The sequence below is a fragment of the Oryctolagus cuniculus genome, chromosome 4 (assembly GCF_964237555.1).
Source record: "Oryctolagus cuniculus chromosome 4, mOryCun1.1, whole genome shotgun sequence".
NCBI classification, from domain to species: Eukaryota; Metazoa; Chordata; class Mammalia; order Lagomorpha; family Leporidae; genus Oryctolagus; species Oryctolagus cuniculus.
Window position 1 is genome coordinate 94029454 of NC_091435.1, and position 71257 is coordinate 94100710.

The following is a 71257-nucleotide window of genomic DNA, read 5'->3' on the forward strand; positions in this document are numbered from 1 at the left end:
GATCCTGCTGTGCCTCACAGGAGCAGCTGGTTTGGTCCCTGTGTAGATACAATTATGAGGTCTCTCGTGCGGCTGCGTGTGTTTTCATGCGGGCAGCAGAGGCAGGGGTTCCTTTGTGCTGAGACGCCAGGACCCGGTGCAGAGGGTCCTCCGGTAGCAGCCCTTCCCCCAGCCCCTTGTTCATCACAAGGCTGTGGCTCTGCTTTCTTGCTGCTTCCCTGTATGCTCTCTCTCCTCGTTCTGAGCAAGGCCCTGCAGGGAAGAGACCCCGCATTCGGGTTCTTGACATCTAATGAAGAAGATCTACAAGTCTGTAAGTGCCCTGCAAGACAGACAGGAAGTGACACGGACCACAGGAGAGGCAGAGATGAAGGAGAGAGATATCCAGGCTGGGGGAGTCAGGGCCGAGCTTGGAGAAGAGGTGGTCTTTAAACCGGGCTCTGACGCTCTGGGCCTTGCAGGTGGAAGGCCTGGGGCTGTAAACCGCATGAGGGGAATGTGGTTCAGTGGGGCTGCAGGAAGAACAGTGAGTGGAAGGGAGAGGCAAGACATGCAGCCTGGGGAGGGCCTTAACCACCGCACTGCCCATCCCCACAAGGTCAAGGCCCCACAGCCCAGGGCTGAGGATGGCCCGGCAGGGACGGTGGGGTGTAAGCGCTTCCAGTGTCTCCGGAGCCTGCTTCTGAGTCCTCCCCTGGGTTGTGCCCCAGGTGGATGGGAGCTGAGGGGTGTCTAATGGAGGAAGGGCCTGGCGTGGCGGGGTGGGGTGGGAATCACGGCCCAAGGGGAAGAGGAGACGCATGGCTCAGAGCATGTGAGCCAGGCTCTTTGGGACCATCAGATAAGACACTGAAGCCAGAAGCAGGGCGGATCTGGGGCTCTGCCTTCCTTCCCCCTCACTGTCAGTGGGGCACTGGTTCCAGCCAGCTCTGCCCCCTGCAGGGCTGTCCAGCCTCCTCTTCATCTGGCCAGCCTGCCCCGCTCCTCTGCAGGACCGCGGCAGCACCCCGACCTTCCCCCACCTCTCCATCTCCTGCTCCTTCTTTCCCATGCCGCTGCCAGAGAGGTCTTGTGGCCATCGCCATCCGATTGGGTGGCACCCCAGCGACCGTTCTTCAGGAGCTTGTGTGGGCTGCAGGCTGGAGTCCCAACTTCTGTAGCCAGACAAGGTCCTGCGTGACCTGTTTGCTTTCATCGCTCACACCCCTGCTGCCCGCTCCCTGTCAACAGTTATGTTTCAACTCCACTGGATTCTTTGGAAAATCAGCCGCAGCATCTGCAGGTTCTGCATCCATGAACTGGACCAGCCATAGACTTAAAATAATTTTAAAAAGTTGTGTTGGGAGCTGGCAATGAGCCTTGCAGTTAGCACACCTGTGTCTCATATCAGGTTGCCTGGGTTCCAGTCCCAGCTCTGGCTCCTGACTGCAGCTTCCTACTAAAGCTGACCACGTGAGGCAGCAGTGATGGCTCAGTAATTGGTCCCTGCTACCCGTATGGGAGACCTGGATGGCCATCCCAGCTCTTGGCTTCATCCCTGGCCCAGCTGTGGCTATTGTGAGCATTTGGGGAGTGAGCTAGGTTGCCCTTGTTCTGATGGCGTATGGACTTCTCTCTCTCTCTCGTCATCATTCCCTAAGCATTGTGGTACAAGAAGGACTAGCACAGCATTCACATCCCATCAAACATTATAAGTAATCTGGCATTGAGGTAGTCTGTAGGAGGATTGTGCAGGTTTACATGCATTTTACATAAGGCACTTGAGCATCCAAAGATTCTGGAATCTGCAGGGGATTCTGGATCCGATCCTCCATGGACATCCAAGGATGACTGTATTTTTCTAGAACTTTCCTATGTTTTTCATTGCCTTGGTCTTTGAACATTTTCCTGCAAATCCCCTCTCACTTTCTCTCTCTCTCTTCTTTTCTCTCTCTCTCTTCCTTTCTCTTTCTTTCTCTCTCTCTCTCTCTCTCTTTCCCTCCCTCCCTCCCTTCCTTCCTTCCTTCCTTCCTTCCTTCCTTCCTTCCTTCCTTCCTTCCTTCCTTCCTTCCTTCCTTTCTTTCAAGATTTATTAGACAGAGTGGCTGCACTTCAGATATTGAATGGCCACCTGAAAGAATCCTGGGATGGAGACCTTGGGCTGGGTACCCAGATGATTCTGAAGCTCTGCTCTTCTCTGGCCCTCATGGCCTGGGCTCACCCCCTACGTGAGAAGATGACCAGTGGGCTTGCCCCACAAGGCTCCCTCAGGGGCTCCCCCCACCACCTTCCCCACCTGCCAGACTTCCCAGTGGGGTCAAGTCACCGCATCTTCAGGCTGGGGATGCGCTGACTTGACAGAGGGGGAAAGGAACCATCCGAAGTCCTATGTCCTCCCTTCTCTGCAGGGGACACATCCCAGCACCCCAATGTGGGCCTGAAACTGCAAATGGTACTGAGCCATACAGAGACCATGTTTTCTCCTAGACATAGATAGCTATCATGAAGTTCAGTTTGTGTGTTAGGCATCACAGAGATGAACTACAATGAAGAATAATAGGATAAAAAATTATGACAATGTACTGGAATAAAAGCTATTTAAAATGTACGGCCTGCTTATTTATGCAATGTTCCACTTTTTTTTGGATTGTGATTGACCTTGGGTAACTGAAATCTTAGAAAGGGAAACTTTGGGTCGGGAAGCCACTGTTCCCAAAAGGAGCTGTAATGAGTCAGTCCACACATGCCAGTGGGGGCTGGGAGAGTTCACGGCCTTGCAAGGGGGACACAGTCACAAGACTGGAGAGCTGGGATGGCATGGGGGCTCCACTCTGGCAGCGGCCCACTGAGGAGCCTGGGAGAAGCAATGGTTCACACTGGGTGAGGCTGAGAAGCCTGAATTTCCAGAGCAGATGGCAGAGAGGGGCTTAAAAGGCGTGGGGAAAGGTGGGCATTCTGGAAGGGACATAGGAACAGTCTTCCACGGCGAGGCTGGGGAATGCGCCTCCCACCACGGCCATTCCTCAGCTGCTCACCGGTACAGTCCAGGACGGCTGCTGTGAGAAGCGAGTGCAGGACTTGATTCGCTGGCAGTGATGGAGGTGACAGGCCTGGGCGATAGAGGCCAGGCGGCAGCCCTGGACGGTCAGAAGGCAGGAGGTACGATGACTGTGACAGCGAGCGAGGTTAGGGTGACAGTCATGAAGGATGCACCTTTCAGAGTTTTAGAGATGGTGGACGGAACGCAGCATCCTTAGTGGAAAAACAGATGGCCACAGAATACGTGCATATTCAAGAGAGACCAAAAGTGACTGGACAGGAGGCGGAGAGTGGTCGCCCCTATAAAAGTCATGATCTCTTGTCGGTTTCTGGATCTGAGCTGATTTCAGACCCAGAGCCTGCTGACTGAGAAGGGGTCCCAGGAGAAGGACCCCATGGTCCCCTGGCCAGCGCCCACCTTATTGAGCCCCTCGTCTTTCCCCAAAGGGACCTTCCTCGACAGCAGTTACATTCTGGGGAGAGGAGATGGCTCAGACATTCCAGAGACGGCTGGACGCGGCACCTGGGTGGATGCTGACGTCCAGAGCATTAGCACGGTGCCCGGGTTGCAACAGGGGCATGGGGCGTCCTGCCCTAAGACCTGGGCTACCGTGGGTTTAGGGTGTGATTGAGACTGATCTACTTGTTAGTTGGAGAAACCCCCATGGCGGAATGTTGGCCAGAGCTATCCGAGTGCAGAAAGTCAAATGCAGACCTCTAAAATGCTCACTCACCTCCCGCCAGAATGAAAACCACTCTGTCCCATCCTAAGGGGAGAGATGGGAACCGGTACCATGCTCTGACAGTGGCAAGCTGGTGCTCATCCATCACATCTCTGCTTACACCAACCGTGCGGCCCCGCAGAAGCTGGGTGGGTCCCGGAGAAAGCACACAGCCTCCTGCACACCCAGGCGAGACGTACGGCCCAAGCTCGGCTTTGCTGTCAGATGTGCTGTATTTGCTGGAGCCGATTCAGAGCATCGTGAGGACAATGTGTGCTGCCTACAGTCTGGCAGATCAGTTCTTCGCTATGTCGGTCAGAAAGAAGATCAGCGATGGTTTGCATTGCTGCAGAACGAACAATAATATTCAGCTATGGTTTTGTCCCAAGCCTGTTGGTTCATTCACCCTTTGTCGTAATAGTGTCTGCAGAGGTCTGGGTCATCTGGACATTTGGAACATCACATTGACCTGCGGGATTGATGACACTGTGCTGCTGGCCAACCCAGATGAGCAGGAGGTGGCTGCGGAGATACGTGCACTCCCCTGGGTGGCAGAAGGAATGCTGGGGGGATTTAGGGTCCAGCCACCTCTCTCGGCCACATGGATAAAACTCTCAGGGACCCTGGAGTCGAGTGTGCCATAATAGTCCCTCCAGGGAACAAAACAGATGCTCCCGGCCTGTGCCGTGGCTCACTAGGCTAATCGTCCGCCTTGCGGTGCCGGCACACCAGGTTCTAGTCCCGGTTGGGGTGCCAGATTCTGTCCCGGTTGCCCCTCTTCCAGGCCAGCTCTCTGCTGTGGCCCGGGAGTGCAGTGGAGGATGGCCCAGGTGCTTGGGCCCTGCACCCCACGGGAGACCAGGAAAAGCACCTGGCTCCTGGCTTCGGATCAGCGCGGTGTGCCAGCCGTAGCACGCCGGCCACGGCGGCCATTGTAGGGTGAACCAACGGCAAAAAGGAAGACCTTTCTCTTTGTCTCTCTCACTGTCCACTCTGCCTGTCAAAACAAAACAAAACAAAACAAAACAAAACAACAACAACAAAAAAACAGATGTTCCCATCTTGCGCTCATGCTACACAGAAAGTAGCACAGTGCCTAATGGGATACTGTGGGTTCTGGAGGTGACGCACTCAACACCCAGGAGCTGTTTTCTGGCCCATAAGCCAGCTTTGGATGGGACTCAGATCAGGGAGTAGCTCGGCGGCAGGTGCAGGCTGCAGTGCAAGTGAGCCCCGTCATGCAGCCCGCACAGCCTGCCAGACCCTCGGGTTTTGGAGGTATTGGTGGTGGGAAGAGATCCCATAGGAAGTTTTTGCAAACCACAGAGGATAATGATGCAGGGACCTGGGGTTAAGGAACAATGCCATGCCACCTGGCACAGAAAACAGCTCTTGGGGCACAACTGAGCCCCTGTCAAAGGGAAACCTTGACCATGACACGCCAATCAACCACAGGTACTGAGCTGACTAATGCCCCACCCCAAATTCACGCCCATTCACAGTCTATGGGTGTGACCTTATTTGCAAATAAGGTCTTTGCAGATAATATCTAATTATTACAAGGCCAGATTTGGACACAGATACAGAGGGGAGAACCCCATGTGAAGACAGAGGCAGAGGCTGGAGTGGTACACCTGCTACCTCTGGTCTCAAGGAGCCCAGAACACCTGAGGGGCAAGTGTTACTTGTGGTTCTATGGGACCCTTGCTCTGTTCCCTGCTGACAGGGAACCCCATTTGAGTGTCCAGACCTCTAACTCTCAGGAACTCAGGGTTGAGAGAATGGGAATTGGGAATTGGGGGTGGCCACTGAGAGTGATTGAAAATGGAGCTACTCCTCTTCTGTACCTTTGTTCCTAGGCCCATCTCTTCTCCCTGCTGAGGTCACAGCAACACATGGAAGTTTTTGGTGTGCTGAGTGTTCTGTGTCCAAAGGATGCTGTCCGTCCACCAGGATGCTAGCTCTGAGCCAGCCCCTGCATTGTGCCTTCAGGAAGCCCACAAAATGCCGGCGGCTCTGCAGTGGGGTGGCAGTTGACGCGTCTGTGAGCCCCGTGGGGAGGGCCTTCCCTCCTTTGCTGTAAAGGGAAGATTGATTTATTCGAAAGTCAGAGTTAGAGAGCGAGGTCTTCCATCTGCTGGTTCACTCCTCAAATGACTACAACAGTCAGGACCGGGCCAAAGCTAGCCAGGCGCTCCAGCTGTGTCTCCCACACAGGTGCAGGGGCCCAGCACTTGGTACATCCTCCACTGCTTTCCCAGGTGCATTAGCAGAGAGCTGTGTTAGAAGTGGAGCAGCTGGGACTTGAACCAGCACCCATATGGGATGCTGGCGTTGTAGGCAGTAGCTTAATCTGCTGTATCACAACACTGTTCCCTAACTATTTAATTTAAAAAGTATATTTATTTGAAAGATAGAGTAACAGAGAGAAGGAGGGAGGGCAGGAGAGAGAGAGAGAGAGAGAGAGAGATAAGGGAGGGAGAGGGAGAGAGAGAGAGATCTCTAATTTGCTTCATCCTGCTCCAGCCCTGCCTCAGCCTCTTGGAGAACTACGGGCTCAGTCCACACGGGTATACACGGGTACTCCCCCTGACCTATGGGGACAGTTGTCTTCAACAGGTGCTTCAGCTGTGCTACTGACACCCCAGCTCAATACCCAGAGTTTGATGGGTGTTCTCTAGACCATGGAGCCCCTGGGCCACTGGCCCAGGCACTAGCAGCTAGGGTGACGCCAGTGAGCTTGTGATTCTCAGGGTCAACTTTGGGCCAGAGGACTTTGGTAGGCGGGTGTGGTCTCGGCAGTGTGCACGCCCTCGGCCTGGTTCTCCTCCCACCGATCCTCCTCTGGTTTCGGGAGGGCCAGGTGAAGACAGGGAAACTTCTGGATTCGGCTGCAGGGACTGGGACAGCAAAGGGTCCCAGAGCCTCAGCAGACACAGACGCTGCCTCCGGCGTGGAGCTCCGGAGGGCATTTCCGGCAGAGGGCATGCCCTGGTTGCTGAGACCATCGCTGTACACTTGACTGTAAGGACCCAAAGCAGGGAGGCCAGCTAGTGGCTCTTTCATTAGAGGCCTTCCTGGCTACAGAGTAGGGCCCCAGGGGGAAGAGAGCCAGGAGCCAAACTGCTTCATTCTGCCTCCTGTGCAAAGCACAGGTGCCATTTCCAGTGAGAGGACTGAAGGTCACTGCCAGTGTCGGGCACCCCAGTTCCCAAGCATCAGCACTCTTGTCATTTGTTCCATTGGGGGAATTGTGTGAAACTGCTGTTTTTGTGGGTTGGAAAACATATGGGTAATCTTTTTGGTTCAACTTAATATAGTGCTGAAGGTGTATATTTGGGAACATGGCAAGGAGTCTGTGTAAAATGCAATTAAAAGTTTAGTATAATTTGGTGCAAAAATTTTTGAAGTATGCGTTTATGAATGTGAGTGAATCTTTTCCACAGTGGCTGTCCCTGGAACGCCCCCTACAGGCCAGCTGCTGAACAGAGCACTTTCCTTGCCATTACCTGGTTGTAGTCTCAGAGCAACCTCAAAAGTATGTGCCATTCTTATCCCCATTTCACAGATGAAGGAATAGAGGCAAGCAGAGGTTGAGAAGCATGTTTAGGGGCACAAAGCTGGTGAGCGACAGGGGTGGGGTGTAGACCTAATCTGTCTGACCCATGAACCATGTACTTGACCCGTGCACAGACTGTCCTCTTGAACTGCTCTTTGCAAGCTGCGGGGAGCGGGATGTGGATGGGGACAGGACATTCGAGTTGAAGAACTTATTCCAGAAAGTTCTGGACTCTCTGGTCCCTTTGTCATCAGAAGTGAGCTCTGTGGAATCTAAAGGGCCGTATAATCTGTGGGACGTTCTCCAGGAAAAATAACACAAAAGCAACCTTTTGCAAAGTTTGCAAACTTTTATATTCAAATGAACATGTTGCTAAGGCCACTCCTGGTCTTGGAAGAGTTTTGTGCCAGGGAGGGTCCTGAAGTTTAAGCTTCATTTTCAAGCTTCTGTTGACCGTCCGGCTCAAGGTGTGGGTGTGCACGTGTCTATGTGTGCGGCATCTTCATTCCCACTGCAGAGGATACCAATATTGATTCTTGTAGTCACCAAGGGGAGGTGCTCTCCTGGGCCCTGTTTGCAGAACAGCTGCACCCTCCCAGCCTCCTTCAAGGCCCCTAGGGTTCCAGGGCCACTCCCTGTGGTTGCCCTTGGGCTCAGCTGTGCTCTGAGGAGGAGGAGGAGCGGTGGCTGATGTGGCTCTGACTGCAAACGGTGGCCTCCCTTCCAAAGAATACGGGGGTGGGAAGGCACAGCAACTGGATAGCATGTTGGATTCTCCCTGCACTGAACAGAGGAGGGCACTTTGGTTCCCTTGGGAGCCACTGACCCTACAGAACATTGTGCAAGTGAAAACTAGCTAAATGTTTAAATGAAACTGTATATAATTTAATTCATCTTCAATTCAGGTTTAAGAATAGGGAACACTGGGCTGGCATTGTGGCATAGCAGCCACCTGTGATCCCGGCATCCCATATGAGCACTGGTTCACATCCCGGCTGCTCTACTTCCGATCCAGCTCCCTACTAATGCACCTGAGAGAGCAGCTAAAGATGGCCTAAGTATTTGGCCCCTGTACCCACATGGGAGACCTGGAAGAAGTACCTGGTTCCTGGATTCAGCCTGGCTCAGCCCTGGCTGTTGTGGCCATTTTGGGTAGTGAGCCAGTGGATGGAAGATCTCTCTCTCTGCCTGTGCCTCTCTGTATCTGCCTTTCACATAAATAAATAAATCTTATTTGAAAGTCAGAGTTACACAGAGAGAGAAGAGGCAGAGAGAGAGAGAGAGAGAGAGAGAGAGAGAGAGAGACGTCTTCCATCCGATGGTTCACTCGCTAGATGGCCACAATGGCTGGAGCTGCGCTGATCCGAAGCCAGGAGCCAGAAACTTCTTCCAGGTCTCCCACGCAGGTGCAGGGGCCCAAGCACTTGGGCCATCTTCTACTGCTTTCACAGGCCATAGTAGAGAGCTGGATTGGAAGAGGAACAGCTGGGACTAGAACCCAGCGCCCATATGGGATGCTGGCACTTCAGGCCAGAGCATTAACCCGCTGCCCCACAGTGCTGGCCCCAATAAATGAATCTTAAAAAAAAAAATAAAAAAAGAAAGATCCTGCTTGGGACACCTGTGTCCCTCATGTGAATGCCTGGGCTTGAGACCTAGCTCTGCTTCTAATTCCAGTTTCCTGTTAATGCACACCTGGGAGTCAGCAGGTGATGGCCCAAGTCCTTGGGCCCCTGCCACCCACATGGGAGACCTGGATTGAGTTCCAGATTTACAGCTTTGGCCTGGCTCAGGACAAGCTGTGGCAGGCATTTGGGAAGTAACTGTGGTTGAGGAGCTCGCTCTGTCTCTATCTCTTTGCCTTTCAAAGAAATGAAGATAAATAATAAATTTGAAAAAAATTAAATATTTATTTATTTGAAAGAGTTACACACAGAGAAAAGGAGAGGCAGGGGGAGAGGGAGAGGGAGAGAGAGAGAGAGAGAGAGAGAGAGGGCTTCCAACAGCTGGTTCACTCTCCAATTGGCTGCAATGGCTGGAGCTGCGCTGATCCGAAGCCAGGAGCCAGGAGTTTCTTCTGGGTTTCTCATGTGGATGCAGGGACCCAAGGACTTGGGCCATCTTCCACTGCTTTCCCTGCCATAGTAGAGAGTTGGATCGGAAGTGGAGTAGTCAAGACTTGAACTGGTGCCCATATGGGATTCTGACACTGGTGGCAGCTGCTTTACCCGCTATGCCACAGCGCCGGCCCCCCAAAAAATTAAAGAAAATCTATTTTAAAAAAAGAATAGGAAGCAACAAAGTGTTGAGTATGTTCACCTGGGTTCTGTGCTGTAAGTTTAGAGAGGCGGCTCGCTCAGATGCTGGGAGGGCTTTGACCCTGCATGCAGTCTCCCTCCTCACCTCTGGGGGCGCCTGGAACCCGCGACTGCGCCGCGTCTGATACCCATCGAGGCTCTCAGGAGGGGCTCCGGAATGAATACATGGACACAGAAAGAAAGGGCCAGGAAATGGACGGGAAGGACATAATGAGACAGAAGAGGAGCAGAGACTGACCACGTTTAAGCAAAACGACTTTGCGTGTCTGCTTTCGGCAGGACCTCAGAAACAAGGAAGGGAGAGAGGGTGGTTATAAAGATGAGTGAGTGGGTGCTCCTGTGCTCGGGTGTCAACAACAGAATGCCTGGGGCTGATGGACTTGTAAAGAAAAGGGGTTTATCTGGCTCGTGGAACTGGAGGACGGAAGCCCACATGGGACAAGAGACGCGTGCTGTGTCACAACGTGGAGGGAAAGTGGTGGGCAAGTGGGCTCGTGTGTAGGAGGGAAGCGCGAGGGGCCGGCCCGCTCTGTAACATCCTGCTGTCCGGAGCTGATCCAGTCCTACAAGAACTGCCTCCACCCATCCTGATGACCTCGTAAAGTTTCTAGCTCCGCTCAGTCCCACTACACTGGCAATCAGATTTCGATATGAGAACTGGAGAGGACAGAGTAGATACAGAAGGCACTGTGCTGTGGGCAAAGCATAACAGCCCCCTGGAGGGAGGGCCAGCCTGTCCCCAGCGATGGCTTCCCTGGAAGAGGTGCACTCGGGATCGCTTCGTGTCAAGCATGGCTGTTGTAAATGTTGACAACCTGCTTGACTCTTGTTGCTCTGCAAGTGACAGATTAATGTGTCTGCTTACAACTCTGGAATCGTTACCCATTTCTGTGTCTCCGGCAGTTTGAACGCCTGTGATGAGGGTGAGGATGATGATGGAGGCTAACTCAGTTGAGTCATTTTCACTCATTGTCCTGGTATCCTGGATGGAAGTCCAAGGTTCTTCCGCTTAGGAAAGTTTCTGGTTCCATATTTGAAAGTCTCTCCCTCCCACTCCATGTTTCTGTCCCCAGTCCCTGGAACTTCAATTAATCAGTCTTGGACTGATCCTCTACAGCTTTTTTTTGACAGGCAGAATGGACAGTGAGAGAGAGAGACAGAGAGAAAGGACTGCCTTTGCCGTTGGTTCATCCTCCAATGGCCGCCATGGCTGGTGCGCTGCGGCCGGCGCACCACGCTGATCTGAAGGCAGGAGCCAAGTGCTTCTCCTGGTCTCCCATGGGGTGCAGGGCCCAAGGACTCAGGCCATCCTCCACTGCACTCCCTGGCCACAGCAGAGAGCTGGCCTGGAAGAGGGGCAACCGGGACAGAATCCGGCGCCCCAACCGGGACTAGAACCCCGTGTGCCAGTGCCGCTAGGTGGAGGATTAGCCTAGTGAGCCACGGCGCCGGCCCCCTCTACAGCTCTTACCTTTTCTCGTGTATTTTCTGTTTTGGATTTTTAGCCTCTTTTCTGATCTACTAACCTTTCTATTGAAATGATCACATTTTTAGTTTTCAAGAGCTCTGTCCTTTTGCAGAGCTGTCTTGCTTTCAAGCATTCTTCTTTTTTATGTGTAGTAGTCTCGCGGCTTTCTCTGAGGATACTTTATGTGTATTTCAAAGTGTTCTCTTGTGTTCCCAAGCTGTTCCATGTTTCCTCTAAGATCATTTTCCTGTTAATCTTTTTTCTCTCAGCTTTCTATTTTAAAAATATTCAGATTCACATATCAGTTTGAACAAGTCATGTGATGGGTACTCCATACCTTTTCTTTAACCATCGTTATTAACAGGTTGCCATCTTTGCTTCCTTTCTATTTTTGTTTCCTGAATCACTGGGAAAAATGATGCCTGCAGATATCACATTATTCTCCCAAGTATTCATCATCAGTTTTCTTTAAGAATAAGGACATTCGGGCTGGCACTGTAGTGCAGTGAGTTAAGCAGTTGCCTGCAGTGCCAACATCCCGTACGGGTGCTGGCTCAAGACCTGGCTGCTCTACTTCCTGTCCAGCTCCCTGCTAATGCACCTGGGAAAGCAGAGGAAAATGGCCCAAGTGCTTGGGCCCCTGCAGCCACATAGGAGACCCTGAGGGAGCTCCTGGCTCCTGGCTTCAGCCTGGCCCTGTCCTGGGCCATTGTGGCTATCTGGGAAGTGAACTACTGGATTGAAGACTTCTCTCTCTGTCTCTCTCTCCCTCTCTCTCTCTCTGTGTGGCTATGCATTTTGAATAAATAAAATAGATCTTTAAAACAAAAGAATAAGGACTTCTTCCTGTACAACCTCAAGATTGTTATCACACCCCAAACACTTGACATTAATTAATAATATCTTCTAATAATATCTACAGTTCATCTTCAAATTCCCCATTTGTGCTCAAACTTGCTTTAATTACATTTCTTTGGGAGGATCGAGGCTCCATCAAGAGATACATATTTCGTTAGTGATTCCACATCCTCACTCTTTAACCTGAAACAGCCAACTTCTTACACCTTACCAATATTTGGTGGTTTTGATGGCACTACCTTTTAGAATAGCTTGGGCTAGCTGTCTTGTGGAATGTTCTAGACTCTGGTTTTATCTGATTGTACTAACCAGCTTAAACACTTCTCACAAGAACACTCCCAGGTAATTTTGTGTACTTAAAAGCACATGACACAGGGAAGCAGGTGTTTCCTCATAATTAGACTCAGCTGTTGCGTTCTCAGCACTGCTATGACAGGAACGGAGCGGTGGCCTTTCACGGGCCTGCCATCGGAGACTCGCATTCCAACTGCCTGTCACCCCATCAGGGTGCTGTCTGCTTCAGTCACCTACTTTTCTCTCGCAGGTAACAAGCCATCAGAAGGAGGAAATTTAAAGATTTTGCAAATATTTTTCTCCTCATCAAACTCTCTCCCATAGATTTAGCCCCCGATGTCCTGAGCCAAGCCTTCCCTTACTGCTTGTAAATTGGCAGTATTTAGCAGTTGTAACCATCCAGTACTTTGTGACTCTACAAGGTCCTGGGTTCAACTTGTACTTTGCAAGGCCTAGTTCTGGAATCAATCACTTCTCCAAGCACTCCTGGTTCTTTCTAGTGGTTGCCCTTAGTTGTGGTGGAAAATCTCCCCGGATGAGATTGGCAGTCTTCCCCTCCCAAGCTCTGCCTCTGTACTTAGAATGTGTGGTTCCATGGTTTTCTGGTTTGCATTATTTATGGTGAGAAGTTCCGTGGTTGGTCATTGTTTCATTTGATGCTTTTTTCATTCAGTGTTTCAATTTTTTCTTAAACTGCTTTTAATTTTTTTTATTTGTCTTTGGTTTTTAGCATTTGAGTTTCTTGGATTTGTGAGATGCTTTTTTCCATTATATTTAAAAATGTTTCAGGCAGTATTTCTTCATATATATATATGTGTATATATATATATATTTCCTGCTTACTGGAACTTCAGTTACACATGTTCAACTGCTAAATATTGTCTCAAAAGTCACCAAGGCTCTGTTCTTTTTTTTTTTTTCAATATTCTTTTCCTTTCTTTTTTTTTTTTTTAAACCTTTCTACATGAAAGGCAGGTGACAGAGAGAGAGAGAGAGAGAGAGAGAGATCATTCATCCATTGGTTTGCTCCCTCAAATGCCTGTAACCGCTGAGGCTAGGCTAGGCCAAAGCCAGAGCCAGGAACTCCACCCAGGTCTCCCGTAGGGATGGCGGGGACCAAAGCACTTGGACCACCTGCTGCTGCCTCCCAGGATGCATAAGCAAGCAGGAAGCTGGATTGAAAGCAGAGTCCCCGGCTTGAACTGGCACTCTGTTACGGGAGGTAGGTGTGCCAGTGACTTAACCCACTGCAACACAATGTCCAAACTTCTTGCTGATTCATTCTGGGTAGTCCTATCGTCCTGCCTTCAAATTCACAGATGTTTTGTTTTCTGCAATTTCCAATCCTCTCTCTCTCTCTCTTTTTTTTTTTTTTTTGTTTTTTTTTTTTTGACAGGCAGAGTGGACAGTGAGAGAGAGAGAGACAGAGAGAAAGGTCTTCCTTTGCTGTTGGTTCACCCTCCAATGACCGCCACAGCCGGCGCGCTGTGGCCGGCGCTTTGTGGCCGGTGCACCGTGCTGATCCGATGGCAGGAGCCAGGTACTTCTCCTGGTCTCCCATGGGGTGCAGGGCCCAAGCACTTGGGCCATCCTCCACTGTACTCCCTGGCCACAGCAGAGAGCTGGCCTGGAAGAGGGGCAACCGGGACAGAATCCAGCGCCCCGACCGGGACTAGAACCTGGTGTGCCGGCGCCGCAAGGCGGAGGATTAGCCTAGTGAGCCGCGGCGCCGGCTTTCCAATCCTCTCTTAAACTCATTCAGGAAAATTTTGACCTTTGATATTGTACTTTCTGATCAAGAATTTTTAGTTGATCTTTTTAAATGGTTTCTACTTACCTACTGAATTTTCCCATTTGTTTATTTACTGTGTTCAGTTTTCCCCTTTAAATCCTTGATTATTCTTTTAAAAGATGTTTTAAGTCCTGTGTCTGTGAATTCTAACATCTCTAGCATGGCTGGTTTTCTTTCCTTTGGCTGATTTTCCCCCTCAATTACGAGTTCCATTTTACTGCTATTTTGTTTATTTAGTGATTTTTGATTGTATGCGGTGCATACAGGTGCCAGGCTGTTGGGATTGTGCGGTTTCCTAGGTTGTGGAGGCTTATCTTAGCAGGCAGGGCGCTCCGGTAGGTCAGCTGGACTTCGCCCCGCAGGCTTGTTTTAAGTGGAGCTGGTCTAGGCTGTTGCTCACTTTTATTAGGGATAATCTTGGGAGAGAAGGGTGTACTCCAGAAACCGCAGCCCTTCTGCGACCCCGGTTGAGTTCTGCGTTGTGCAGCCCCTGTGATGACTGGAGCTCTGAGTCTGCGGGTTCCGGGGGACCCGTGGACCTCCGTGCAGCCCTCCACTCCCATACCTGTTCTCTCCTGCGCCTTGGGGACTCTCATCTGCCCGTTCTCAGTGGAGTGCTCAGCTGAGACCCGAGGTGACCTCTGAGTAGATTTCCAGAGTGTCTCTCTCGATTTCAGTACCCCGCCCCACAAAGGCCGGTTGCCCAGCAGCCCTGGAAACCGGACCTCCCCTCGGCAGCTCGGCGAGCCCACTTTGCCTTCCCGGCCGCGCTCTGCATTGCGTCTCTAGGAAGAGGAGCAGATGACGTGGGGCTCGTGGGGTTCTCTCTGTCAGCGGCCACAGTTCTGTACTGTCTGTTGTCCAGTGTCTGAAAGAACTTTCCTTACAAATTGTGTCAAGTTTTATGGTTATCTGTGGCAGGGGCAAGTTCAGTGTTAGCTCCTCTGTTGTGTCCAGAGCTGTTGAGAAATTTTAAATGCCCCAAATTAATTTTTTTAAAAGTCCGCTTTCAAATTTTCTTATTCCTTCTAATGGCTTTAATAATTTTGTTAGATTGTCAAGCTTATCCTAATTGCAAGCTATATTGGTGTAAGCTGTTTATAAGAGCCTCTTATTATCTCTTAATTTTTGTAAGAATTGTAGTGATTTCCCCTTTTTTAGTTCTGACATTGATTTTTTTGTATATATGTGGGGTTTTTTCTTGATAAGTGTTATTAGGGGCTAGTTAATTTTTTAATTGAATGCTTGGCTTTTTTGATTTTCTGTTTTTTACTTTATCATTGATTTCTGATTTCCCTCTAAATACTTCTTTAGCTGCATTATGTAAGATTTGATATGTTATATCTTCATTATCACTCAGTTTGATATATTTTATAATTTTTATATCTTTCTTCTTTGACTCATAGATTGCTTAGAAGTATGTTGCTTAATTTCCAGGAAACTGGAAATACTCTAATTAACTTTTTTTTTTTTTTGACAGGCAGAGTGGACAGTGAGAGAGAGAGACAGAGAGAAAGGTCTTCCTTTACCGTTGGTTCACCCTCCAATGGCCGCTGCAGCCGGCGCACTGCACTGATCCGAAGCCCAGAGCCAGGTGCTTCTCCTGGTCTCGCATGTGGGCGCAGGGCCCAAGGACTTGGGCCATCCTCCACTTGACTGCTGGGCCACTGCAGAGAGCTGTCCTGGAAGAGGAGCAACCTCTGTCCAGCGCCCCGACCGGGACAAGAACCTGGTGTGCCAGTGCTGCAGGCGGAGGATTAGCCTAGTGAGCCTCAGTGCTGGCCTCTAATTAACATTTTTTTTAAATCTTTTTTTTTAATTTGACAGGCAGAGTGGATAGTGAGAGAGACAGAGAGAAAGGTCTTCCTTTTGCCGTAGGTTCACCCTCCAATGGCCGCCGCGGCCAGTGCGCTGCAGCCGGCGCACCGTGCTGATCCGATGGCAGGAGCCAGGTGCTTTTCCTGGTCTCCCATGGGGTGCAGGGCCCAAGCACCTGGGCCATCCTCCACTGCACTCCCTGGCCACAGCAAAAAGCTGGCCTGGAAGAGAGGCAACTGGGACAGAATCCGGCGCCCCAACCGGGACTAGAACCCGGTGTGCCGGCGCCGCAAGGCGAAGGATTAGCCTAGTAAGCCGCGGTGCTGGCCTCTAATTAACTTTTTACTACTGATTTTAAAGCTTAATTCTACTTATTCTACTTAATTCTATATATTTATAAAGCTTAATTCTACTATATATTATAAAGCTTATTCTACTATATATTTATAAAGCTTAATTTCTAACTATAGTTAGAAAACATGCTCTGAATGACTTAAATCTTTTGTAATTTGCTGAAGGATTTGTTAATGGTCTGGCATGTGGTCAATTATAATAAATTTTATACTTTCACTTGAAAAGACTAAGTGTTGTGTCATTTTTGGTGTAGTGTCACACAGACACACACACACACACACACACACACATATATATGTATATACATAGCCAGGTTTTCAGTTATCTTGTTTGTTAGTGTCTATATCCTTGTAAGTTTTGTGTTTGTACATTTGTTCTATCAGATGTTGAGATGTTAAAATGTCTATGATTTTGAATTTGTCTTTCTCCTTAAGTTCTAGCAAATTTGTTTGCTCGTTCAACTTTGTTGTGGCCGGCGCCGTGGCTCACTAGGCTAATCCTCTGCCTAGTGGCTCCGGCACACCGGGTTCTAGTTCCGGTCGGGGCGTCGGATTCCGTCCCGGTTACCCCTCTTCCAGGCCAGCTCTCTGCTGTGGCCAGGGAGTGCAGTGGAGGATGGCCCAAGTGCTTGGGGCGCTGCACCCCATGGGAGACCAGGAGAAGCACCTGGCTCCTGCCATTGGATCAGCACGGTGCGCCGGCTGCAGCGCACTGGCCGCGGCGGCCATTGGAGGGTGAACCTACGGCAAAAGGAAGACCTTTCTCTGTCTCTCTCTCTCTCACTGTCCACTCTGCCTGTCAAAACAAACAAACAAACAAACAAACTTTGTTGTAATGGGTCTCAAAATTCTCTGACAGATTTTTTGGTCAAGTTGTTTCCATTAAAAAAATACTGATTTTAAAAACATAACTTAAAGCTGCCTCATGCACACACACACACATACACACTCACGCACACACACACACCAAAAAACACATGATCCACAAAGCTTTCTCCTTTCTTTCTGAAGGTTTTACCACACATTGTTACCATTAACCAGTCTTTTGCTATTAAACTTAAATGGCCAATTGAGACAAACAGTTCTAGGTCCATTCTTCCACCACTGATTAAGACTGGGGAGACAGGTATTAGGGATAATATACGTTTGGCCTTCTGAGTTTTCTGGGAAGACTTGGTGACCTTGCTAGCGCCAGCAGCCTTCTTGTCCACTGTTCTGATCACACCCACAGCAACTGTCTGTCTCATCTCACAGACAGTGAAACAACCAGGAGGAGGATAGTCAGAGGAGCTCTCAACACCCATGGGCTTGCCAGGAACCATATCAACGATGGCGGTATTGCCAGATTCCCAGAATTCAGGGCCCTCTTCCAGCTTTTTTCCAAAACAATGATGAATCTTTTCCTTCAGCTCAACAAGCTTGCAAGCAAGGTGAGCTGGGTGACAATCAAGAACAGGGGGTACCCAGCACTGAGTTGACCTGGGTGGTTCAGATCCATCACCTGAGTGGTAAGCCAGAGTGTCCCATTGGTGGGTCATCTTTGCTGTCACCAGCAACATCGCCATGATGAACATCTTTGACAGACATGTTCTTGACATTGAGGCCCAAGTTGTCCCCAGGGAGAGCATCACTCAAAGCCTCATGGTGTATTTCAATAGACTTGACTTCAGTTGTGACACTGAATGGGACAAAGGTTCCCATCATGCCAGGTTTGAGAACACCAGTCTCTACGTGGCCCCCAGGGTCAGTGGCAATACCAGCAATTTGTAGGGGCAGACGTGAAGGCTTGTCGGTTGGTCTGGTTGGTGGGAGGATGCGGTCCAGGCTTCCAGCAGCGTGGTTCCACTGGCATGGCTGTCATCATGGGTGACTTTCCACCCCTTGAACCAAGGAATATTAGCACATAGCTCCAGCAGTTTGTAGCCATTCCAATCAGAAATTGGCACAAATGCTACCGTGTCAGGGTTGTAACCAATTTTCTTAACGTAGGTGCTGACTTCCTTAACGATCTCCAAGTATCACTCCTGGCTGTAGGGTGGCTCAGTGGAATCCACCTTGTTAACACCAACGACAAGTTGTTTCACACCTAGCGTGCCAGCCAGAAGGGCGTGCTCATGGGTTTGCCTGTTCTTGCAACTGCCAGCTTCAAATTCCCCAGCACAGCAGCAACAACCAGGACAGCACAGGCAACCTGAGATGTGCCTGGAATCACATGTTTGATGAAGTCTCTGTGACCTGAGACATTGCTGGTAGTCACATAATACTTGCTGGTCTCAAGGCTCCACAGGGAGATGCTGATGGTGATGCCACACTCAGGCTCGGCTTTCCGTTCATCCAAGACCCAGGCACACGTGAAACAGCCCTTTCCCATCTCGGCTGCCTCCTTCTCAAATTTTTTAGCAGTTCTTCGGTTGGAGTCACCACATGTGGAGCTCAGACGGCCAGTAGTGGTGGATTTGCGCGAATCCACGTGTCCACTGATGACGGGGTTTGTATGAAGCTTCTCTTTCCCATTTTGCCTTTGATTTAATGGTGGTTTTCATGACACCTCTGTTCTGGTGGCAAATCCATTGCTAGTTCTGCCAAGTTGTTTTTTTTTTTAAGATTTATTTATTTATTTGAAAGTCAGAGTTACACACAGAAAGAAGGAGAGGCAGAGAGAGAGAGAGAGAGAGAGAGAGAGAGAGAGGTCTTCCATCCGCTGGTTCACTCCCCAGTTGGCTGCAATGGCTGAATGGCTGGAGCTGCACTGATCCGAAGCCAGGAGTCAGGAGCTTCTTCCAGGTCTCCCACACGGGTGCAGGGGCACAAAGACTTGGGCCATTTTCTACTGATTTCCCAGGCCATAGCAGAGAGCTGGATTGGAAGTGGAGCAGCCGGGATTTGAACTGGCGCCCATATGAGATGCCAGCACTGCAAGCAGAGGCTTAGCCCACTACACCACAATGCCAGCTACCCCCAGTTTTTAAATGCATATTTTATAGATATATTATTGAGTACATACAGATTTAGTATTGTGATGCTTTCCTACTTGAACTACCTTTGGGTTAGTGTTTATATGGAATATCATATTTCTATCTTTTTATTTTCAACTATCTGTGTCCTTACATTGATGTGTGTCTCTTGTAAGAAGTGTATTTTATTCTATTATTTTTAAAGATTTATTTATTTGTTTGAAAGTCCAAGTTACATAGAGAGAGAGGGAGAGGCAGAGAGAGAGAGAGAGAGAGAGAGAGAGATCTGTTAGTTCATTCCTCAGATGGTCACAATGGCCAAGGCTTGGCCAGGCTGAAACTATGAACCAGGAGCCTCTTCTGGGTCTCCCATGTGGGTGCAGGGCCCCAAGCACTTGGGCCATTCTCTGCTGCTTTCCCAGGTGCATTAGCAGGAAGCTGGATCAGAAGTGAAGCAGCTGAGACTTGAACCAGTGCCCACATGGGATGTCAGTGTTGCAGGCAGTGGCTTTTCCCACCATGCCACCACACTGGTTCCTGTTCTTCCCATTTTACACTAGAGATGTCACATAGGATGACAAACCAATATTGTTTTCTTTGCATGTGATTTTGAAATTTTTATTTATTTGAAGGGCAGAGAGAGAGAGAGAGAGAGGGAACTCCCATCCACTGGTTCACTCCCCAAATGCCCACAATGGTTGGGGCTGGGCCAGGACTGAAGCTGGGAGCCGGAAACGTAATCTAAGCCACATGATAATATGGGTGGCAGGAACCCAATTACTTGAGCCATCGCTACTTCCTGCAGTCTGCAGTAGCAGGAAGCTGGATTCAGGAGCTGGAGCTGGAAATTGAATCCCGGTGCTCTGCTGTGGAAATGGGCATCGTCACCATTAGGCTACATGCTCACCCCTGTGTGGGATTGTGAATTTTGACAGTGCCAATTTTTCTTATCTTTATAGTTGTTTTACTCAGCTATGTCTCAGAAGTGACCGTTCTGGTCAATTTCCCTATGTACATGGGTGCATTCAACATCTAGATTCACCATTTATTTTAATTTCTAGAAAGTTTTCTTAGATCTTAATTTCTGTGGCCAAACACTTGACATTTTATTTTATTTTAAATAATCCTTATAATAATACAACCTATGTGTACAATAAGCTTCACCAATTTTAAGTGAAGGCTCTGGCCCCTGGGTCACACACCTCTGCTCAGAGTTCTCTACTCAAGATGAAGCCCTCTCAGGGGCTGGCACTGTGGCGTAGTGGGTAACGCCACTGTCTGCAGTGCCGGCATCCCATATGGGCGCCGGTTCAAATCCTGGTTGCTCTACTTCCCATCCAGCTCTCTGCTGTGGCCTGGGAAAGCAATGGAAGATGGCTCAAGTGCTTGGGCCCTGTACCCACATGGGAGACCAGGAAGAAGCTCCTGGCTTCAGCCGTTGCAGCCACCTGGGGAGTGAACCAGCGGATGGAAGGGCCCCCCCCCTTTCTGCCTTTGCCTGTCTGTAACTCTGCCTTTCAAATAAATAAAAAATCCTAAAAAAAATGAAGCCCTCTCCTTGTGAGGTGGTGACTGCTACCCCTGTCCTGCCCCTGCCAGGAGCCGCGTGCTCTCCCTGCCCACGTGGTCTTCACCTGACTCCCGCCGGGAGCGGCTTTGCCATGGGATGTGTGATTTCCCCAGTTTCGTGTAAATTAAAATTGGGGAGTTTCTGCTTCCTGGTTATGATGTGGACATGGATTATATGCGATTTATGTTACGCATCCTGTTGATTTCTATGAGTTTCACAGGTTATGTGAACATAATCAGATGTAGACAGTTGCCATTATCTTAAGAGAACCCAGTACAATATTTTCTTAAATATCGGTTTCATTTATTTTGGAAGTTTTCTGCAAATTCTAGTGATGCTTGAACGACAGCTGCTATTGGAGGGTGTGGTGCTGATAGGCTACTGGGGCCCGTGGGAATGGGAGCCTCGGCCTACGCTTTGCTTATACGCGCTGGTGCAGGAGCTGGCCCTTCTGCTGGGGGCCCCGGGAGGAAAACTTTGCTCTCCTTCTCCCTGGAGGATGAATCACCGGCCCCCCACCACACACACACACACACACACACACACACACACGGGAAACAGAGGGGCAAGTGAATGGGAATCCTTTTTATTCTGCCTGCACTTCCAATTAGCCACCTGTTCCAACCCGCATCTCTCTTCCATCCGCCCCAGTGAGCCCGAGGCTCCCTGGTGCTCTGTGAGGGCCCAACAGCTCCTTCCCGTGTTTCTTCACCCTGCGCTGATGTTCTGGTCTGTAGCTTCCTTCACCCCGCAACTTTCGCTGCCCCTCTCCTCTTGCTTGCTGTCTTCCAGACTTTTCTCAGACTCCTGTCTGTTGATTCCCTTCTCTCGTGCTCTTGTGGCTGCAGTTGATCTGCTTTGATTCTTGCAGTTTGACTTTTATGGGGAGGCAGGAGGGAACGGGACTGGACAGAGCTCGTTCATTTGCCTTCTTTTGCGTTTTTGAGTGTGCAGGAGGAAAACTCCCTATTAGATAGAGAAAGACGATGGCAAGAGGTTCTGTGGCCTCCAGGGGCGGCAGCTGGGGGGGCCTTGACATTTGCTCCTGAATCAGCTGCATTCTGGTGTGGTTGTGGTGAGAACTGAAAGATCTGCCCAGTGGGCACAGTAGACCCCTTGGTGGTGGCTGGAGCTGAAGACCCTGCCTCTCTTCCCTTGGGTATGTGGTTTGACATCCTGCACACTGTTGAAAAATGTCTTTAATGTAGCAGAAGTATAATTATCTGCTGCACTGACGTCTCTCCTTGCTGTTTAAGGCTGCCTTCTATCCCATTCTGAGAGGCACCATGGTTTGTTTAACCAACTCTTTTTTTTTTTTTAAATATTTTATTTATTTATTTGAAAGGCAGAGTTATGGGGAGGGGGGAGAGAGAGAGAGAGAGAGAGAGAGAGAGAGAGAGAATCTTTCATCTGCTGATTCATTCCCCAAATGGCCTCAACTGTTGGGGCTAGGTCAGGCTGACACCAGGAACTTCTTCCCACGTGGTTACAGAGGTCCAAGGACTTGGGCCATCTCCTGCTGCTTTCCTAGGCACATTATCAGGGAGGTAGATTGGAAGTGGAGCAGCTGGGACTCCAAGTGGCACCCATATGGGATGCCAGCACTGCAGACCGTGGCTTAACCCACTGCGCCACAGTGCCTGTCAGACCCTTAACTAACTCTTGTTTTTGGGCCCACCCGCCAGACTGGACTTCCTTCGGTGCACAGCCATGCCTGGATGCACCCTCACCCCTCTCAGAGCCAGGGAGACTCCCTGTGTCTGTGGCTCTGGCTCCCTCCCTCGTGGACCATCAGCTAAAGCCCACACTTCCCCTCTCCCCTCCCCATATGCTTTGCTCATAAACTCACAGAAGTATTAAGAAGGAAACGCAAGAGCACTGGGAACACCTCCGGGCACAGGCATGGCTGGGATACAGCACAGGCACCCCATCCTCTGACAGTTCCCATCCTGGCTTAGCCGAGCCCGCTTCGCAGTGTTTGCTTTGGCTGCTACCCCAGGTGAGTCAGCCACCCAGGACTCCTCTTTCCAGCTGGAAGAGCCTGGGTCCCAGGCCTTTCTATGAAACAAAGGCCAGAACCGTGGTGTGGCCCTGGTCTTCACCAACAGAGGCTCAGATCCATGTGGGTCAGGGCCTTCCCAGGCACCCTGGAGGCTGAGTGAGGAAAACACATCGGTGTGGTCCCAAGACTCCTTTCTCTGGTTTCAGCCCAGTGAGCAGTCCTCCCACGGATGCACACTGTGTGTGGGGGGAACAGTGCTCCGGCTGTGTCCCATTGGCTGTGGGGCTTACAGATGGGAACACAGGTAAGGTTCCTGGACAGTCCCAACACGACTGGGTCCCCAACAAAGTCAGTGTCGTCTCCTTTTCCCCATTGACCTAGAGGCCTCTGATCCATCTCTGCCTGGCTCTTAGGCCACGCCTGAAGCATGTTCTCCAGCTGAATGTCAAGGCTGCAGCTTCTTTATGGGGGGCTTAGAGTCTTGCCTCTTCTCTTGTGTGGAGTTTCTGGGCCCACCCTGCTGAGTGTCCCTATTGGCTCTGGGTGTGACCACACTCCGGGGCTCCAGCCTCCTTTCCCTCTCACCCAAGTGGTGGCACAGGGTCTCCCCTATTTCTGACGTGTGAGCAGTGCGGGACCTGTACCCCGACTAGGCAGGATTTAGACCCCAGGTCTGCCCTTGATGAACCATGTGCGCTTTCAGAAGTTGTTTGACAGTTCTACATTTGGTTTGCTCATCTATAACCATAAGAATAACACACACTGCACAAGACTGTGAGTAGAAAAGTGTCCGTACAGACACTATTCTGCAAGTGGCCATGCACGGGTGACACTGTTTTTAGAAATAAACACACACTCCCTGGTGGGTTGGGGTTGTGTTAGCTGGAAATCTCTTCAAATGCACAGCTCCTGTCGGGCAGCTCGTAGCTCCCAGACTGATGGGAACCTCCAGGCTCATCCCTTCACTCATTCAGTGCATGAATATTAATTTCAGCTGACCGGTTGCCAAGCCCTGGGAACACATCACCAAGGGGAAAACCAGAATGCGTGCTCTCCTGGAGCTTATTTTGCGGTGAGGGCTACAAGCAGTGAACATCATACATGCATCGCGTGGCTTGTTAAAGGCTGGTAAATACTGTGAGAGTAGCGGAGTGGAGGGGAGGCGGGGCTGCTGGGCCACGGCTGTAACTTGATGCAGGGCCCCCCAGGAAGGCTTCCTGGAGGAGGAGACATCCCTGTGGCCAGACCCTGACTTGGGAGCAGGCCTGGAATGCCTGAGAAATGGAGTGAGAGAGTGAGTGTGGGAATTATAGGACACGAGATCGGGGCAGCGAGGCCGAATCGGAAAGGCCTTGTGGCCGCTGCAATGGCGTTGCTGTTTGTTGCTGTTCATTGTTTTTGTAAAGAAAGTATCCCTCAGCCCATATAGTCACGTCTCATAGTCCAGGAACCCAGGCCAGTGACCAACTTCCATGGAACGCAGTCTAAAGAAATCCTTAACGTTCCAAATCACTTTGCATTCTGGGAGATACCAGCCTATTGTTTCTTCAAAATCATTCCTTTTTTTTCTTTTAAAAAAGATTTTATTTATTTATTTATTTTTTTGAGAGGTAGAGTTATAGACAGAGAGAGGGAGAGACAGAGAGAAAGGTCTTCCATCCACTTGTTCACTCCCCAAACAGCCACAATGGCCGGAGCTGGGCCGATCCTAAGCCAGGAGCCAGGAGCTTCTTCCTGGTCTCCCACATGGGTGCAGGGACCCAAGCACTTGGGACATCTTCCACTGCTTTCCCAGGCCATAGTAGAAAGCTGGATCAGAAGAGGAGCAGCCAGGACACCAACCAGCGGCCATATAGGATGCTGGCACTGCAGGTGGAGCTTAACCTACTATGCCACAGTGCTGGTCACAAAATCATTTCTGAAATCACGATTTCTATACAAATCTGCATGTGCTTTCTTTCTTGGTGCAGCCACAACCCTTGGGACAGAAACATGCTCCACTGGCCAGCAGGCTCTGCATCCGAGGCTTGTGCAAAGCCCTGGAAGCCACGGGGGCTGTGATCCTCAATACCCAACTCTGTGCTCTGCTCTGAAGGCACTCAGAGACTTTGAGCAGAAGACTGGCTTTACTTGACTTGTGTTTTGAAGGGATCCCTCTGGGGGGATTGGTGGAGAAGAGGTTTAGGAGGGGAAGAATGGACCAGAAAGAGTAGTTAGGTGACTATTGCAATAATCTAGGTGAGACATGATAGTGGCTTGTATCAGGATAGTATTAGTGGATTTGTTTGAATGAAGAGCAGAAGCAGCATATTCTAATGGACTGCATTTGAGAGTAAAGAAAAGGAAGCATCAAGGTCCAAGGTTTTTAGCCCGAGTCATGGGGAAATAGAACTGCCATGATCAGAAGACTGAAGGCTAGGCAGATTTGGGAAGACAGAACCAGGGATTCTCCTTTGGACAGTTGAATATACTTATTTGAAGTTCAAGGAAGAGTTCAAGAATGGAGGTACGTGCTTGGGAATCTCCTGACTATAAATCCCTGCTTCGGATGAGTGAGCAAAGAGAGTGAGGAGTGAGGAGGTGCCCAGGAGTCCTCCAAGGTGCAGCAGTAGGAGGTAAAGAGCAAGCAAAGGCTGCAAAGGAGCCGCCAGCGAGGTGCAGGGAAACGAGGGCCATGGTGTCTTGGTGCAGCACGTTTCCAGGAAGAGGGGCAGCCAGCTGTCCCGGGATGCTGACTGGCGCAGCAAGAAGACGACTGAAAGCTGCTGGATTTTGCAACGTGGAAGTTGCTGGCAATCTTGTTCAGAGACATTTTAGTGACATGGTAGGGCCAGGATTGGAGTGGATATACTAAAGAATGGGCACAGGTGTACTGGAGGTAGTGAGTACAAGAAATACTTTCAAGTGGCTTTGCAATGGAGGGGAACAGAGAGACAGGATGGAGGGAAAGAGAGGGTCAACCAAGGCATCTCTTTGAAGATGGGAGAAATGATAGTTTGATTGGATGCTTACAGAAAAGACTTGGTAGAAAGAGAAAACTTGGGATGTAAGAGAGTAGAATTACTGGAGATACGTCCCATGTAGATGAGGGGCTGGGTTTAGATGGGAGCAGTGATGATTTTTTAAAAAGATTTATTTATTTATTTGAGAGGCAGACTTACAGACAGAGAGAGAGGTCTTCCATCTGTTGGTTCACTCCCCAAACAGCCACAATGGCTGGAGCTGGGCTGATCCAAACGTCAGGAACCAGGAGCTTCTTTCAGGTCTCTCACGTGGATGCAGGGGCCTAAGCACTCCTGCCATCCTCCACTGCATTCCCAGACCACCAGCAGGAGCTGGATCAGAAGTGAAACAGCCAGGACTTGAACTGGTGCACACATGGGATGCCAGTGGCTGCAGGTGGATGCCTAACCCACTACACCGCAGAGATGATTAACGTATAGTCAAAGGAAGCAAAAGAATACACTGGCAAGATATCAGTAGCCAGGACCATGTGGTTCATAGTGGGAATCCAGAATTGTTTTTTTTTTTTTTTTGAGATTTCTCTCCTCTCCTCTCCTCTCCTCTCCTCTCCTCTCCTCTCCTCTCCTCTCCTCTCCTCTCCTCTCCTCTCCTCTTCCTTCCCCTCCCCTCCCCTCCCCTCTTTCCTTCCTCCCCTCTTTCCTTCCTTCCTTCCTTCCTTCCTTCCTTCCTTCCTTCCTTCCTTCCTTCCTTCCTTTCCATCTTTTTTTTTCCTTCCTTTCTCCCTCCTCCTAACTTTGCCTTTCAAATAAATAAATGTTTATCATCAGGAATGGACAATTAGTGGCTGGTGTTGTGGTGCAGTGAGCTAAGCTGCTGCCTGTGATACCAGCATCCCATATCGGAGTGCTGATTGGAGTCCCCACTGCTCTACTTCCTACCCAACTCTGATGATGCACTTGAGAAAATAGTGTAAGACGACCCAAGTTCTTGGGCCCCTGCCACACACATGGGAGATCCACATGAAGCTCCAGGTTCCTGGTTTCATCCTGGACCAGCCCCAGCCATTGCAGCCATTTGGGGAGCGAGCTAGCACATAGAAGACTTCTCTCTCTCTCTCTCTCTCTCGCTCTCTTCCCCCTCCCCCTTCACATAAACAACCAAATAAATATTTTATACAAGGTGCAGAAAGTTGAGGCTAAGGGAAATCTGTACAAAAAAATTCAATTCTTGGGCCTATCCCCTATTGCCAAAGAAAGCCACCAAACCCTAAGAGGATAGAGATAAAATGTTGCTTCTTCTACAGTTTCTTGTTACGGAGAGACTAGAAATATTTGAGACTGTTAGTTAGCGTGTTTTGTAACACACTGAACATAGTTCTATGAGAAAGCACGTGCTCCTGGGGTTATGATTCTCAGATACGTCAACCTATGCATCACCAGGGTGACGGTGGAGCAGCCACAGGCTTGCTTCCCAGTGCCCACGAGAATGAAGGTCGCTAAGGGTTAAGAATGCTAGCTGACATATATAATGAAGTTAAGAGAAATAATAAAAGAAAGAACTCTACACGTAAGAACATGAGAAGGGTAAGATGTGCTTTTGATAAGGAAAAGCTGTAAGGTAAGAGGATGTTTTGTTCTGTTATGGGAAAAAGAGTAATTTTTGTCCACAAGCAGAATGAATGGTTGTTCCAAAATTTCATGAGGAAAAGTGTAAGACAAGTGCTCAGTGAAAGATGAAGTATAGGAGGTTGTGTGTGATGACTCTCCTGAAAGGAATTTTGTATGTGATCAGCTGGCTAAGATTAGAAGAGAATCATAAGGTTTTTTTTTTTTTTTCTAAAAATTGAGTGTTAATTCCAAAAGTACATTGAGGCAAAACCAGAATTTTATCTTTCCGGTTTAAACAACAAGGTTTTCTTGAAGGCTTCATCAGCTCTTAATAGGAAATTGTGAAAGGTTTTTCTTTTCTTTTTATAAAGATGTATTTATTTACTTAAAAGCTGAGTTACAGAAGGGGGTGGGGCAGAAAGAGAGAGAGAGAGAGCTTCCATCTGCTGGTGCACTTTGCAAATGGCTGCAACAGCCAGCGCTGGGCCAGGCCCAAGACAGGAGCTTGGAGTTTCATTTGGATCTCCCCTGTGGGTGCAGGAGCCATGACCTGTTGCCTTCCCAGGTGCATTAGTAGGAAGCTGGACCAGAAGTGGAACAGCAGGGACTCAACTTGGTGTCCATATGGGATGTAGCATCACAGGGGGCACTTAATTAACTGCATCACAAAGCTGGCCCCGAAAAATTTTTCTTTACTTTTTTAGGTGATTGGCCTAGGAAACAAAGATTCTGTGTCTTACCAAGATAATTTCATATGCTTCATATTGTACTTATTTTATTTTTGATCATTGAAAAATACTGAGTTTTGTCTATTAAAAAAGCTGAAGTCAGCCGGCGCCGCGGCTCACTAGGCTAATCCTCCGCCTAGCGGCGCCGGCACACCGGGTTCTAGTCCCGGTCGGGGCGCCGGATTCTGTCCCGGTTGCCCCTCTTCCAGGCCAGCTCTCTGCTGTGGCCAGGGAGTGCAGTGGAGGATGGCCCAGGTGCTTGGGCCCTGCACCCCATGGGAGACCAGGAAAAGCACCTGGCTCCTGGCTCCTGCCATCGGATCAGCGCGGTGCGCCGGCCGCAGCGCGCCAGCCGCGGCGGCCATTGGAGGGTGAACCAACGGCAAAGGAAGACCTTTCTCTCTGTCTCTCTCTCTCTCACTGTCCACTCTGCCTGTCAAAAAAAAAAAAAAAAAAAAGCTGAAGTCAGGGGCTGGCGCTGCTGCATAGCAGGTAAAGCTGCAGCCTGCAGTGCCTGCATCCCATATGGGCGCCAGTTTGAGTCCCAGCTGCTCCACTTCTGATTCAGCTCTCTGCTATGGCCTGGGAGGGCAGTAGAAGATGACCCAAGTCCTTGGGCCCCTGCACCCACATGGGAGACCCAGAAGCAGCTCCTGGCTCCTGGCTTCGGATCAGCACAACTCTGGCCATTGTGGCCACCTGGGGAGTGAACCAGTGGATGGAAGACCTCTCTCTCTCTGCCTCTGCCTCTCTGCAACTCTTCCTTTGTGGACAATGCCTCGAACTCACTCAAGGGGCCAGGGCTGCTTCACATGGCTGCAGCCTGCACAAGATCAGAGAGTGCCGTTTGCAAAACTGTGACACGCAAGGACCCCCTGGAAGTGTGCAGTGCAGAGGTCCTGTGCGAGGGCATCACATTTCAGCACTGGTCAGCACCAAAAGTTTCCTGGGGAATTGTGTCACAAACTCCATGCTAAGCGAACACCCAGTATTATCTGAATAGCAGGATGAGGACCGGAAATGCAGTCTTACAACGTCCCTTGACCTTGAATCTTGGAGAGATCCTGCTACCCCTGCTCACCTCTGCCTGCTGTGGGAGGGCTTGGGCACAAGCATCAGTGGGCAGTGGGCAGCAATGGTGAACACTGAAGGCAAAGCTGCCTTCCTGGATCCAGGGACAACTCACAGCTCCAGGGACTTCAGCAGCACCTTTCCCCAGGGTGGCTTGCAATGCTTGGATATTGTTCTCACAATTGCTCCGTGGATACGGGGAGACGCACCGACTCTTTCCTTATTTCACTCCAGGAGAAACTGAAGCCAGATAGGAAAAGTGGCTTGACCAGGATCACACAGCCAGTAGCAGAACCTGTACCCCAGTGCACTGCCACTCAGGCAGTTACTATCTCTATATTTGCCAACCCCAGCCCCACAAAGGAGAATGTATCAGTGGGGATCCATCCAGGAGACATAAACCACACAGTACATGTGACAGGAGAGTTTAAAATAAAGAGGTATTAGCTGGAACAGGGAGGTGAGGTAAAGGAAGATTGGCTGCTAATTGGAGCTGAAAACAGGAGTCAGAGGGATGGGACAGAGCTGCTACCCGTAGGTTGAGACAGAACACCCAAGAAGAAAGGAGTTTGGAAGAGGGCTCCCTCCACAGGGCTAAGGTTCAGGCCTTATGGAAGAAGGCACAGCCAGGGCTCATGGGGTGACGGGAGGGGAGGCAGTGGGGGTGCAGTGGCCAGGCGTTCACTAAGAAATGACTCCCTGGCACTGAGGGAAGCTGCCCTGGGAGAGGAACCTTGTGCTTGGGCTGTAGAAGCTGCATGCTCCAGGAAGCTGCCCCAGAGCACATGAGATTCGGGAAGGCAGGCCCTGCCTCCTCCAGCATTCCCCAACGCCCTCGCACTGGGTCAGCAAGGAAGGACTTCAGGGCCTATGGCAGAGCAACAGGTCTGGAGCCGAGGCCCTATCTTGACAAGTGGCACTCGGAACCCAAAACCTGGGCTCCCTGGCTTGAGAGTGTGTAATTCTGTTTGGGAAACCAAGCTTCCAGAAGGAAGACCTCTAGGCAAAAGAAAGAGGTCCAGGGACCCAGGAATTCAGCAAGACCAGAGGTCAGCGAGGTGGACAGTGCTCTCACCCAGGGAACACTTGGAGATGGCAGGGACTCACCGCCATTTCTGGGCACTTTTGAATCGAGGGCTAATTTACATGTGATAAAGTGCACTAATCTCAAGGGTAAGCCTGACAGGTGTGTGTGTACATATATATGCCTAAGCAGGTAGCCCCTGGATCAAGACAGAACACCCCAGCACCCCTGAGGGCTCCCCACTCCCCTCCTGTTAATGCAGAGGCTACCACGATTCTGATTCCTCTCCTCAAGGAATTGTCTCCCTGGGCTGGCATGGCAGCACAGCAGGTTAAGCCGCCCTTGTCACACTGGCATCCTATACTGGAGTGTCAGTTTGAGTCCCAGATGCTCTGCTTCTGATCCAGCTCCTTGCTAATGTGCCTAGGAAGGCAGCTGATCATGACTCAAGTGCATGGGTCCCTGCACCCACGTGGCAGGCCCAGGTGTTCTGGGCTTCTGGCTTTGGCTTGGCCCAGCCCTAGCTGTTGCGAACAAGCAGATGAAAGCCCTCTATTTCTCTCTCTCTCTCTCTTTCTGTCTCTCTCTCTCCTTTCAAATATATATTCTTTTTTTAAGATTTATTTTATTTATTTGAAAGACAGAGTTACAGAGAGGTAAAGGCAGAGAGAGAGAGAGAGAGAGAGATCTTCCATCCACTGGTTCATTCCCCAAATGGCTGCAATGGCCAGAGCTGTGCCAATCCAAAGCAAGGAGCCAGAAGTTTCTTCCAGGTCTCACATTGGTGCAGGGGCCCAAGCACTTGGACCATCTTCTACTGCTTTCCCAGGCACATTAGCAGGGAGCTGGATCAGAAGTGGAGCAGCCGGGACTCAAACTGGCGCCCATATGGGATGCCGGCACTGCAGGCCAAGGCTTTAACTGGCTATGCCACAGTGCTGGCCCTTCAAATATATATATTCTTAAAAAGGAGATTAGTCTCCTTGGTTTTGAATCACCCACGTGTGGAGTTCTCTGGTTTCGACTCCTTGCTGTCTGATTGTTTTTGTTCATCACCGTGTCTGTGAGAGCCCTCCATGTCACAGGCAACTAGACTTAAGCAAAAAAGAAACGAAAGAAACATCATGGAAAATGCTTGCTAGACTATTTCCTGGGAAGGCACCTCTGTCTCCAGCACATCTTCATATCCACGGCCGCTGATGCAGAGTGGGGAGTGTAGCTCCAGGTCACCTCATTCCCGGCCGTGTGATGCTTCCTTGTGTGGCCTCAGCAAGCTCAGTAGTGAACAGGAAAGCCCCTGGACCATCCAGCAGGTGGGCTGGGGTGGGCCCTGGACCATCTGTGTCACGGTTGAGTCTGGAACTGGCAGCGTGAACATGACAAGGAGGCCTTGAGGAGCAGCCCTGGCCACAAAGTGCACAGGGGTTAGCTGGTAGAGTGAGCCACGGTGGGGTACTCCTGTACATCAGTGGCCTGGTGCGGTCTTTGGGCAGAGCCCAGGCCTAGGTAAGACCCTTGGGGTGGGTGAATGTGACTCAGCGGTGACTCAGCATTAGCAGGTCCTCAGGCAGTTCACCTCAGTGCCAAGACCTGCCAGGCTGGGGGTGGGGGCCCCAAACTGATGAGCTCATTCTTTTTGTCCCTGCCAAGCAGCTCAGCACCTAGACTTGCAATGCGCTCAGCAGGTGAGTTGGGGGATTTTGGCTGCAAGGAGGGTATTATGGAGCCTAGGAATGGGAAGGTAGGAGGCCTCGAGGAGGCTGTGGGGACAGAAAGGCAAGTGCTGAGCTTCTTCCTCTGGTTCTCTCTGAAGCTCTGCAAAGGCTCTGGTCTTCTCTCTGCGCAAGAGTCCACTCCTCTCGTTCCTTCACCTTTCTCTGCTTTCCCAACACAGAATCAAATGTGACCATTTCAGCCTCATCCTCTAGACCGCCTGTCTCAATAGAGATGACGTCCACACCCCATGCCTGGGATCCTCTGGGGTCAGGCAACGTGATGCAGGATAACTTGGTCGGGTCATGGCTCCCAGGGTTGTGTGAGATAGAATCCCTAAGAAGAGGGCAAGGTTAGAAGCGATGGGTGTCTTAGGTGCCCGGGAAAAGAACAGTTGGTGAGGCTTGGCACTGAGAAAATCATCCTGCTGCCTCTGCAGTTCCTGCCTGGAGCAACTCCCTGAAGTTGGCCGTGCTCCCCAGCGCAGTCCTCCCAGGTTAATGAGGTGCCAGCCGCTGCAGGGGAAGAGTTGGTGTTGGAGTCTCCTGGGCGGCAGGACAAGTGGGAACCTGCTGAGCTCCCTCACTGGGGAGGGAGTGCTGGGCAGACAGACAAGGAAGCCCCAAGGCACCAAAGCCAAGCCCACTGGGGGCCAGGTGGCAGCAGAGGCTTTGGGACCAAGAAGACCAGGATTGTCAGCTCTGTCATTTCCCAGGCATGAAATACTGGGCACGTTACTTAATCATCTGACATCAGTCTCCTCATCTATAAATCAAGATAATAGCATTGACCCTAACAGAGTGGGTGCTAAAATTAGAGATACTATTTCATGGTCATGGTACTCTAGGAGCTGGCCATTGTCAGGATTTTGATCTACACCCTGCCGCCCACACACACGCACACACATTAGGAAAGCAGGTGGAGAGACAGCGTGAGTATCCAAGTCTCCGTGATCGCATGGAGATGCTGAATAAACAGGTGTGATTGTGCTTGTTGGAGAGTCCTGGGCAGTGCTGTTTAAGGTGACAGGTTCGGAAGCGGGCTCCTGGGTGCCTTCAAAGGACTTTGATGTTTGAGACCTCAAATTAAGCAATGGGCTCAAAATAAAAAAAGGACTCCACAACTGAAACTTACAAAGGTTAAAAATCATCATCTACAGCTCAACTACTTCCTAAACAGTCTCTTAGTTATTCTTACATATGCATATAAATAGGCCTCAGCATGTTGACATCAGAATGTCCGGCTGCACTATGTACCAGCTCTGATTTGGGGCAGATCCCTGAGCCCCCTGTGCCTGTTTCCACATCTGTAAAATGGGACTAGCCAACTGTGCCTATTTCAGATGGTTGTGAAATGCATGGTGCCTGGCACATAGCAAACCTGGCTGATTCTGTAGTTCCTGTAGGGTGAGTGCGCACTTCCGTCTGCTTACTGTGATTAAAGCAGGGCCTTTACAGGCAAGCAGGCCTGGGCATCACGAAGGCCTTTTTGTTTTACATTGTATTTAAGGTAGACAAGTTTCATGTATTCCATATACACAGATTCAGGAACACTTCCCACCCCCTCTCCCTCCTGCCCATGCTCCCACCTTTCTTGCTCCTATCGCTCCTGTTCCCATTCTTATTTTTCACAAAGATCTGTTCTCAGTTAACTTTATACTCATAAGATTAACCCTACACTAAGAGTTCAACAAATAGTATGAAGAAAAAAATAAACCACTGCTTCTCAACAGTTGAGATGAGGGCTGTTAAAGATCATCCCATCTCAAAGTGTCAATTTCATTCCTATAGATTGTCTTTGAAGTACTCTATTAGTTACCATTGATCAGAGAGAACATATGGTCTTTGCCTTTTGGGGATTGGCTTATTTCACTAAGTATAATGGTTTCCAGTTGTTGCGAATGAAAGGATTTCAGTTTTTATTATTTCTGAATAGTATTCCATAGTGTATATATGTACCATAATTTCTTTATCCAGTTTTCAGTTGATGGACATGTGGGTTGATTCCATATCTTAGCTATTGTGAATTGAGCTGCAATAAACATGGGGGTACAGATCACTCTTTGGTATACTGGTTTAATTCCCTTGGGTAAATTCCCAGAAGTGGGATGGCTGGGTCATTTGGTAGGTCATATTCAGGTTTCTGCGGTATCTCCATACTGTCTCCCATAGTGGCTTTACCAGTTTACATTCCCACCAACAGTGGATTAGGGTACCTTTCCCCCAACATCCTCACCAGCATTTGCTGTTTTTGATTTCCGTATGAGAGCCATTCTAACTGGGGTGAGGTGAGACCTCATTGTGGTTTTGATTTGCATTTCCCTGATGCTAAAGTTCCTTGTCAATTTCTTTCTTTTTTTTAAAGATTTATTTTATTTATTTGAAAGACAGTTATAGAGAGAGGTATAGACACAGAGAGAGGTCTTCTTCCATTGGCTGGTTCACTCCCCAAATGGCCTCAACCACCAGAGCTGAGCTCAATCTGAAGCCAGGAACCAGGAGCTTCTGCTACTTTCCCAGGCACTTTAGTAGGGAGCTGGATCAAAAGTGGAGCAGCCAGGACTCAAACTTGTACACATACAGGATGCTGTGCCACAGTGCTGCTCCCCTTTGCCCATTTCTTAACTGGATTATTTGTTTTGTTGCTGTTGAGTTTCTTGAGCTCTTCATAGATTCTGGATTTTAACCCTTTATCAGTTTCATAGTTTGTAAATATTTTTCCCATTCTGTTGGTTCCTCTTCATTTTGCTGAGTGTTTCCTTTGCAGTGTAGAAGCTTCCCAGCTTAATGTAATCTCATTTGTCAATTTTGGCTTTGATTGCTTGTGCTTTTGAGGTATTTTCCAAGAAGTCTTTGCCTATGCCAATATCTTGCAGAGTTTCTCCAATGTTCTCTAGTAATTTGATGGAATTGGGTTGTAGATTTAGGTCTTTAATCCATTTTAAGTGGATTTTTGTGTAAGGTGGAGGGTAGGCATCTTGTTACATACTTCTGCACATGGAGATCCAGTTTTCCCAGCACCATTTGTTGAAGACACTGTCCTTGCTCAAGAAATTGATTTTAGCTCCTTTGTCAAAGATAAGTTGGTTGTAGATGTGTGGATTGGTTTCTGGAGTTTCTATTCTGTCCAATTGGTTCACGTGTCTGTTTTGTTTTCCCAGTACCAGGCTATTCTGATTATAACTGCCTTGTAGTATGTCTTGAAATCTGATATTGTGATGCCTCTGGATTTGTTATTGTTGTATAAGATTTCTTTAGCTATTCAGAGTCTGTTACATTTCCAAATGAATTTTAAAATCATTTTTTTATACATCTGAGAAGAATGTCCTTGGTATTTCGGTTGGGATTGCATTGACTGTGTGAATTGCTTTTGGTAGTATGGACATTTTGATGATATTGATTCTTCCAATGCATGAACATGGAAGATTTTTCCATTTTTTGCATCTTCTTCTATTTCTTTCTTTAATGTTTTGTAATTTTCATCCTTGGTTAAATTTATTTCAAGTTATTTGATTTCTTTTTTAGCTTTTGTGAATGGGATTGATCTTAGAAGTTCTTTCTCAGCCATGGCTTTGCTTGTGGAAACAAAGGCTAACTTTTTTAAAAGATTTATTTGAAAGTCAGAGTTACACAGAGAGAGAAGGAGAGGCAGAGAGAGAGAGAGAGAGAGGTCCTCCATCTGCTGGTTCACTCCCCAATTGGTTGCAATGGCCAGAGTTGAGCTGATCCAAAGCCAGGATCCAGGATCCAGGAGCCAGGATCCAGGAGCCAGGAGCCAGGAGCCATGAGCTTCCTATGGGTCTTCCCACATGGTTGCAGGGGCCTAAGGACTTGGGCCATCTTCTACTGCTTTCCCAGCCATGGTAGAGAGCTGGATTGGAAGTGGAATAGCTGGGACTTGAACCGGCACCCATATGGGATGTGGGGATGGCAGGCAGCAGCTTTACCACTATGCCACAGCCCTAGCCCCCAAATCTATTAACTTTTGTGTGTTGATTTTATATCCTGCCACTTTACCAAACTCTTTTATGAGTTCCAGTAGTCTCTTAGTGGAGTCTTTTGGATCCCCTAAATATAGAATCACGTCAACTGCAACTAGGGATAGTTTGACTTCTTCCTTTACAATTTGTATCATTTGATTTCTTTTTCTTGCCTAATGGTTCTGGATAAAACTTCCAGAACTATATTCAATAGCAGTGGTGAGAGTGGGCATCCACGTCTGGTTCTGGATCTTAGTGAGAACGCTTCCAGCTTTTCCCCATTCAATAAGATGCTGGCTGTGGGTTTGTCATAAATTGCCTTGATTGTGTTGAGGAATGTTCCTTCTATACTCAATGTGCTTAAGGTTTTCATCATGAAAGGATGTTGTACTTTATCAAATGCTTTCTCTGCATCTATCGAGATAATCAAATGGTTTTTGTTTTTCAGTTTGTTAATGTGATGTATCACATTTATTGATTTGTGAATGTTAAACCCATCCCTCCATACCAAGGGTAACTCCCACCCAGTTGGTCTAGATGAATGATCTTTCTGATGTGTTGTTGGATTTGATTAGCTTGCATTTTATTGAGGACTCTATGTTCATCAAGGAAATTGGTCTTTAGTTCTCTTTCTCTGTTGTATCTTTTTCTGGCTTAGGAATTAAGGTGATGCTAGCCTCATAGAAGGAGTTTGGGAGCCTTCCCTCCTTCAATTGTTTTGAATAGTTTGAGAAGAATTGGAATTAGCTGTTCTTTAAATGTCTGTTAGAATTCAGCAGTGAAGCCATCCGTTCCTGGGCTTTTCTTTTTTGGGAGGGTCTTTATTACTGATTCATTCTCTGCTTTGGTTATTGGTTTAGGTTTTCTATGTTTTCATGACTCAACTTTTGTAGATTGGTCATATCCAGGAATCTATCCATTTCTTCTAGGTTTCCCAATTTGTTGGCATACAGCTCTTGGTAGTAATGGTTCTTTTATTTCTGTGGTATCTCTCTTTACATTTCCTTTTGCATCTCTGATTTTATTGATTCAGTCCCTCCCCCCCCCTTTTTTTTTCCAAGAAAACAGCTCTTCATTTCACTGATATTTTGTTTTCAGTTTTAATTTTGTATATTTCTTCTCTAATTTTAATTATTTCTTTCCTTCTACTAATTTTGGGTTTGGTTTGTTGTTGCTTTTCTAGGTCCTTGAGATGCATTGATAGCTCATTTATTTGGTATCTTTTCAATTTCTTGATGTAGGCACCAATAGCTATAAATTTGCCTCTTAAAACTGTTTTTATTGTATCTCATAAGTTTTTATATGTTGTATTGTCATCTTAATTAATTTCCAGAAATTTTTTGACTTCTCTTTTGATTTCTTCTATGACCCATTGTTTGTTCAGGAGCAAGTTGTCCAGTCTCCATGTGTTTGCATATATTTTCAAGATTCTTGAGTTGTTTTTTTCCAGCTTCATTCCATTGTGGTCAGAGAAGATACATGGTATGATTTTGATTTTTTGAATTTGCTAAGACTTGCTTTATGGCCTAGAAATATGGTATATCCTAGAGAAATATCCATGCATTGATGAGAAGAATGTGTATTCTGCAACTGTAGGATGAAAAGTTCTGTGGATATCAGTTAGGTCAATTTGGTATATGGTGTTGATTAACTCTGTTGTTTCTTTGTTAATTTTCTGTCTAGTTGATCTGTTCATTGATGAAAGTGGGGTGTTGAAGTTCCCCATTGCTATTGGATTGGAGTCTATGTCTCTCTTTAGATCCATTAACATTTCTTTTAAATAGCCAGGCACCCTGTAATTGGGTGCAAATACATTTATTACTGTCACATCTTCCTGTTGAATTGAGCCCTTAATCATTACATAGTGCCCTTTTTTGTCTCTTTTAAGAGTTTTTGTGTTGTAGTCTATTTTGTCTGATATTAGGATGGCTATGCCTTTTTTTTTTTTTTTTTTTTTTTTTTTTTTTTTTTGCTTTCTGTTAGCATGGAACATCTTTTTTCATGCTTTCACTTTCAGTCTGCATGTATCTTTGTTGGTGAGGTGTGTTTCTTGTAGGCAGCAAATAGATGGATATTGTTTTTTTATCCATTCAGCCAATCTGCATCTTTTAACTGGGGAGTTTAGGCCATTTACATTCAAGGTGACTATTGATAAATAATGACCTGGTCCTTCCATTTTTCCATAAATATTCCTAGCATTTACTTTGGATTTCCTTTGTCTTTTACTGGGAGATTTTCTGTCTTCACATCCTTTCATAATGATGACTATCTTTCTGTGTTTCTGTGTGTAGCACATCCTTAAGCATCTTTTATAAGGCTGGAAGAGAGGTGACAAATTCTTTAGATATCTGTTTGTTATGCAAGGTCTTTATTTCACCTTCATTCATAAATGAGAGATTTTCAGGGTATAGTATTTTGGGGGGACAATTTTTTTCTCTTAAGACTTGTACTATGTCTCTCCATTCTTTCCTGCCTGTAGGGTTTCTGATGAGAAGTCAGCTGTGAGTCTAATTGGAGATGCTATGAAAGTAATCTGGCATTTCTCTCATGCACATTTTAGAATCTTTTCTTTATGTTGTACTGCAGAGTTTGACTATAATGTGTCATGGTGAAGATCTTTTATGGTCATGTCTATAAGAAGTTCTATGTGCTTCCTGTACTTGAATGTCCCCTTCTTTCTCTAAATTGCAGAAGTTTCCTGTAATTGTTTCACTAAATAGGTCTTCTAATCCATTCTCTCTTTTCACACCTTCAGGAACTCCTAAGACACATATGTTGGGTCATTTGATAGTATCCCATAAATCTCCAACACTGGTTTTTAGTTTTCTAATTATTATTGTTTCTTCTTTTTCCCTTCTCCTCCTCCTCCTTCTTCATCTGATTGAAAAATTTCCAGAGATTTGTCTTCTAGCTCAGATAGCCTTTATTCTGCCTCACCAAGTGTATTTTTAAGGCTTTCCACTGTATTTTTATTTAATCTATTATGGTCTTCATTTCTAATATTTCATTTTTATTTCTCTTTGTGGGAAAATTTTTCATTCATGTTGTGTATGGATTTCTTTAATTAGTGGATTTGCTTCTGATTTCTTCTGAGTAATTCCATGATTAATCTTTTGAATTCCACTTCAGGCATTTCATCAATCTCTTCATCTTCCCATTCTAATATTGAAATATTGTGTTTATTTGTGAGAGGTTATATCATTTTCCTTAATGTTGTTTCTTGAATTTCTGCATTTATTTTTAGGCATCTGTGGAGATACTTATTGGTTTTTTTCCTCTGATGGCTTTTATCTTTGAACTATTCCTCTGTGGCTTAGTGGAATGTCTGCTCTTTCAGTGAATACCCAGAAGTGTGTACTGGGTGTGGCCAGAAAACTCTGGTCAGTGCTCTAGGGTGGGACAAATATCAAGGATGATACCCAAGTTGGGTGTGGTAGATCTCTTCTTGTTTACAGAGGGGGAACTATGGTCACCTCTGTTGGCTTGATACATCCTCACCTCTTCTCTTCCAAGGTGATCATTCCCCGGTGTTAGCCCTCAGTAGGTACAAAACTCATCTGCACTTCCACATGGACTGCACAAAGGATCTGTGTGCTCCTCAGTGTGAGCCCAGATTCTGCTGTAGTGAGCCATCCCAGGCAATCAGGGAGCTCTGAGCAAGTGGCACTTCTCACAGTGCTTGCCCAAAGACCCAGCTACACCCTGAGTCCTCTCATGCAGCCACAGTGTTCTCACAGTCTCAGCACCCAGGGCTTCCACAGTCACAGGGTGCAGAGGATCCACTTTGCTCCTGCTAGCCTATCCCTCCGCAGGGAGGCTGAGAGGTTCCCAGAGCCTGCTACTTGGAGGTGCTCCACTAGGTGGATTAAGTCCCAGAGCCTGTGATTTGTTGAGAGACTGTAGACACCTCACAGTCATATGTGGGTGGTCAGGCCCCTGTCAATCCTCCCAGCCAGACTCACAGTCAGTGGGGAACGTGGATTTTTTCCTCTGGTAAAATTCATGGGTCATACATGTGCACAATACCTGTTGGCCACAGCCCTACTTGTTCCACAATCATGCTGGGTTTGTACAAGGGTCTCTGCAGATGGTACTAACGTTGGAATAGCTCCTTCTCTCCACCCGTTGCTGGGTGGGTGCAGCTGAGCTGTTGTGGTTGCCTCTGCTGACAAGATGGAGACTGTCACTGCTAGTTGTTGGGTGTGCACACAAGAGTCGCAGCAGCTGCTACCTACCAATGTACACAATGGCATCACTGCTTTTTTTCTTCTTTTAAAAAAAGTTTTTTTTATTTTACTTGAAAGTCACAGTAACATAGAGAGAAAAGGAAACACACACACACACACAGAGAGAGAGAGAGAGAGAGAGAGAGAGAGAGGTTTTCCATCTGCTGGTTCACTCCCCAGATGGCTGCAATGGCCAGAGTTGTACCGATCCACAGCCAGAAGCCAGAAGCTTCTTCCAGGTCTCCCACACCGGTGCAGGGGCCCAAGGACTTGGGCCATCTTCCACTGCTTTCCCAGGCCATAGCAGAGAGCTGGATAGGAAGTAGAGCAGCAGGGACCTGAACTGGCACCCTTGTGGGATGATAGCATTGTAGGCAGCAGCTTTATCCGCTATGCCACAGCGCTGGCTCCAGCACCCACCCTCTTATGCCTGGCTGTTGGGTGCTGTTGTGGGGGGTATGGGGAGAAAAAGACATGTCTTTTTTCTTTTTCTCTGGGTGAGTGGGTTCCCTGTTCCCCTCAGGGCTCTGGGCCAGACTCTAAGACAGTGCAGTCCGCTAGGGTCTCCCTCTGGCTATATCAGCAGTGGCATGGGCCGCTGCAAGCTGATCTCACCTTGCTCTCCAAAGCTGCCGCTTTCTCCAGCTCAGGGCTGTTGGGGTCATTTGGTGTGTTCATGCTCATAGCTGCGTGTCTGTACCTTCCACACAGATCCGTGGTATCACTCTTGCTTCCGCAAATTCTCCACTGGAACTTTCCCCTGAGAATGCACTTTCTCCACTTTTTTTTAAAAAAAACTGTTTTCGCTTAGCCTAGAGAAGACTGTCCTGTCGCTATTCTGCCATCTTGGAATGCCCACAGAGGTCTTAAGACAATCCCGATCATGTGCGTGTGACTCTGTATTTTTATGGGAATCAGATGTCACTCAGATAGTAAACCACAGATCTGTGATTTTTATCTCCACACAACTATTCTCTGCGGGGTGACAGAAGGCTCCCACTGGTATTTTGGAAATGTATATTTCCCCCACCCTACTTTTTGGTCATAATGTGCAGGAGTTATTGTTGACGTTTGGTGGGGCCAGGTTGGCACAGCAAAGGTTGCTCCTAGGTCCCCCAGGTCTTCACCATATAGTGACAAACCTATTTATAATTTGATTCTAAAATGTGGCTGTGCCTAGAATTATGGATATGAAAAATCTGTGTATTTTACAAGTGAAGAGATATGGCATTTCTTATTGTTTTATGCAAGGTTTGGTAAGTACCAAATTTCCTATGAAGTGGCAACCACATGCATCAAGGAAACATTGCACTGGATTTCATTTGAAAGTTCACCAAGCGTTCACTATTTTGAAAAGGCACCAATGCCAAAAGACACCAATGCTGCCTGCATTATAGCAGATACCTTCCCGGTGTCCACATTTATGTGTGAATATACCAACAAAATGCCAAGTGTTGGAACCTGGTTTTCTATCTGCCTACATACCCACAGATGCCAACAGGTCCACTCTGCTGCTCCTCTTCCTCTCCTTCTTCTTCTTCTTCTCCTTCTCCTTCTCCTTCTTCTTCTTCTTCTTCTTTAATGAACAGTGGTCTCATAAGTTAAAGTGAAGCTTTTATTAGGAAAGACATTTATAAAGCTGACAGTATATCATATGTGAGATCTAAAGAACTTTAAAAACCAGAATTGTCACTAAATATTACATTTTTAAGTAGAAGTTAAAGTTGTAGCTGTTTCTTTCAGAGACATAGCAAATTATTTCAAAATATGGTAAGCAGTGTAATACAGAGAAGAACTCAAATTAGTCATGAATAATAGACCACAGAGGTGTAGGAAAATCCAAGTGAAACTTGTGTTTTATTCCATTGAATTCTGATGTTGCAGTTCTAAGAAAAAAGCAGAGATGGTGAAAGCTACTGAATTTGCTCTGTGTAATGAGGTAAGGCAAGCAATTTTTAAAAAGATTTATTTTGTTTGAAAGGCAGAGAGAGACAGTCTTCCATCCACTGGTTCACTCCTCAGATGGCTACAAAGGCCAAGACTGAGCCAAGCCAAAGCCAGGAGCCAGGAGCTTCTTCTGGGTCTCCCACATGGATACAGGAGCCCAAGCACTTGGATCATCCTCTGCCACTTCCCTAGGTACATTAGCAGGGAGCTGGATCAGAAGTGGAGAAGCTGGGACCTGAACTGGTGTCCATTTAGGATGCTGGTACTGCAGGTGGCAGTGGCTTACCACACTGCGCCACAACACCGGCCCCGAGTTAACCAAATTTTTCTGGCTGGCGGTTGAGATCTCTCAGTGGGATAGGAAAGCTTTCCTGCTCAGATGGGTAAGGTTAAGAAATGAAAAAAGAAAAAAAACATCGTGGAAATTTATTTTCAAAATTACTGACAATGTATACAAAGGTGCTGACAGTACTCAAAACCCTTAACATTTTTATTTCATAGAAGAAATAATTCCCTTTTCCAGTGTCATATTGTATGCCTCAACTACAATTTGCTGGCAACATGGGATTGTAGGCTGTTAAAAAAAATTAGCACCAGATGTTTAGCGCAATGCAAAGAAAAAGCATTTTGTGACAATTGGGTATTATTTCATTTATTTTTGATTATTTGCTGGTTTTCAGGATTTTCACTGTTACTTTGCTACTGTCTCGAGAGGTTTCTGTGTTCAAAGGCCTAAACTCTGGAAGTCTCATTCTCTAATTTTAGTTTCCTCTTCCAGTCTAGCCACTATTCACCTGATGAAACAAAATAACTCCAGGCCACAATGAAACAAATTGGATGCAGTTCAATCATGTAAACTGTATGGTTGGGTTATTGTGTGTTAATAAAAACTTTTTCGAGGCCGGTGCTGTGGCGTAGCGGGTAAAGCTGCTGCCTACAGTGCCGTCAATCCATTTGGGCACCAGTTCAAGTCCCGGCTACTCCACTTCTGATCCAGCTCTCTGCTATGGCCTGGGAAAGCAGCTGGAGATGGCACAAGTGCGTGGGCCTCTACACCCGTGTGGGAAGACCCAAGGAAGCTCCTGGCTCCTGGCTTAGGATCAGGGCAGCTTCGGCTGTTGCAGCCAACTGGGGAGTGAACCAGTGGATGGAAGACCTCTCTCTCTCTCTGCCTAACTCTTTCAAATAAGTAAATAAATCTTAAAAAAAAAAAACTTTTTCAGGGAGTTTCTATTCTCAAAATACATACATACATACATACAGACCCAAGAAATTGGATCAAGATGGCAGAATAGTGAGTTTCTGCACTAGCTTCAGCCACAGAAAAATGCCAGAGTAGCCAAGGAGGGATCAGGTTTCCAGGAGAAAGGAAGACTTAAGTGAAGAAGGGGGAAGAACTGCAAACAGCATGGAGACTCGGAGACTCGAAAGGCAGCCGCGAGATAGGAACAAAGGAGGCTGCAGCTCCTACAGGTGCACTGGCTGGAGGGACGTCACCCGGCCGGCCGGGGAAAATAAGTGGAAAGCGCTGTAACCCCTGCCACTGCTACAGACCAGCAGCCCTAGCTTTGGGAGCGCGCCACTGTCCTCACTGACTTTAGATCCATCTAGAAAGCGGACGGGGTCTGAGCAGCTCCTTTGCCTCAAAAGCAGAAACCCACATTGCCTCCCCCTCCCCCCACGCTGCTGTTATGGCCATTGCTAAACTCTGTTCTGCCTTAGGGGGCGGCAAGCAGCCCCACAGCAGAAGCGCCACAGCAGGAGACAGGGTGCCTTCCAGGGAAGAGAGAGGGGCTCCTGCATCCTGAAGCTGTGGGATGTCCGAGCACAACCTCTGAAACTGTGCTCACCTGCTCTGCACCCCTGGGGGATGTTCTCAGCTTCTTGGGACTTGGCTCTAGCTGCAGCCATAAAGAACCCCAGAGGACCCACACCTGAGGAAGTCTCCCTCTGCATCTCTCAGCGCACACTGCTGGATGGCCAGGGCACAAGGCCCAGCATCACGCTTGCATGCCCTGTGAGAACTGGGGGCAGCTCCCTCCATGCCTTGAAGTTCAGGGACTGTTACTGTTGGTGCCACAGCCCCTGGAGCATCTCCCACTCACCTGTGGTAGCTAGAGGGCCCAGCATAATTGTCGTTCAAGGGCCCCACTGCACCCTGCAGCAGCAGGACAGGGACTGTAAGTACTAGGTTCCTCAGGGTCCCCCGAATCTGCCCTGATGGAATTAGAGAAGAAGCTCATTGCATTCCACTGCTCCAGACCCACACCTGTCAGAGCACATCCCCAGCATAATCTACACTCAACCCATAGCACAGGGACAAGGAGCCTTTCACATACTCCAATGCTGAGAGCAGGGCTTTTGATGCAGGGCCTGGGGAAGTTCTCCCATCCCTATGACACAGTCCCAAAGCATAGCTATTGGTGTTACAAGTCCCAGCATCACTCAGGCTTCCCTGGCAGGACAAGTGAACTGTACCTGGTGTGTTCCCCTGCACCAGGAAAAAGGCTACTGTCATCACACGCCCTAGTGTGACTGAATCCCCACTCTCTGGGAACTCACTTTTGGAAGCCCACATTCACTTCAAAGTCATACTACTACCTCCACAAACTGCTGCAGATTAGAATACTATGGCACCATAGACACTGCTGACACAGATTATAGTTGAAAAAAAATCCCTCAGAGGTTAGACTTCTGGGCTCACCAAGAACCAAAGCCAATAAACTCCCCCACTGACATCTTGCATTCCATCTTAACAAAAAAGAGCATTTCCTAATGAAACCACTGCAGAAAGAATAAGGAACAATACCCAGCTGTGCAGACATCAACACAGGGACACAGGCAACATGACAAGGTAAGGAAGCAAGGCACCTCCAAAAGAATAAAATAGTTCTCCAGAACTAGATCCTGGATGAGAAGGAAGTCTGTGTGATGCCTGGAAGAGTTCAAAATAATGATTGTAAGGAAACTCAGTGAGATGCAAGAGAATACAGACACATAGTTTAAAGAAATGAGGAAAATGCGTGATATGAATGAGAAAGAAAATAAATACAATTGAGAGCTTCATCAACAGGATAGAACAAGCAGAGGAAAGAATTTCTGATTTTGAGGACAAGATTTTTTAAATAACCCAGAAGAAAAATGAAGAGAAAAGAATTTAAAAGGATGAAGAAAGTCTATGAGGATACGAGACACCCCTGAGTGAGCAAATACATGTGTTATAGGAATACTTGACGGAGAAGACAAGGGGAAGAGCACTGAGAACCATCTGAATGAAATAATAGTTGGAAACCTCCCAAGTCTCAAAAGTTATACATGGACATCCAAATACAATAAGCTTGAAGGAATCTAAGCAGATTCAATCAAAAAAGATTTTATCCAAGGCATATTATAGTCAAATTGTTGAAAGTTAAGGACAGGGGCCAGTGTTGTGGGGTAGTGGGTTAAGCTGCTGTCCTCAATGCCAGCATCCCATATGGGCACCAGTTTGCATCCCAGCTGCTTGGCTTCTTATCCAGCTCCCTGCTAATGTGCCTGGGAAAGCAGCAAAAGATGGTGCAAGTCCTTGGGCCCTTGTACCCATGTGGAAGACCCAGATGAAACTTCTTGCTCCTGGCTTTGGTCTGGTCCCGCCCTGGACATTGTGGCCATTTGAAGAGCAAACCAGTGGATGGGAGATTCTCTCTCTCTCTCTCTCTCTCTCTCTCTCTCTCTCTCCCCCTCTCCCTCTCCCTCTCTCCCTTTTTCCCTCTCTCCCTCTCTTCCTCTCTCTATCAAAATGAATAAAGCTTAAGAAAAAAAAGACTGATCAAAGACCTAAATGTAAGACTGGTAACTATGAAATTTTAGAAGAAAACACAGGAGAAATATTTCAAGGCATTGAGACAGGCAATGATTTCTTGGTGAGACTGAAAACTCAGGCAACAAAAGCAAAACTAGACAAACAGGATTATGTCAAACCCAGAAGCTTCTGAACAGAAAAGGAGATGATCAATAGAGTGAAGAGACATCTGACAAAATATTTGTAAGCTACTTATTTGACAAAGAATGCATATCAGGAATTCAAGAAAAGCCAACAATAACAAAACAACCAATACAGTTAAGAAATAGGCAAAGAACCTGAATAGACCATTCTGGAAAGAAAAAATACAAATGACCAACAAATGTATGAATAAATGCTCATTATTACTAGTTATCAGGGCAATGCAAATCAAAATACAAGGAAATATCACCTCCCCTCTGTCAGGATGGCTACTGTCAAAAAGAAAGTAACAAATACTGACGAAGAGGTGAAGGAGGAACTCTTACAGCTGTTGGAGGGGATGTAAATTAGTACTGCCACTATGGAAAATAGTACAGAGACTTAAAAAACTAGAAATAGAACTGTCATATGATCCAGTAATATCACTATTGGGTATGTATCCAAAAGACATGAACTCATTGTATCAGACACCTTTTTCACTATCTTTATTGCAGCACTGTTCACAATAGCCAAGGTAGGGAATCAGCCAATGGGTCCATTCTCAGACAAATGAGTAAGGAAAGTGTGGTATATACACAACTGAATACTATTCAGCTATTAAAAATAATGAAACCTTGTCATTTGCAGCAAAATGGATGATTCCAAATGACATCATGTTAGGTGAAATAAGTCAGACACTGATGGATAAAAAACTCCATGATCTCCCTCATACGTGGGAGCTAAAAAAACTCTCAATCTCAACACAGAATGCTGATTAGTAGAGGCTGTAAGGGGTAGAGGGAGTTTGGGTAAGAAAAAATAGGGGCAGCTGGATGTGGCTCATTCATTGCAACAAATACACTCTTATGAGATGTTAGTAATAGGGGATGCTGGGTGTAGTTTGTAAGATTGTGACACTTGCATCGTACAAATATAAGATGCTAACAATGGGGGAGACTGTGGGGGGGTATATGGGAACTCTTGGTAGGACTTCCCGATTTTTGTTTTGTAAGATTAAAGCTATTCTGAGAGTGTGGTGCTCCCGCTGCTGCCTGCATTGCTGCTGTGACCACCTTCGCCCCCTACCCTGCATCCGCCGCTACGGCCTCTGTCACCACTGCCTGGGGACCGGCTGTATGATTAAGCCACAATCTTCAATGAGTAAACATATTCCTTTCTGCGGTGTTCTTGGTCACACATTTATGGGGTTTCTGAAGGGCAGTGGAGACTACTGCCAGGCACAGCACGACCTCTATGCAGACAAGTGAACCGTAGAGATTCGTTACTACTCCACCAAGAAGCCCCCATAAAAGTGGTTAACCTGGACACAGAAGTGTTGAATTGAAACCCACAGAGCATTTTACAAGAGTTCTGACCTGGATGGGGTAAACCTCAGTGCACTTCTTTTCTATTGCCTCAGTATTACTGGACTGAAGAACTGCTGCTTCTCGTTAGGAGGTTCGTTTCATTTCCCATTACTCCCCACTTCATACTTAAAGCACTGAGAATCACAAGTGGAAGATAGTGAAGCAGACTTCAGTTTCTTTGCATAATTTCTGTATTCAGTTTTTTAAAAATTCTTTCATAATTCTATTAAGTGTTTTTTAAGTAAATTAACATGGCCCGAATGAACCGCCCAGCTCCTGTGGAAGTCACATACAAGAACATGAGATTTCTTATTACACATAATCCAACCAATGCAACATTAAACAAATTTATTGAAGAACTTAAGAAATATGGAGTTACCACGATAGTAAGAGTATGTGAAGCAACTTATGGCACTACTCTTGTGGAGAAAGAAGGCATCCACGTTCTTGATTGGCCTTTTGATGATGGTGCACCACTGTCCAACCAGATTCTTGACAACTGGTTAAGTCTTGTAAAAATTAAGTTTCGTGAAGAACCTGGTTGTTGTATTGCTGTTCACTGTGTTGCAGGGAGAGCTGGGAGAGCTCCAGTGCTTGTCGCTGCAGCATTAATTAAAGGTGGAATGAAATATGAAGATGCAGTACAGTTCATAAGACAAAAGCGCCATGGAGCTTTTAACAGCAAGCAACTTTTGTATTTGGAAAAATATTGTCCTAAGATGTGGCTGCGCTTCAAAGACTCCAATGGTCATAGAAACAACTGTTGCATTCACTAAAACTGGGTGACTAATGCTATTGCCTTGGAAGAACTTGAGACAGGATCTAATTGTTCATACATATTAGTCAACATGTTGTCTTGGTGAGTAAGTTTAGTGAAGCTTCCAAAAGGTATTGAAAATTAGTTTTACCAGGCCATGAGTTTGACAGAATTGCAACCTCTATCTTTGGGTTATAACCAACCTATTTGGACATTTAGCAAAAGATTCTTGCTGCTTAGTATTTAAAATGTGCTTATCATTTGTACCAATTGACTTTTCCTGAAATCATGCAATATTGAGTTGTATCTTAAATCTATTCCCATGCCAGAATCTTATCAATACATAAGAAATTTAGAAAGATTAGGTGCCAAAATACCCAGAACAATACTTGCATATTTTTAATATCATACAGAATTAAAATCCCAGGAACTATGAACACTCTAGACCTTATGTGGTTTATTCCTTCAGTCATTTCAAACATTGAAACTAGGGACTATATGGTTATTTGCCTGCTCACTTTATGTTTACATCTCCCACATTCATACCAGTATACATCAGGTTTGCTTAACCATTGATTTCTTTTTTTTTTTTACCAAGTCTTATGATTATTTAATGTTTCTATAAATCTTTTGCTGTTAATATAAAACCTCCATTTTGAAAAATCTACATTGTACAGAAGCACATGTCTTTAATGTCTTCAGACAAAAAAAGCCTTATAGTTAATTTAACATTTGCACTCTGAGGTGCAGCTTGACAGGGAGGGCCTGAAAAAAGAATGGGAGGGAGTTATTAAATATCTGTAGTAAAATGTTGCCTTTGTCTTGTGCATAACATGTAGAATATGCTCTTTAATTTAGTAAATATTTTTAAGAGGTAGAGATGCTTTGTTATTGTAGCTTAAAATTCTTAATCATAAAATTTCTGAAATTCTTGTAATTTTTTCCATACTTATCAAAAGTTGTTTACCAACTTAAAAAAAAGATTAAAGCTATTCTGAAATAAAGTCTTTTTCTCTTTTAAAGATTTATTTATTTATTTGAAAGTTAGAGTTACACAGAGAGAGGAGAGGCCGAGAGATAGAGAGAGGTCTTCCATCCGCTGATTCACTCCCCAACTGGCCGCAACAGCCGGAGCTGCATCAATCTGAAGCCAGGAGCCAGGAGCTTCTTCTGGGTCTCCCATGCAGGTGCAGGTCCCAAGGACTTGGACATCTTCCACTGCTTTCCCAGGCCAGAGAGCTGGATCAGAAGTGGAGCAGCCAGGTCTTGAGCTGGTGCCCATGTGGCCCATGTGGGATGCCAATGCTTTAGGCCGGGGTGTTAACCCGCTGTGCCGCAGCACCGGCTCCAAAGTCTTAAGTCTTTTTTTTTTTTTTTTAAGTCCCAAAGGTAAAAATACTGAGACATATTGTACACAGCCATCCACATGTCCAGCGGAACAAGTCCCAGTTCAGTGGCTTCCCAGCTTGTCCTTTCCAGCCTCGCTCTCCCCTCGCTCCCCACTCTGCACTAATGCCTACCACTGTGTTGCCTGGGATTCTCCTGAGAGCACCATCACACACGTTCAGTCAAGTCCCATTCACCTGATGCAGGAGACCCAAGCAAGCACTCACCTTCCTGTTTTTTAGTGTGTAGGTATGTGTGTGCGTGCTTATGTGTGTGTAGACCAAAATGATGACAATGGCCAAGTTTTATGAGTCACGAACCACGTGCATCCCAAACATCATCTCTAATACCAGTACCTGCCCCGCAGGGGAAGTGTTATGTTTCTGTTAGTCTGCCTCAGCTTGAGACTCACTTTTGCAAGCTGGGGCTGGACAGGGAACCTGAGTGAATCTCATCTTATAATACAGTTTCTTGAAGACTGTCTTTAAGGTCTTTTAAAATACCAGAATACTTACCTTATATGAATACTGGACTTTCAAGACAGAAGATATGATTTCTGAGACGCATCATGGCCTTGTTCTCTGCTATACAGAGGGAATTCTTGATGCTACTCAGAAGCAAGGCCAGTGCTGCGCTGAGAGTATTGCTTCTTATTTCTGCTCTTGGACAACCTGCAATTCGTCTAGCATGTTATTGCTGTTTCCATGACAGTTTATCCCTTCTTTCTCTTACTTGTGTATGCAAATAAGCCAGATATGTTATGATGCATGCTGACATTCATTTTGATCACAGTGTTGACTGAACCCTGTCTTTCTTTCTTCCATGAAACACCTCCCATATTCTCACTTTTAAATCCAAACTGACTCATGCAATCATATGACACTATTATGTATCCTAGTAATGTTATACTGGATCATTTACATATGAAAATACACACAGTTTTACCACGGGTCATTTTATTTCTATTTTTTATCACAGTGAGCATAGGAGGAAAAGCAGTCTTTGACACCTGGAACCTGGCTTGGCACTCACAGCCAGGCTGGGGCATTCTCCGTGGAACACTGAGCTCAGACAGGCCACTTTGTGACAGTGATGCCTGTAGGCAGAAGAACATGCCCAGTCATATCCGAACACGGTCAAAGCATGAACATTCTCCAAACCACAGAAATGGGCAAGCAGCCTCCGAATCTGGCCAGTGTGAGTGACTGTTGCCTTTTTACAAGTATGGTTTTAGCTTCATTTTAATCTTCCTTCCTTCTTGAATACATGGGATATGCTGTGATAAATTCGTCCTTTGTATTGATCATAGCATGTACTTCTGCCAGGGAAGATGGCAAAGACATCACGGCATGCTATATTCCCAGGGGGTCACCACTGTGTCTGCAGTGTCACTGACCAAAAGGCTGTCCTGCAGGACAGGTCATGGCTCAAGTACTTGGGTGCCTGCCACTCACCCAGTGCGGAACTCCTCCCACTTCTCATCAGCATCCTGCCACAGCAAAACACCGCTCCCATGAATCTTCCCTAAAGTTGCCTAATAAGACTCTAAATCCCTTACGTCCTTTCCAATACTCTTTTTTTTTTTTTTTTTTTTTTGACAGGCAGAGTGGATAGAGAGAGAGAGACAGAGAGAAAGGTCTTCCTTTTGCCGTTGGTTCACCCTCCAATGGCCGCCACGGCCGGTGCACTGCAGTCAGCGCACCACGCTGATCCGAAGGCAGGAGCTAGGTACTTATCCTGGTCTCCCATGGGGTGCAGGGCCCAAGCGCTTGGGCCATCCTCCACTGCACTCCCGGGCCACAGCAGAGAGCTGGCCTGGAAGAGGGGCAACCGGGACAGAATCTGGCACCCCGACCAGGACTAGAACCCAGTTGTGCCGGCTCCGCAAGGTGGAGGATTAGCCTATTGAGCCGTGGCGCTAGCCTCCAATACTCTTACTGAGATGTCCCATATCTTCTCATGGTTTGATATTCTCCCCTTGTGATGAAAAATAAACTCAAGCTCAACTTAAGTGTGGTGGCTAGGGGGCACTCACAGATGTAGTGTTGCTTTTGCAATTAGGTATCTATGAATTCCATTTCAAGGTAGCAAAGGGGCTTTATAAACATCTGTTACACAAAGGAAGTACTGAGTCTGGTCAGATTACTGATAGGAATTTTGTTTTATCATGATCCTGGCTCCCAGTCAGTCATGGTGTGCAATATTTGTGTATAAATCTTGGTTGTAATTGTAAGCTTTGCATGGGGCTATTAATCAAATGATGGATTGGTGTCAAATTACTCCCTGCATTCCTCTCCAAGGGTCCACAAACCAAGCACAAATCAGCTTAGGACAATGACTGGCGGGGGTGTGCTCCAAGGAGATCTTGTTTTCTGGTTTTGATTCCTTTTGTCCTCTTGGGCACTATCATGTGACCTTAAATTTCGTATTCCCACCATTTGCTTCTCAGATGTGTGTTTTTCTCTGTCAGCACCTCTGGCATCTCAATCATCCAGCGGGAGACTGATGTTATTTTAAGTGAGTGGGCGTGGGCATTTGACACTATGGCTAAGATGTTGCTTGGGATGCCTGCATTCCATACTGGAGTGTTTGGGTTTCAGTCCTGGCTTCACTTCTGTTTCTAGTTTCCTGCTAATGTGCACCGTGGGAGACAGCAGGTCATGGCTCAAGTACTTGGGTGCCTGCCACTCACAAAGAAGACTTGGATTGAGTTCTGGGCTCTTGGCCATGGCCTGGCCCAGCCCTGGTTGTTGTGGGCATTTGAGAAGTGAACCAGCAAATGGAAGATTTCAGTCTGTCTGCCTTTCACATCAATAAAAGTAAAAATTTTTTTACTTACAAAAAAAAAAAAGATGGAAGGAGTGTACAAAAGTGTTTTTATGACCTTGTGGAATGAAATTGTCATTCTTCCTTACTCTTCAAAAATGAGTTGCTAAAAAGAAGGGAAAGGGGTCTTGGGAAATTCTGAGAAGCCCCAATGCTTAAGATAAAGGCTGCTGTACCAGTGAAACAGGGTAGCAGCCTATGCTGGCACTCTGCCGACTGTGTAACTCTTCACTCCCGGACCCGTGACCTGTCCGGATGCGCTCACTTTGACCACTTGCTGCTCCCATGGTGTGCGCTGGAGAACAACTTGTCAAAGACGGGTTTCTTCTCCTAGGCGGTGGGAGGAGGTCGTTTACCACCACGGAGCTAAACGCCACGTGTGATGTAATCAGCTGTCTGACCACTCCGCCAGCCGGCCCCTGGTCCCCAAGGACAAGAATGGCCTTTTGTTCCCTGACACCTTCCGCAGAACTTGGAAGGCAGTAAATGAATGTTTATGGCATGCATGAGTGAAGCAATAAATAAATCGCCCCAGCAATGACTCATCCACCCAGGCGTGCGAAGGGCTGAGCACCAGCGGCTCTCAGCTGGCCGGCGTGGAGGAAGCGCGCCCGTGGGCTGGGTGGCCTCGCCCTGGGCACCTATGCGGAACATGCCCCCACGCAACACGTCCGCTGCGCGGCCTCTGCCTTTGTACTCCAGCCCGGGCGGGTACACCGCATGCCCCGCATCCTCCTCCTCTGCCGCGAGGCCGGGCGTTCCGGGCAGCCGCAGAAGAGGTGGCGCGGCCCGGGCGGCGGGGGCGGCGCGATCCCTTCCCTGGGGCGCCGGGCTCCGGACATCGCGAGCGAGCCAGCGTTCTGGCTCCGGCTCCCGAAGCAGCTGGGGCAGAGGACTTGCGTTCACGGTCATGGCCTCGTCCCCTGCTGCTAGGAGCGCAGCAAGCCGCGGGGCAGGGGTGCCGCGCTCGGGCATCCGGGCTATCCTCAGGCCAGAAGCCCCTTTGCAACGAAAGGATGCCGGCTGAGGGTGGCAAACACAACCGAGGGCAGCTGGTACATCCGGGATCCTTGCTCGCCTCCGTCAGCACCTAGTTCCATCCCCTTGGCAAAGTACGTTTTGGTTTCAAATTTAAAAAGAAAAATCAAGCGCATTCCACAAGTTAAAACAATCAAAAGGAAAAAAACCACAAAAACCAAGTTTCTCCTCGGCCCTGAGCCCCTAGTCCCCATGCCCCAGATTCCGTGCGGTCCCGGCCCGGTCCGCGCAATCTCCAGGGGGTGTCGGGCAAGAGGGGGTGGAGGGCGCAGCGCAGAGGAGCAGGGGGCTGCCAGCAGCAGAGAGAAAGGCCAGGGTATTCTGCGGAGGCCCCGGCGGAGTCTGAAGCTTCCCTCGTCCCCCCCCCGCCGTGGGGGGGAGGAAGGAGTCGGGGGAGGGGTCGTGAAAGGTGTGCCGAGGCCCCTCCAGCACTCCCAGGCGACCAAGGAGAGGGAGGGGTTTCAGTTTGCACGCAGCGTGTGGAGGGCGCTCAGTCACCCGACCAGCGACCAGTGAGCCCACTCAGTTCGCTCCCCGCATGGCTCCTGGGGTGAGCTTCCAGTCCCGTCTCACCAAGACGGGGGTAAAACCTGGGCGTGGTGTGACAGCGGGTGAAGGCCTTGTCCTGAGCACATTGCCTTCCTCTGTCACTGTCCTGTCTACCCGGTCTGCACAGCCAGGCACCTGCGGCTGCAGCCCGGCAGCGCTACAGAACACTGCAGGCCCAGTTCTGCCCTTTAGAAAGAATGCCCCCACCCCCGCCGCCTCCGTGGTCCTGGGGCCACCTTTCTCTGGTGGGAGAGGGACAGGGAAGAAGAAAGGAGGCGGTGTTGGCTGCTCCCTGGGAAGAGCTGCGCTTGGTTTCCGTGTGCAGACCCGCTCCTGGCTGTCCTCTGTGCGCGGCCTGCTGTGTCCTGGTTTGCCTCGCCAGCCCCTCTCTACCCGTTCCCAGCTGAGTGCGGCTCTGTCCGGAGCCCCTTTCTCTGAACCCTCTCCAGAGATACCACCCCTCTCTGCGGCTGGAGTGGCCATTCCCTGGCTCCCGCTGCCCAGATCCTCCTCTTCCTCTAAACTCTGGCTGCCTCCAGAACACCTCAAACATCACAGCCCTACCTAGTATTCGTCTCTTCCCTTGCTCTCCCCATCCTGGTTCTCACTGTGTCAACAATTGCAGTTACTTTGCTGCCAGCCGCCTAAGCCCTGCTCTTCCCTGCATTGCTCAGTCCACTGAGGACCTCCAGCCCCGACACCCACTCGGGAGCCAGGTAGAGCAGCTGTGCAACCCCAGGGCCTTTCCTGCTTCCTGTTATCCAGGCGCCGTCAGTGGTCAGCTTCCCAACAGGTCTTTCTGCTTTCTGGTTACCCTCCTCCAGGCTGCCACATGGAGCCATAATCCTTTATATACATATATACATATAATTTTTAAAATATTTACTTATTTATTTATTTGAAAGAGTTAGCGAGAGGCAGAGGCAGAGAGGGGGAGAGAGAGGGAGGTTTTCCATTCGTTGGTTCACTTCCCACATGGCTACAACAGCCTCCAGCCGATCTGAAGCCAGGAGACAGGAGCTTCTTCTGGGTCTCCCACATGGATTCAGGGGCCCAAGCACTTGGACCATCTTCCACTGCTTTCCCAGGCCACAGCAGAGAGCTGGATCGGAAGTGGAGCAGCTGGGACTCAAACAAGCAGCTCTTTTCCAAAGTGGATATTTGAGCCTCACTTCCGGATGAATGCCAGTTCCTTAAAGTGGTCCAGGAGGACACTGACCCCTGTCTGCTCACCTGCCTTCAATGGTCCATCACTCCCAGCTCAAACACCAAGGACCAATTAACTTTCACTCACTTCCTCAAAAGTCCATGCTCCCTACAGCCAGGGATTTTCCAATGGTCCCTTCCCTCTCACCCAAATACTTCTCCATCCTTCTTTCCCATGGTACTCATTCTTCAGCTTCCTGTGGGAACGTCTATTCTGATCTCCAAGCCTGGCTTAGCTGCATCTCATCACAGAGCTTGACAGAGTGTACTTAGATTACTGCTTATTGGATCACCCTTTCTCCTCCCACTGAACCGAGTCAGCTTGAAGGCAGGGACCCAGGCATCTAGGGCAGTTTGTCATTCTCAGGGCCTAGTATGGAGTCTGACTATATAATTGGTGCTGAGCAATTACTTAGGCAAACAAATGAAAGAACTGCTAGAAACAAATGAAGATCAACCCCAGGACCCAGGCTAAGGCTGTTCACTCAGAGCTTGCTATAGCGAGGGAGTTCTCTACCATTGTTTGCCTTTTGGCAGGGATCCAAAGGCAAGCAGAGGAGTGGAAAAGCTTTTAGTGAGAAAAAGAGAGGTTTCAGGTGTGCTACGGGCATGGGGAAGCTGTCGACTGGCTAGCTAAAGGGAACATCCCAGTAGCAAGTGCAGGTATTTGGCTCCCACTGATGGAAGTGGGGTGAAAAGCTGAAAGTGGGCCAAAAAATAAGGAGGCTGTTGGTTGTCAATCAAGTCCTTATCTTTTTGAGCCAATTGTTGCAGGAGTCATCGTTTGGCTTCCTGAACTGATTACTAGAAGCAGTGAACTGATTTCCTACAAGTCTACACTCTGTGTATCTACAAGTTCCAGGCAGCAAGCAGGCTTCCTGGGCTGGTTACTGTAGATACTGAATGGGTTTCCTAGGCTGCTTGTGGCAGATTGTAGGCCAGGGTTCTATGTTTATATAGGATTTGGTCATCATTCGTTTGTGTATTCAGTCTCTCACATTTAGAAAAGTCTCTCATTTATTGAGCATTTACTGTATACCATGCTCTGTATTAAGCGTTATACATGTAGTATCTCATGTATTCCCCCACAATATCTCTATGGGGAAGACAAAACCTCCCCTTAAGCCTGACCGTTCCCTTCTTTGAGGCTCGTACTGTACACATTTCCTGTCTCTGTGCCTCTCGGTGCTTGTGGTCACCCCGAGAGCTCCCTGAGGCCCAGGCTCTGGGGCTCCTCCGGCCCCAGGTTGCTGTCTTGACGCCATATCCTTGTGCTCCCTCAGTGCCTTCCCACAATGCTGGACTCCCCATCTGGATTTCCCCATCTTCAGTGTCCTTCACCTCCAAACTTCTTGACTCACCCCCTCTTAGTCATCACCAGCAAAGGTTTCACCTTTAAAATATAAACCCTGTCATCCACTCTGCCTTTGAAATAACTTCCCATCCACTTAGCTCTCTCAGGTAGTAATTAATTCTGGATGAGGGCATTAGGTAGATTTCAAAATACTTTTCAGGACTTTCTAAGATATTTAAAATGTATAATGTTCATAACCATATTAAAAATCCTCTAAATATTATTTTTAATCTTTGAAAATAAGTATCACCTCCTGCACCTTCCATACTCTTTCGCCCACTAGAAAGAACCCAAAGGGGAAAGTCCAGGCAGCAGTCAGAACCCATAGGATGAAATTTCTTTACAATGAAGTGCCTGGTTAGGCTGCTACCTGCCACACCAGCATCCCTTATGAGTGCGAGTTTGAGTCTTGGCTGCTCCAGTTCCAATCCAGCTTCTGCTAATGTTCTTGGGAAAGCAGCAAAAGGTGGTCTAGATACTTGGTCCCCTACCACCCACATGGAAGACATGGATGGAGTTCCAGGCTTCTAGCTTTGGCTTGGACCAGCCCTGGACGTTGTGACCATTTGGGGGGTTACCCAGCGGATGGAAGATATCTCTTTCCCTCTCTGCCTCTCTCTGTAATTATGCCTATCAAATAAAATAAAATGAAGCTCTTGCTATTTGGAAGGTCTCCAAAAATCATGGCAAATGCAATTGATATAAACCATGTCTGAGTGGCCCATGTTCCAGTATGCAGGATATGATGGTTCATTTTATGCTAGCTTAGCTACACTATGGCACCTGGCTGTTCAGTCACACATCAGCCTAGATGTTGCTGTGAAGGGATTTGAAAGATCTGATTAATATTTAAATCAGTAGACTTTGAGGGAGCAGACTGCCCTCTAAAATCCAATAAAGATCTTAGAGGTGAAGAATGGGGTTCCTGAGGAAGAAGGAATTTTGCCTCCAAGAATGCCCTGGGACTCAACACTGGCACACCAACATTTTTCTGGGTCACTGGCCTGCTCCGCAGATTATGGATTTGCCAGTGCTCACAATCTCACAAGCCAATTCTGTAAAATCTCACTATCTGTCTGTCTGTCTGTCTTCTATCTATCTATCTTTATCAACATCTGTCATCTATATATCTATCTTTTTTTTTTTTTTTTGACAGGCAGAGTGGACAGTGAGAGAGAGAGAGAGACAGAGAGAAAGGTCTTCCTTTGCCGTTGGTTCACCCTCCAATGGCCGCCGTGGCCGGCGCGCTGCGGCCGGCGCACCGCGCTGATCCGATGGCAGGAGCCAGGAGCCAGGTGCTTTTCCTGGTCTCCCATGGGGTGCAGGGCCCCAAGCACCTGGGCCATCCTCCACTGCACTCCCTGGCCACAGCAGAGAGCTGGCCTGGAAGAGGGGCAACCGGGACAGAATCTGGCGCCCCGACCGGGACTAGAACCTGGTGTGCCGGCGCCGCTAGGCGGAGGATTAGCCTAGTGAGCCGCGGTGCCGGCCTATATCTATCTTTTTTTAAAGATTTATTTTATTTATTTGAAAGACAGAGTTACAGAGAGAGAGGTCTTTCGTATGCTGATTCACTCCCCAGATGGCCGCAATGGCTGGAGCTGTACCGATCCAGAGCCAGGAGCCAGGAGCTTCTTCCGGGTCTCCCACATGGATGCAGGGGCCCAAGGACTTGGGCCATCATCTACTGTTATCCCAGGCTATAGCAGAGAGCTGGATCAGAAGAGAAGCAGCCGGGACTAGAACCGGAGCCCATATGCTGGTGCTTCAGGCCAGGGCTTTAACCTGCTGCACCACAGTGCTGGCCCCTGTATCTATCTTTATAAACTAACTATCATCTATCTACCTCTATATTATCTCTCTATATGTCTATTATCTATCATCTACCAATCTACCCATTATCTATCTATCTCTCTATCATTTATCTATCTCTCTGTCCATATCCTAACACTAACACCCTGGACAGCGGCCAGATGTGCAGGAAGTTCTCACACAGCCCAAGAGAAGACAAACAGGACCAACCTCTGTCAATCACTCTTCCTGTCCCGCACCACCCCCACCAAGCCTCTAAGTCCCCTTTCCCAAACCAGGCCTAGGCTCTGTACTGCTCATTCCTGTTTGTGACTCTAGCCTTCCCATCAGTGTGTGATGTCACGAACATTTTAAGCCTCTCTTTTCCAAGTTGAAGAAGGAAGAGTCTTACCACTGGTCTCTAACAAAAAATGACCCCTGCCCCCCAAGAGCTGGGGAGCCACGTTGACCCTAAGGCATCCTGAGAATCAACTTGTGTGAAGTCTCCAGGGCTCATACAATTTGGAGCATCTCTTTTAGGAAAAAGAATCCAAGAAAAAAATAGCCTTTGCAAATGTTCAGTGACGTGTGGTCCTGTGAACACCTCACTAAGGCTCCTTCTGGGCCCCTGGACAGGACATGTAAGGTAAGGGGTTTTGAAGCTTAAGTTTTATCGGTCTCAGGGTACCAGTCTGGCTCTGCTTCTGCGTTTTTTTGGGTGGTGACAGAAAGAAGGAGGATGGCCTTTCCCTGGCTCGGGTCCTCCTCTGCCCGGGCTGGGGAGTTAGCTGGGCCTGGCCTGGTGCCAGCTGCTTGAGAAAGACGCAGTTCTCTTCCTCTGAGATCCAGGCTGCCTCTCCTCCAGGGTCCTGACCTGTTTTCCTTTCCCTTCCTTGCTCCCTGCTCTGATAGAACCCCCTCATCCCAGGGCCCCGGGCCTGCTTTTCAAATTCCTGTGCACTGCTTTTCCCGAGTGTGTCCAGAGGTATTCTCAAATGGCCCTGTGCGGCGCACTGATCTGGCATCCTGCAGCCCTCTCTCTGCTGCTTAGAGCTTGACAGTCTCCATAGGGAGCATTTCTGGCTGCTAGCTGGGGGTGCGATTGTAACAGCCTCATGATGCATACTTTTATTCTTTTTTAAAATTTATTTTCATCAATTTGAAAGGCAAAGAAGGGGGAGGGAGAGAGAGAGAGAGAGAGAGAGAGAGAGAGAGAGAGAGAGAGATCTTCCATCGACTGGTTCACTCCCCAAATGCCCACAATAGCCAGGGCTGGGCCAGGCTGAATCTAGGCACTGGAATTCCATCTGGGTCTCCAGCAAAGATGGCAGGGGCCCAAGCACTTGAGCCATCATCTGTTGCCCCCCAGGACGCATAAGCAGGAAGCGGGATCAGAAGCAGAGGTGATATGGGATGCAGGCATTCCAAGCAGCAGCTTAACCCACTGCGCTACAAAGCCCACCCCGACGTTTTCCTCTATGTTCCTTCTCCAATCTGCTGCCACCATCTCCTCTGTTCTTCCTGCCTCTTCCAACTTCCAAATGGTGGCTTTATCCATCCCACTGAAGCTGACTCATGCTATTAGAAGCAATGGATTTCTAATAGTGCCCAGGCATAAATCATTTTTAAATTGTTTGCTGTCATCTACTTCACTGTTCTCATTAACATACAAATTTACTGCTCATTCTGGCTGGAACACGATGGGCTGAACGTTGCTGCAAACGCCAGGGGCTGACGTTTTCGGGTTCCATCTCAGCTCTGAGTCCCGGCATCTGCAGAACCATGGAGCTCCCTGACAGCCCCCTCTTCACCCCAGCTTCGTGGCAGTTCTTTGCCCTCTGCTCTCATCAACTGAGATTTGAGCCTTTCCTTTGGTTTTGCCCAGAATCACTCCCACAAGGCATATGCAGGCGTTTCTGAAACAGCTGGAATAGTGGAGCTTTTTTGGACCAAAGCACAAAACAATCAACACTTGTCCTGAGACCATGCTCATTTCTGTCCTGACATTTGGGCAGCTTCAGGCCTCCTTGCTCCCCAGCCTGGAGACTCCGCTAAACTGCCTGACTTCCAGCCTCCAGCCCTAACCTCGGCATCAGAAGTAGTTTCACTCAGGTTAGGTTGAAAAACAAAACCACAGCTCACCTGTGCTTCAGCCTCAGTGCTACTATGGGGGGGTAAATAAAAAGCCAGGCAGGAATGCAGACAACAAGAACCTGCCCATTGTGCCAGACCAGATTCCCTCCTCGTGTTGAAATGCTGCCATTGCAGGCACACCCAGCACACGCTGAACCGCCGGCGGACAACAGACGCCACCTCGCCAAGTCCCCACCAGTCTCAATTTCCTCCTGTCTCTCCCTTCCCTTGGAGCCCAAAAGCCGCCAAAGAGAAGCACTGAGTTGCTCTCCCATCTCACATGTGCCCTGCTGGGGATCACACCGAGTGAACAGAAAAGACACAGACCTGGATATCACAGAAGGATGGATCAGCAGTCACCTTAGGAGCTGGAAGCTTTATTTGGGAACAAAGAAGATGGTTCCTGGGATGGAAACCACACTGCGGATTCCAGATATTTCCATGCCATGCATGTGGTAGGGCAGCCTTGAAACTGCTCACAACCGGCATAGCACAAAGAGTCTGCACCTAAATGCCTCCATCCTGCAGCACGGCCTCTGCCTTGAGCTTCTCCAGCTCTTCGCCTCTGGAGTCTGTGGGGCACAGCTTGTAGCCAGCACCAGTGGCCTCTGTCCAGGAGGAGAAGCGATGGTGCCAGAGACTGCAGAGGCCATAGGTAGTGGCCAGTATGGCGATCCCCAAGGCCAGGTGCCAGCAGAAGAAGATGCCGAGGAAGGCGATGTCCGTGGGGTTGTCTGCCCTCCAGGGTTGTCCGGAGGGGGGCATGTACAGCAACACACTGAGCTGTAGCAACCAGCTGCTGAGCACGAGCCCCATCCAGGTCTTGAGCACCCAGAGCTGCGGCTGCTCAGGGACCCAGACCTCGATGCTGAGCACCAGGGCGACCAGAAGGACGGGCACCATGAACAGGACGTGCACTCGGATCTCCAGGGTGCTCTTGTTCTCCAGGTGGTTTGCCATCAGCAGCGCCAGCACATAGAAGGCCAAGGCCTCGGCTGCTCGCTCCAGCTTTACCCACTGCCGCTCCCGACGCCACTGGCTCATGATGTCCACCACGCCACTGAACACGAAGAACCCGTACATGGTGATGTGGTGCCAGGCGTCCTTGAACAAGAATGACCGTTGTGGGTCTTTCCAGTCGATTATCACCAGCCGGTTTACTCCTGGGGGGAAGAACCACTCGGTTAAGATGCCTATCAGCGCGATGCTCACCTTTGCCGCTCCTTCCCCTGGCACCAGCTGCCACCGCCCTCGCTTCTCTCTTGGGGAGAGAGGTGGCTTGAGGACCTTCTGTTTCCGCAGCAGGGCCAGAGACACCAGCACTGAATAATAGAGTGAGTACGAGAGGAAGAACATTGCAGGCATCAGGTGTCCTAGGAAGGTGCCCATGGCTCCGGCGTGTATGTCGGGACCAACAGGGCAAGTGCTGGCAGAGCAGCACCCAACGAGGTTGTCCGTAGAAGCAGGTGCTGGCTGAGTCCTGCAGAGATCCCCCTGCGTAGCCCCGCCTCTGCCGCCTACACACCACACACACACACACACAGACACGATGACATCCTCGCTGAGGACTCCAGGGCCACGCCCCAGGGTGGGACGCTCTGGGAGGCCTCTGAGTCATCTCACTTCAGCCTGCTGTGCAGGGGAATTCTGCACCTACAGAGAGAGGGCAGAGAAAGAGAAAGGGCTCCAGCAAAGCAGGCTGGTGGAGCGGCTCTCTCACATCCACTCTCCTGGTGCCAGGAACATTCTATATATTTCTCTCACTGAAATTCCTCATCAGGGGCCAGCGCAGTGGCCTAGTAGATAAAGACCCCACCAGCGACGTTGGCATCCCCATATACGCACCGGTTTGAGTCCAGGTTGCTCCACTTCTGGTCCAGCTCCCCGTTAATGAGCCTGGGAAAGCAGCAGAACATGGCCCAAGACCCGCATGAAGCTCCTGGCTCCTCCATCTGGAGAGTGAACCAGTGGATGGAAGATATCTCTTTCTCTCTCTCTCTCTCTCTCTCCCTCTTTCTGGAACTGTGCCTTTCAAAATAAATAAAGGAAAGAAAGTCCTTAACAACTCCATCAGGGAGTGATAAACATGTCTCAGAGGGCAGATGGGACATGCACAGGGGGACGCACCTGGCAGCTGGCACAGGGGAGCCAGGGCAGGCACCCGTGTCTGCTCAGTTTACCAAGTCCAGAGTCAGTTTGTTCATGGAGAAAGGATTGGATTTCAGTGAACACTTGCCAAGTCCTATGAGAATGGGCAAGGCACTTGGTCTTCTTGAGCCTCAGTTTCCTGCTGTGTAGAATGGGAATAATAATTTCTTGGGGAGATTAGATGGATAATGTATGGAAAGCAAATACTGATACATAGTAATACTCAAAAATGGCAGTGATGATTAACTTCACCATTGTTCTTGTTAGCTTTCTCTGTTGAATTTCCACAATCATAAAGTTATTCAGTGCTTCTATAAATGATATCAAAGCAAGAATCATAAAGAAAACTAGTGAGCTACTTAATCATGTTTAGAAACTCTAAAGTTTTTATTAATTAAAATTAAACATTATTTTTAATTGATTTACGCATGCATTAAAATCAGTTTAAAAATGATTTTTTATGTTTTACTTTCATTTTATTCAAAAGGCATAGAGAGGCAGAGATAGAGGTAGAGCTTTCATCCACTGGTTTGCTCTCCAAATGGCCACACAGCTGGACCTGTGTCAGCCAGGCGCTGGGAGCCAGAAACTCAATGCAGCGCTGGCCAGAAGCCCAATCCGGGTCTCCCATGTGGGTGGCAGGGACCCTTTGAGCCATCACCTGCCACCTCTCAGGTGCACACTGGCATGAAGCTGGATCCAAAGAGGAGGTGGAACTAGATATTGGGCACTCCATATGGAATCGGCCATTCCAAGGGAATAAAGCAAATTTCAGAAGAAAAAGAAACCAGAAAATTGTACACCCTGTGTATTAAAGTGTTAGTCTCCTTACAATGTGGAGACTAACTAAAGTTAAAAACAAACACCTCAGTAGAAAAATGGACAAAGGACATAAAGTAGCTCTTTGCACCAAGAAAAACAAGAAATACCTAACAAATACGAAACTCAAGGTATCACATTTCACTGGTAAGGTAAGGACTAATCACAATATCAGCACGCTATGGACTGAGTGCTTGTGTTTCCCCCAAATTCACGTGTTGAAGCTCTAACACCCAATGTGATGGTATTTGGAGTTGGGGACTTTGGGAACCTTTGGGTTTGAATGAGGTCATGAGGTTGGGACTCTCATGAGGTGATCAGTGCTCTGAGACAGAGAGAAAGAGAGAGAGATAGAAAGTCTACAAACAGGCAATGAGGAAAGGCCATGGCCAGCCCCTCTGGAACTGCGAGCAAGGAGCCCCTGTTGTCCATGCCACCTGTCTAAGGCATTTTGACACACTGACCAGCGTGGAAGAAGCAGGGGGACCGGGTCATGGCCGCAGCTGAGACACATGCTAGGAAAAGCCTGGCTGAGCGTGAGCTGACTTTCTTTCTTTCTTTCTTTTTTTCTTTTCTTTTTTTTTTTTGACAGGCAGAGTGGATAGTGAGAGAGAGAGACAGAGAGAAAGGTCTTCCTTTGCGGTTGGTTCACCCTCCAATGGCCACCGTGGCTGGCGCACTGCGCTGATCCAAAGGCAGGAGCCAGGTACTTATCCTGGTCTCCCATGGGGTGCAGGGCCCAGGCACTTGGGCCATCCTCCACTGCCTTCCCGGGCCACAGCAGAGAGCTGGCCTGGAAGAGGGGCAACTGAGACAGAATCCGGCGCCCCGACCGGGACTAGAACCCTGTGTGCCGGTGCTGCAAGGTGGAGGATTAGCCTAGTGAGCCGCAGCACCGGCCATGAGCTGACTTTCACAAGTGATTCTGGTGAGGGAGCAGAAAGGAGAGAGCTGCAGGGCAAGCTGCAGTCCTCGGGAATACCTACATGCTCACGAGCATAAAGGCATCCCTGGGAGGGCTCAGAGAGAAACAAGGAACACATCACTGCACAAGGAAGGCAAGGTGATCCTTGCTGCCAAGAGGCCAAGAACTTGGCTGAATGGGCCGGCACCATGGCTCAATAGGCTAATCCTCTGCCTGTGGCGCCGGCACCCCGGGTTCTAGTCCCAGTAGGGGTGCCAGATTCTGTCCCGGTTGCTCCTCTTGCTGTCCGGTTTTCTGCTGTGGCCTGGGAAGGCAGTGGAGGATGGCCCAAGTCCTTGGGCCCTTCACCCACATGGGAGACCAAGAGAAGCACCCGGCTCCTGGCTTCAGATTGGCGCAACGCAGTGGCCATTGTGGGGTGAACCAACGGAAAAAGGAAGACCTTTCTCTCTGTGTCTCTCTCTCACTGTCCACTCTGCCTGTCCAAAAAAAAAAAAAAAAGAAAAGAAAAGAAAAGAAGTTGGCTGAATAACGTTTGCCTTCTAGTGACGGAATCAGGTACTTGGCTAAGGAAATATCTAAGCCAAGTGTGTAAAGCGTGACTTTGGTTCTTCCCGACTACTTATAATAAAATGTGAGAAAAGAAAATGGAATTGAAAAAGAAATTTTAACCAAAAAGGAATCAGAACTCAAAGGTTTGTAAAATTCTCACCCTAACCATTTTGCAAAGAACCAGAAACTCGAAGGGTGTGGCCGGACAGCGCTGTGAGTGAGAGGCGGGAACGGATGTGAGCCACAGCAGGAAGGTGGCCAGTTTGCTCTGAGGAGGAGACGCGGGGTGACACAGGAAGGCTGTGGGGCTCATTGGACCCCCACGGGACCAGACCAGAGAGCACCACAGCTGCAAGCGCGAGCTGGGCTCGAGACCAGGGAGCAACCATCTCCACGGGGCAGTCAGGGATCCTCGGGGCTGTGTCCTTGGTTTCTAAAAGCGGAAGCCATCACTCTGATTTCCGCAGGTCAGCCCAGGCTTCCCAGGGCGAGGGGTGTGGTCTCTGAGCCTTGGAGACAGCACCTGCCTGGCAAAGGCACAAGGAGGCGGAATTATTGCTTGCATGGGTCCGAGGGCAGAACCTTGTAAGCCAACAGAATTCTTCTTCAGCCTTAAGATCGGATGAGGTGTGCCTGGCTAGATGCTGGACTTGTTTGGGAGCTGTCACTTCTCCTGTTTCACTTCTGTCTCACTTCTCCTGTTTTTAACAGGAAGGTCATGGTATGTCGGTCCCACTCAGATTTTTGGAAGCACACACAACTTACCCGAGCTCACAGATTCACCGCTGGAGAGGAATTTTGCCTCAGGATGGGTTGAACACTTGGCCCCACTCGCATATGCTTTAGATCATCTTTACATGAGGATGCTGTGATGTCAGGTAGGTAGGTAGGCAGGAGCAGCTGGGGAGGGGCCACAAACCCCTCATCCAGCAGAGGCACCAGGGACCCTGCCCTCTGCTGGGACCCATTCAAGACCACTTACTTGGCAGTTTAACTTGTGCTTAAAGTATCCTGATAAAATGGGAGCTCAGCCAACCCAGAAAAGTCTAATTTAAAACCACATGTGCAGACAGCCCAAAGATATACAATTCCCAGCTGTCAATCACACATGCCAATCAGGAGTGTCATGGCTTCCTCACTAGTCAACACTCCTCATCTCTTAAGGATAAACAGCCCCAAACCAGGAAGAAAGGGGCCATCTGCTCTCCTGACTGGCCCAGTTCTTTGGCTTCACTCTCCCTGCTTTCGTCTCTCTGAGCTAGAAGGCATTACTCCATCAGCAAACAGGAAGGGAGGCAAGCTGGTGACACGGTGACAGACTCAGGTGAGGCTTCTGGGACTGCATGGGCATGGAGTGAATGTATTTTATGTATTCTCGTGTGAAAAGGGCAGGAGCTGTGGGGCCCGGGGTGATGCGGTATGAGCTGAACCTTTGTGGCCCCCCCCCCCACCGCCATTCCCACATGGTGGCTTTGGCAGTGGCACCCTTGAGAGAATTGGGCTTGGACAAGAGCATGAAGACAAGGCCCCCAGGATGGGATCCATGGCCTTTATAAGAGGGAGGCACAGGGAGAAGACAGCCAATTGCAAGCCCGAAAGACAAAGTGGCCCTCCCCAGAGGCCGGGTCTGCCAGCATCTTGATGTTCTGTTTTAATGCTTTTTATTTTATTTATTGGAAAGGCAGAGAGAAGAGAAACAGATGTTGCAGGAGGCGGCCAGAACAGAGGTTCTTACCTTCCTGTAAGAAAAGCATTTCAGACGAGCGGCAGGGACTGGCAGCGAGCAGGTTGAGGGGGCAAGGACCCGAGCGCCCAGCCTGCATTCAGAATGGGTTCCTATGGATGTGGGGCACAGCCTGTCCTCTTCTACCTCCCAAGGCCTCCTCAAGGCAGTGGTGTTAGGCGGAATAGCCCCCTGGGGGTGGGGCTGGGCTGGGAGATTCCCCTGAGATGATCCCGTGTCCCCCGCCAAGGTTACTGTTTCACGTGGGCAGGGCTTTTGATGTGCGAATGCTGAGCTGCTTCCACAGCTTGCTTCTGAGCCTATGTTCCTTTCCTCATTTAACCACATGAAGTGCGCTCCTAACATAAACCTTCCCACCTAACACAGAGAGATTCCGTCCACTGGTTCACTCCCAGGTGCCAACCAGGGTTGGGTCACACTGAGGGCAGGAGCTGAGGACTCAGTCTCCAACCTGTGTGGCGGGGACTCAGCTCCTAGAGCCACCACCTGCTACCTCCTAGGGTGCACACTGTGAGGGAGCCAGAAGCGACAGTGGAGCTGGGACTCCAAGCCAAGCACTCTGAGAAGTCCCAAGTACCACCTTGCCCACCTCGCTATCTCGATTTTGGACTTGACAGCTTCTAGAACTGTGAGAAATATTTGTTACTTAAGCCACCCAGTCTATGGGCTACTTTGTTATGATGACCTGAACTGAATAATTAATTCATTGACTCCTAAGTTGTTCGTGTTTTTAAATTTCCACAAATGTGTGAATCTTCTAATTTTCCTTCTATTATTAATTTCTAACTTCATCCCAATGTCTTTGGAGAAGATACCCTGTATGACATATATCTTTTTAAATAGAGACTTCACTTGTGACCTGGAAATCTCCCCTGTGCACATGAGAAGAATGTGGGGCTGGCATTGTAGCACAGTGGGACACCGGCATCCCACATGGGCACTAGTTTGAGTCTCAGCTGCTCCATTTCTGATCAAGCTCCATGATAATGTGCCTGGGAAAACAGCAGAAAATGATCCAAGTGCTTGGACTCCTGCACCCTCGTGGGAGACCTGGAAAAAGCTCCTGGCTCCTGGCTTCAGGCTGGCCCAGCCTTGGTCATTGCAGCCATTTGGGATGTGAACCAGTGGATGGAAGATCTCTTTCTCTTCTCTCTCTTGCTCTCTTACCCACTCCCCCCGGTAACTGTCTTTCAAACAACTAAATAGATTTTAGAAAACAGAAAGAAGAATGTGTATTCTGTTGTCAGGTAGAGAGCTCTGTGTGTCTGTTAGACCCACTCGCTCTATCTTCTCATCTTCTGATTGTACTGGCCAGTGCTGAAGCTTCCAATTATTATTACAGAGCCATCCATTTCTCCCTTCAATTCTGTCAATTTTTGCTTCATATGTTTTGATAATCTGTTATTAGGTGTATAAAGATTTATTAGCATTATATTTTCTTTCTATATCAACCCCTTTATTAACACATAATGTCCTTTTCCATTTCTCATAGGCTTTTTTGACTTAAAAATCTATTTTTTCTGATAAAACATAACTACTTATGCTCAATTTTGATTATGATTTGCATGGAATATCTTTTTCCATCCTTTTACTTTCAACTGATTTGTGTCTTTGGATCTAATATGAAACTTGTAGACATCATACAGTTGGATAATTTTTAAAACCCACTAGTCTCTGTCTCTTGATGGGAGAGTTTAATCTCTTTTTTTTTTCATTAAAAATATTTATTGAGCATGTACTATGCACCAACACCTAATTTATCTGGAAGACATCTACACACTGTACCATCCCATGCAGAGGCACAACGCATGCATCCCCACCTGCAGCTCTGACGCTGAACACAGCAGCTCGGCGTCCCTGCACACACCACCCACACAGCTCCATGCAATCCCACTTCCCCTAGGTGGAGTGGTTGGGCCGACGGCAGCAAGGTCAACACCAGCACATGCCATGTGAACGCCACGGTCCCTGGGGTACACCAGCTCATATGTGTGCGTCCTAGGAGTTCAGAACTAGACCTAGCTGGGGAACACTGAGCCACAACCGACCCATGGGGAGGCACTGTAGGCACCCCTGGGCGAACACCTGGACAGCCTATTCTACAGGGCAGACACTGGGCAGTGAGTGGTGTGGGGCCCAGCCATGTCTGTGAAGGGCCCCGACGATGCCTGCCAGGCGGGGAGGGGTCAGGCGGAGCCCACGTCCACAGACTGCACAGGGGCACAGGCAGCAGCTGGCTGCGTCTTGATTCGTGTGTGCTCGTCCCTTGAGATACGCACCCTGTTTCCCAAAAGAACACTGCTGTCATGTCCAGATGGGAAAGAATTTCCAACTTTTTGAGATGTGGGGTCTTGTCTGGAGGTGACCGCCCAGCTCAGAGAGATCGACATGTGGTTTCTCCGCACTGGGTACCTCTGCACCACATCGCCTGTGACCACATCGCCTGTGTGGACAGGGACTGGGTCATCCATCATGAATAGCGTCTGCTTCCAGTGTGCGGTGGGGTGCAGTGGGCCAGTGCTGAGCACCTGTGGTGGCGGGCCATCCTGCAGGCTTTGGAAGTGCACGCTGAACCAGGCGGTGGAGCCATGCAGGGTGTCTGCCCTCTGGATATCAAAGTGCAGCTAGCCCCACATGGTCTATAGATCAGAGATCTGCACAGTTCTCATGTCCAGCTGTAATAAGGTGCAGGGCTCAGACAGATAGTCTTCCACTTTCAAAATGTGATTATACTTGGGCTTCGAAAAAAACTCCTTACTTGCTTAAGATTTGAGAGCACTGAGGTTGAACTCGTAGGTGTTGTCCCAGAAGAGCACCTTGCTGTGGTAGTCCTGTCGGCACTGCAGGGTACCAGGTGCGGCGTGGCTGATCTCGGCCACATGGCCCATCCTTCTTCAGGCAAACAGGAAGGACGCGATCGTGAACTTGAACAGCGGGCAGGTCCCCATCCACTCAGACACAGGCACGTCCACCTGCCCGGGCAGCACCACCTCCTCCACCTTCTGCTGGAACACGTGATGGTGTCTGTGTGGCCATTTTGCTGTGCACTGCGCCATCTCGCTGGCCCCCACTGACCCACGACATAGAAGGGGCTGATGATCCCAGGGCCACAACTGACGGCCAGGATGGCTTTGCCCTCCAAGGCTTCCTTATTCTGCAAGGATGGCACTGCGGTATTTGGTCTTTGGTCTGCCAACCTCTCCAAGCGAAGTTTCAGGGTCTCATAGCTGCCAAAGTACTCCTCCTCCTGCCACGCGTCCTCGGGGTCGTACTCCTCCGTGGGCCGGCCCGCATGATTCGCGGTAATGTGCCCGCAGCAGCCTGCCCGCTCGCCCCACCACTGCTCTGCAGGTCTCAGGAAGAGAATCCTCCTCCCTCTCAAAGCACCGAGCCGGTTCTCATCAGTGGCGGCGCAGTCTGCAATGGCCACAAATTCCTCTGGCTGCACTCCCTCCAGGAAGAGCTCTGCCTCACCGGGCGGGACAGCTTCCGCTTCCTGAGACGCACCCCCACCCCCGGGGCAGTCGCCTGTCGTGGTCACAGCTCCCTCAGGCTCTGCCTCATACCTGCTGCTTTTATTATTTCATTTTTATCCCCTCCGTTTCTCAGCCACATCCCCCTGCTGAGTCCTGTATCCACGCCGCCAGCACGAGTGGCGGAGGGTGCCCATCGGGAGCCAGAGTCACCGCGAGTTTCATCTCTTAACATTTAAAGTAATTACTGGTAAGAAGAGACCTGCTTCTGTCATTTTGCTATTTGTTTGTCATAAGCCTAATGGCTATTTTGTCTCTCATTCTCAGCATTATCCTTTTCCCTTGGGTTAACTTAATTTTTTGGGTAATGAAACAATTTAGTCCTCTTCTCAGTCCTTTTCACATATATTCTACAGCTATTTTCTTTGTAGCTGTCCTGGGAATTACATCTAACACCCTGAAGCTAAAACACTCTAATTTGAATTCATCCCAGCTTCAGTAAAATACAAAAGTTCTGCTTTGATATAGTTCCATTCACTCTTTGAGTCATCAATGTCACAAAATTGCATACTTATGCATTCTGCATCTGAAAACATGGCCTATTAATTTTTAATGCACCAGTCTCTCGAACTGAATAGAAAACAAAATGCAGAGTTACAAGCCAAAGTAACACTACCACCTAGCTAATAATTGTTTTTTAAAAGATTATATTAGTTTTAAGGACCAGCATTATTGCATGGTGAGTTAAGCCACCACCTGCAACACTGGCATCCCGTGTGGGTGCTGGTTTGGATCTTGGCCACTCCACTTCCGATCCAGCTCCCTGCTAATAGCCTGGGATAGCAGCAGAAGATAGCCCAAGTGCTTGGGCCATGCAGGAGACCCGGATGAAGCTCCTGGATCCTGCCTTTGGCCTGGCCCAGCCCTGGTCATTGTGGCCATTTGGGGAGTGAACCAGCGAATGGAAGATCTTTCTCTCTCTCTCTCTCTGTCACTCTGCCTTTTAAATAAATAAATAAATAAATAATAAAAATCTTTTTAAAATTACGTTAGTTTTAAAATCATATAAAACACAAAAAAGCAGTGATAACTTGAAATTACAGTAACACTAGTGTTTATATGTGTCCAGTATTTATATTTACTGTACTGAGATCTTAGCTTCTTCACGAATTTCAAGTTACTGTCCCATGTCCTTGCTTTCATATCAACCAGCAGGAATTTTGAAAATTCCTTGCAATTCCTC

The 71257-nt window shown here is 48.3% G+C and overlaps 1 protein-coding gene and 3 pseudogenes across 1 annotated transcript; 1 reads left to right on the forward strand and 3 right to left on the reverse strand.

Moving 5' to 3' along the window:
- Positions 1-6495: 6495 nt before the first annotated feature.
- LOC100356571 (elongation factor 1-alpha 1-like) lies at positions 6496-41636 on the reverse strand (annotated as a pseudogene).
- Positions 41637-47479: 5843 nt separating this feature from the next.
- Positions 47480-48089, forward strand: LOC100356309 (protein tyrosine phosphatase type IVA 1 pseudogene; annotated as a pseudogene).
- A 12620-nt stretch (positions 48090-60709) lies between these two features.
- Positions 60710-61864, reverse strand: LOC100347588 (transmembrane epididymal protein 1A). Its single transcript, XM_002716473.5, has one exon. The coding sequence runs from the start codon at positions 61740-61742 to the stop codon at positions 60861-60863; it is 882 nt and encodes a 293-aa protein (XP_002716519.1). The 5' UTR covers positions 61743-61864; the 3' UTR covers positions 60710-60860.
- Positions 61865-68403: 6539 nt separating this feature from the next.
- Positions 68404-70239, reverse strand: LOC100356054 (protein arginine N-methyltransferase 2 pseudogene; annotated as a pseudogene).
- Positions 70240-71257: the final 1018 nt, after the last annotated feature.

Coding starts and splice junctions, on each gene's coding strand:
- LOC100347588 (XM_002716473.5), bottom strand. CDS start 61,742: ATGGGCACCTTCCTAGGACACCTGATGCCTGCAATGTTCTTCCTCTCG.